The sequence below is a fragment of the Schistocerca nitens genome, chromosome 3 (assembly GCF_023898315.1).
Source record: "Schistocerca nitens isolate TAMUIC-IGC-003100 chromosome 3, iqSchNite1.1, whole genome shotgun sequence".
Taxonomy (NCBI): Eukaryota; Metazoa; Arthropoda; class Insecta; order Orthoptera; family Acrididae; genus Schistocerca; species Schistocerca nitens.
In genome coordinates this window covers 473690397-473762485 of record NC_064616.1, presented here as the reverse complement: position 1 = coordinate 473762485, position 72089 = coordinate 473690397, and positions in this window count along the sequence as shown.

The window sequence follows — 72089 nt, the reverse complement described above, 5'->3', positions numbered from 1 at the left end:
CTGCACTTTAGCGGCTACTCATGACGACTACTATAGGCGCTTAAAAGCAGTGAGTCAAATTTATTGCTCAAAATGAAATACATTGCCCATTAAAAATGGCGAAAACTACCACAAAACTACGATTTCTGGACAAAACTCCTCTTCCCCTTCTAAGAGTCTACGCATAGTTATCACCTTATACACTTCCAGTCAATGAACCACACACTTTCATGATAGGCAGAAATAACGTTTATCTTTACACATCCTCAGAACACAGTCGGAGTGTACTTGCCATATGTCACACATGAAAACAGAACTGAAAAGCTGCTAAAAGCTGCAATGTCTCAATGTGATAGTCGCAGGGGAAAAATACAGTCAGTCCACTCACCCACTGCACACTTATGTTGTGTGACGACGGAACTCCAACACTGAGGTAGTTGAGAGTCATCGTCTCCAGGGAGAGTGGCTGGTAAGGTTCCCCTGTCACTGACATCAAAATGTGGAGGTCCAGGATGGATGACGTCTACATGTGGAGGTCTGAGTTGAGGTGGTGGATTGTTGTCGGGATGATGATCGATATCTGCTTATAAAAACTTCACTATTAGTCATACATTTTACTGAAGAAAAAACTAGAATATTATGTGGTGCAACGTCCTCCATAGTGTGTGCTGAAGACAACGAGTGTTAAGGAACTGACTCAACAAGTGGGCATGGCCTCTAACGATTGCCTCCTATGGCCGATTGCTGGTTGCACCTGGTAGTTGGCCCACAGGGTGTAAAATGCTAATCTCACAGCACTGTTCTTAAAACCAGCAGCAGGGGCCGACAGTTAGTAGAGGCCAAGTAACATGGTGGCTGCATGTAGCCTCATGTCGCCTTGTAGTGCGCCACCTCTACTCCTAAATATTAGCTACCTGACTGATACATCTTTGACTGATAATTAAGGTAATTCATGTTGGGACAGAGCGCACTTGCTTTGCAAATCACCGCTTGCAACCATGTAGACGATAAGAAGTCTGCTGATTGGATGTGTAGTTACTGGCCTACCAACGCCTTTCTGATGTGTCGTCATTACGGCGGTGCCAGACATTTTCCTGGCGCACTATGTGGGAATCTGCCAATGGTATTGCTGCTTCTGACGTAATGGTGTTTGGTCGGCGCTGATCTTTTGCAACAGCCATGGCAATGTCACAATTTTACTCAGTAGCGCTGAAAAATAGTGGTGGCACTGCAGATCGAATAACTGATGGGGAAAACAAGAAATTTATGGCACAACTTCGATACATAGGGTATATCCTAAGGCATCAAGGACTTGTCAGTTTGGTAATGGAGATATGTGTGTATATGTGAGTGTTGGGGAGGGGGGGGGGAGTGTTAAGATTGTAGAGGGAGACGAAGTCTTGAATACAGTTAGCAGGTTCAAACTGATGTACATTGCGTTAACTGTGCAGCGCTGAAGGGGCTTTCACAGAATAGACTAGCTTGGGCAGCTGCATCAAACCAGTCTTCAGACTGAAGACCACAACAACAGTATTGGGGAAGAAGATGGGAGCGAATGGTAGGTTTCTTGTCCATAATTTTGCAAGTTCTTTCCTGGGAGAACTACTGAGTAAGGTAGATCTCGTGTGATTCAGCACTTTCGGCTGTTGACGTGGCGAAAGACATTTCTATATTACTCTAAAATAAGGGTGCCGCTCATTCCCGTATTTGGAAAGCTATTTAGCTCACACTATTCGCCGAAGCAGCGAACTGAAGTAGCGGTTCTTGTATATTTTGTTGTTGTAAACAGAAATGTCTCTGGCATGACGTTAATCTGCAACCACACATGGAGTGACCACAGTATAAGTGGTCCCCATCCAACAACAGCACCAACCTCTCTGGTAGGTGGATGAGCGAGGGGAAGTTCTGTACTGTAACTGTTACCTTGCCAGCTTGCGAAGGTGGAAGGATGATAGAGAATGAAAAGAAAATAGTCATAATCTCCTACCACTTACCAGCAGGTAGTCAGCTCAGTAATGTCAATTGAAATTAACCGAGCATTGCTTGTTAATTCCTGTTGTGATTTCCTATTACTCCAGGTTGGTGTTCGAGACAAACGCAAAGTTACAGATGTGGCTCCAATGTAATTTTCATAAAGGAAGTGCATAACGTGATCGGCTAATCGCATTATGCCGTATAGTTAATTGAGTATCTAACTTCGTTTCCGAAAGACTGTAGGTTCTTTGGTGCACCATAAAAGATCTGATAAATTGCTAATCAGTATTTGGATCACACCAACGGCGGACGGGCTCCACGTCAGCAGTTTTGCATTTCTTTCACGAAAAGCTGTATACAAAGCTAATAAAGACATTAATACAAAGAGATATGTTTAGTTTGTTAAATTAATACATCTGAAAGGTATTAATTTAAATATACGTAAATACGAGAGTCATTTGAAAAGTCTGTGCAAAGTCCGAGAGATGCCACCACCGGTGCCTAACGAGGCCACGTTTAGTTAGTAGCATCTTTGGGAAGAACGCACACCAAGTTTCAGTCCTATTGGTCTATTCCTTTGTGTTATGCATTCGTGTGAGTCAAGGAAGTAAAGTGATTGAGATTAACCGAGCATTGCTTCTTGATTCCTGTTGTGATTTCCTATTACTCCATGTTGCTGTTCGAGAGAAACGTAAAGTTACAGATGTGCCTCCAATGTAAATTTCATAAAGCAAGTGCACAACGCGATCGGTCAATCGCATTATGCTGTATAATTAATTGAGTATCGGACTTCGTTTCTGAAAGACTGCACTTTCGTTGCTGCACCATAAATATCTGATAAATTGCTAATCACTATTTGGATCACACCAAAGGCGGACGGGCTCCACGTCAGCAGTTTTCCATTTTTTTCACGAATAGCTGAACACAGATCTGATAAAGACATTATACTAGGAAATACGTTTAGTTTGTTAAGTTAATACATCTGGAAGTTATTAATTTAAATACGCTTAAATATATTTATGGTTCTTAAAAGCTAATAAGATACACTACTGGCCATTAAAATTGCTGCCCCAAGAATATATGCAGAAGATAAACGTGTTTCATTGGACAAGTATAGTCTACTAGAACTGACATGTGACTACATTTTCAGGTAATTTGTGTATATAGATCGTGAGAAATCTGTACCCAGAACAACCACGTCTGTCTGTAATTACGGCCTTGATACGCCTTGGCATTGAGTCAAACAGAGCTTGTACGGCGTGTACAGGTACAGTTGGCCATGCAATTTCAACACGATACCACAGTTAATCAAGAGTAGTGACTAGCGTATTGTGACGAGCCAGCTGCTCGGCCACCATTGACCAGACGTTTTCAGTTGGTGAGTGATCTGCATGATGTGGTGGCCAGGGCAGCAGTCGCTCATTTTCTGTATCCAGAACGGCTCGTACAGGTCCTGCACCATGGGGTCGTGCATTATCCTGCTGAATTTCATGGGATCAAATGAAGTGTAGAGCCACGAGTCGTAACACATCTGACATGTAACGTCCACTGTTCAAAGTGCGAACAATAGGTGACTGAGACGTGTAATTAATGGCACCCCATACCATCACGCCGGGTGATACGCCAGTATGGCGATGACGAATACACGCTTCCAATGTGCGTTCACCGCGATGTCGCAAACACAGATGCGACCATCACGATGCTGTAAACAGAATCTGTATTCATCGGAAAAAAATTCGTGCACCCAAATTCGTCGATGAGTTTACCATCGCAGGGGCTCCTGTCTGTGATGCAGCGTCAAGGGTAACTGCAGCCATGGTCTCCGAGCTGATGGTCCATGCTGCTGCAAACGTCGTCGAACTGTTCGTGCAGATGGTTGTTGTCTTGCAAACGTCCCCATCTGTTGACTCAGGGATCGAGACGTGGCTGCACGATCCGTTACAGCCAAGCGGATAAGATGCCTCTCATCTCGACTGCTAGTGATACGAGGCCGTTGGGATGGAGCACGGCGTTCTGTATTACCCTCCTGAACCCACCGATTCCATATTCTGCTAACAGTCATTAGATCTCGAACAACGCTAGCAGCAATGTCGCGATATGATAAACCGCAATCGCGATAGGCTACAATCCTACCTTTATCGGAAACGTGATGATACGCATTTCTCCTCCTTACACGAGGCATCACAACAACGTTTCACCAGGCAATGCCGGACAACTGTTGTTTGTGTATGAGAAATCGGTTGGAAACTTTCCTCATGTCAGAACGTTGTAGGTGTCACCACCGGCGGCAACCTTGCGTGAATGCTCTGAAAAGCTAATCATTTACATATCACAGCATCTTCTTCCTGTCGTTTAAATTTCGCGTCTGTAGCACGTCGTGTTCTTGGTGTACCAATTTTAATGGCCTGTGGTGTAGATGCTTACACAGCGAAAGCGGAAGAACAAAGGACGGTACGAAACAGGAAGGCATCCCCTAACTGATCGCAGAAAGAATGTGAAGCCTTTTCTGTTCTTTATTATCATAGAAAGTATTACATGTACTTTTTAACAATTGTGGACTCTCTGGGAAACACATATTTCATCAACATTAGGAAAGAAAAATTTTCTTGGTGTCTTACGTTTGTCTACGATACACTTGACTACGATACTGGCTGATACATGAGTACTAATTCAAGTCGTGTACAACAAAATTACGAAATTGGTGTATACAACAAAAACAATACACTATTTCGCATGTTTTAAATAAACCGTTTGACAAATCATTTACATAGGCACGTGAGATATTTGTACAAGATACACTAACTTAAAATTTGAGAGGTATCAATGTTCTGAGTATAAGAGGTTAAGTCAGTTCAGTGACGTGTCGTCCGCCCGTGGGAATTGATGCAGCCACTGCTGGTGTGACTTCGCAGTTGGCTTGTATGACGTCAATCGGTTGGTGACAACCGGCTGAGTGTGAGGTTTGGTTGTGCACTTCGCAGCAGTAGTGGGCATCGAGGTGTGGCCCGTCCAGGACCGTGGTCATGACAGCAGTGCGAGCCTTGCCTCGCGCTGCTGGTTCAGGCTGGGCAGCCGCATCGAGGTCCGCTGGGAGAGTCGTGCGAAGAGGTTCGGACCATGAGCTGCGGCCGCACTGGACTACAGCAGTATCGGGCTGAGCGAGACCCTGACGTCATCATAAGGGCCGAGCAGTGCTGTTGTGAAATCACCTGTATGCCACGGGCTCAGAAGGGCTGCGAATGGAGACGCAGCCCACGGGCCGCGGTCTAACTGCTCCACATCGAGCCCATGACGTCACTGCAACAGTGCCTTGCGCAAGCACTGGTGTGCTGCACCTACGAACTGTTGGTAGCACTGACCCCGGTTGCGAGCTACGGGCTACGTGCGGTGAGTAGAGCAGTGTTTAGTGGAGTGATGGGATTTTTTCATTTTTTTCGTAACACACAAAATGAGAGCGGGAAACTAAACGTGGTTTGGAGAGGAAGGAGCACATGTCAAGAAAAACGGAAGTAAAAGAAAAACTAATCAGTGGTGAGTAGAGAACCACACAGCCTGGAGCAGTATAAAAGTACAGTTTGGACCTTGTTAAAGTCTATTGTGGATGGATTTAGGAAAAGCGTTCATATTGTTTGCTGTTCGCTGTACTGTGAAATTTACTCTCATGCTGAAGGGTCAAGTGGCACTTCGTACATTTCTCGCCATCCATGCGTGTCTAATAAACAAAGGTCTTATGTGGACGAGAAACGACTTCCTAAACCAGCTCAGGAGCTAACTGTCGATAATTGCGTTCCTATGTGTGCATGAGACGTATGGTCGTACGGAACTCTAAGTGGTGAGGGTCTTATGGATCTAGTTCAGAAGTTAATCGACACTGCAAAGGCCATTATATCTCACCCCACAACTGTGTCGCGGTACGTGGCAGAAAGTGCCTGAGGTAATTGCTCATAAAACAAAAGGCGAATACTCAGCAACTACGGACATGTGCACGTCCAGCGCGAGCGCGAGAAAACACCATTATCTGACATGCACTGTCTCCTGTTTTATTGACTGAACTATCAGATCTGGCGTTTTCTTTAGAACCCAGAATCCAGATGAACCAAAAACAGGCGGTAATATTCTAAGAGAATAGTTTACACGATGTAAGTCCCTTGGTATCCAATAATTTTAATGCGCAGTATATATGCGTCAGTTGCCCATAAGTTCATGGTCTTTTGATTGCGGCGAAAGAACGCTTCCCCTACGTAAAGAAAAGTGGTCTTCCTAATGCTCTTGACAGATAACTGAGCCATTCTAAGGGTAGTCGTTGCAATAAGCAGCTGACAATGTTACAATGTCTTTGTGCGAAAAGTTCTCTGAGAAGGGAGAAATAGCCCGAAATGAAGGAACTGATATCACGCTCATGAAAGAACTTTTCACGATATTTATGCTATTCTATTACTGTAATTCTTATACGCAATCGTTTATTTTATAGTTTTAAAACATATGGGTTTTTGTAGCGCTTCAAAGGGGCGTCCAAGGAATTAGAACAGCAGAAATAAGCTGCACTGCACATGCTCTTGACATGGGCAAGGACAGAAAAGCTTCTGAAATTGGACTTTTACATTTACGCCTCAAATTATACTTAGATGAAAAGCTATTTATCCAGACATACTGTGGGGTAGCAACTTTCCTCTGGCCTCCATTCGTCATTTAAAAATGATATCTGAAGATAAGAGGCGTAAAGTCATGAATACCATACCCTCACATTTCTCCAATCCCACAATACACTCTAACGACATTTCCCTTTACTGCATCTCCAACCGTCTTTTTTCTTTGTTCTCGCTAGTGGAGTCGAACGGAACTGGCTTACCTTTCGATCTAGAAATACACTCCTGGAAATGGAAAAAAGAACACATTGACACCGGTGTGTCAGACCCACCATACTTGCTCCGGACACTGCGAGAGGGCTGTACAAGCAATGATCACACGCACGGCACAGCGGACACACCAGGAACCGCGGTGTTGGCCGTCGAATGGCGCTAGCTGCGCAGCATTTGTGCACCGCCGCCGTCAGTGTCAGCCAGTTTGCCGTGGCATACGGAGCTCCATCGCAGTCTTTAACACTGGTAGCATGCCGCGACAGCGTGGACGTGAACCGTATGTGCAGTTGACGGACTTTGAGCGAGGGCGTATAGTGGGTATGCGGGAGGCCGGGTGGACGTACCGCCGAATTGCTCAACACGTGGGGCGTGAGGTCTCCACAGTACATCGATGTTGTCGCCAGTGGTCGGCGGAAGGTGCACGTGCCCGTCGACCTGGGACCGGACCGCAGCGACGCACGAATGCACGCCAAGACCGTAGGATCCTACGCAGTGCCGTAGGGGACCGCACCGCCACTTCCCAGCAAATTAGGGACACTGTTGCTCCTGGGGTATCGGCGAGGACCATTCGCAACCGTCTCCATGAAGCTGGGCTACGGTCCCGCACACCGTTAGGCCGTCTTCCGCTCACGCCCCAACATCGTGCAGCCCGCCTCCAGTGGTGTCGCGACAGGCGTGAATGGAGGGACGAATGGAGACGTGTCGTCTTCAGCGATGAGAGTCGCTTCTGCCTTGGTGCCAATGATGGTCGTATGCGTGTTTGGCGCCGTGCAGGTGAGCGCCACAATCAGGACTGCATACGACCGAGGCACACAGGGCCAACACCCGGCATCATGGTGTGGGGAGCGATCTCCTACACTGGCCGTACACCACTGGTGTTCGTCGAGGGGACACTGAATAGTGCACGGTACATCCAAACCGTCATCGAACCCATCGTTCTACCATTCCTAGACCGGCAAGGGAACTTGCTGTTCCAACAGGACAATGCGCGTCCGCATGTATCCCGTACCACCCAACGTGCTCTAGAAGGTGTAAGTCAACTACCCTGGCCAGCAAGATCTCCGGATCTGTCCCCCATTGAGCATGTTTGGGACTGGATGAAGCGTCGTCTCACGCGGTCTGCACGTCCAGTACGAACGCTGGTCCAACTGAGGCGCCAGGTGGAAATGGCATGGCAAGCCGTTCCACAGGACTACATCCAGCATCTCTACGATCGTCTCCATGGGAGAATAGCAGCCTGCATTGCTGCGAAAGGTGGATATACACTGTACTAGTGCCGACATTGTGCATACTCTGTTGCCTGTGTGTATGTGCCTGTGGTTCTGTCAGTGTGATCATGTGATGTATCTGACCCCAGGAATATGTCAATAAAGTTTCCTGGGACAATGAATTCACGGTGTTCTTATTTCAATTTCCAGGAGTGTAGTTATCTCAATGTACTCTGCTCTTCTGGAAGTTACAAAAATAACATTTAATGTTCTGAAGTAGGAGAGATGCTCTTTCCTACATGTTCCTCCACAAGTGGTAGCACGTGAATCCTTGGGAATCCCTGTTGTCCTAAATGAAAGTTTGAATTTTTGCCATATATGCACAGAAATATGAATTTTGCTGTCCTCAGGTAAAAAGAAGAGAGGAGTATTGAAGCTGGAAATGTATTTCACAGCCCCACCCCATCAAAGAACAAATCTTGTTGTAGCACATAATTTCTGCTGCTCCATCTGTTAGATTTCTAGTTGTGCAATTTGAAGATGGGAGTGAGACATTCGGGTACCCTACACTCGATGTCATTAAACATCTACACCAAACAAGCAGTGAAGCATACAAGGATAAATTTGTACACAGAATATTAGGGAGAAGCTGAAAGGGTACAGTACCGCCTGACATTGAAAATAGGTACAACTTTCTTCGTTATTCTTGTCAGAACAACATATTTTTTTGTGGGTAATAACTCAATTTTACTTAATACACCAAAGCCGGATACCACTGTAGGAAAGAATGACAAATTATTTATTTAATTGATCACATGTGCACTCCCACAAAATAAATCCCTACATCCTATTTGGTGAGATCTGTGAAAAGAACGAATGTGCAGTTGTCTGCTAACCGCAGATAGTGAATGTGCAATATACGATCATCTTTGAGACGGTCCTTTGGTCACCTTCCGTTGAACCAAAGAGGAAATTAACCTGAGGTTTGAGCGCCTGAAATGTGGCTGACCAATACGGTAACATGGTGCTCCCCCACCTTGTCGGAGGTGCGAGCTGACCTGAAGAACGGCCATGTTTCAGCACTCTGGCACTGGATCTTGTGTTGGTAAGACCTGTCTTAGGTGTGCTCCGTAAAAGACAAAAGAGTGGAGAGATGGTATGCATGTGAAATACTTAAGAGTAGTTTGGAATAATTATTTCTCTATTTCAGGAACTTTTGTGGGGAGAATTAAATGTCAGGCAGGTAATATTAAGGGGATCGTAGTACTCTTCGGAAGTGACCAACGGTCACAATGAAACCACGTGTAACAATAAGCTGAAATACTTGCCAGTGCTAGTATTAAGTTGAAATACTTCCGAGTGCTAAAGTTAAGCTCAATTACTGGCTTGTGTACTATAAGTTGGAAATATTTAAGAAATGGCGTGTGCGGGACTTGAAATTAGAGACGAGCACTTCCACGTGTTGAGTACTGTGTGAGTCTCAATCTGTGGATGACACTAGGGATAAAGAGAAGTACTCGTCCAAGGTATCAGTTGAGGACTCGCGTGTGTGACGAATATGATCTTAATATTACCTTTGCGTGTTATGTTTCCGTGGACGCTAGATTCAAACTCTAATACTCTGACAGAGAAGTAAGGTGAGTCAGCCATGTATCCAGCAACGCCACTTGGCTTGCATTGCACAGAAAGACGTGCATATATCCTCCAGAGTTCATAGTAGGGAAGAAAAATTACGAAGTGGGGCACTGTCGTGTGAAACTGGGATGAATACTAACCGGAGTGGGAAAGCTGAGAGTGAAGTGATTCTAACGTTGTGACTATTCTTTGTGGTGTATTCTGTGTTGTTGGTTGGTTGGTTGGTTTGGGGAAGGAGACCAGACAGCGAGGTCATCGGTCTCATCGGATTAGGGAAGGACGGGGAAGGAAGTCGGCCGTGCCCTTTGAAAGGAACCATCCCGGCATTTGCCTGGAGCGATTTAGGGAAATCACGGAAGACCTAAATCAGGATGGCCGGACGCGGGATTGAACCGTCGTCCTCCCGAATGCGAGTCCAGTGCCTAACCACTCCGCCACCTTGCTCGGTTTCTGTGTTGTGAGTGGGATGTATTTCATGTAATGTAAGTATGTGTGGTTTGCATGGGAGAGTAGCAACATAGGTTCAGAGGCAGTGGGTAATTCATGTTCCTTTTTGTACCACTCGGTCTCGAGGAAATTTTCGTAATCATGGGTGTGAGAGTTGAAGTGTGAGATACAGCAAAAGATCCACCATCCTATCCAGAAAGTGCACTGTAGCGTTAGATAATTACGAGACCATTAGATAGAGAATCACTAATGCAAAGCCATGCCCACTGGGCGGAGTTTCTCATGTGAAATTGTAGTATAAAATGTAATGGTGTGTTTAGATTATCTGTGAATCGTAATAGAATTTATCTGAATAAAAAAGATAGTTAAAAGAAAAAGATTGGTGGCCTTGTTCTTCGAATAGTGTGAAGTCATGATATCCAGAATTTATAACGTGTGCGCCAATCATATTCAGTGCGATGGCTACGTGTTGATCAAAGCCGTTGGGTGAGAAAGAAAGTGTGGTATTGCCAATGCATAGTGAACAATCATCTCTTTCTGTAAATTTTTAGTAGCCAGATGTGCGTTATCCGTTTCCGTTGAGTAATATTCAAACAGGAGATTAATTTGTAGCTTAATTGTGGGTACTCTAGCTCACAATCAGTCATTGATGTTTTGCGATAAATAAGAATAAATCCATTCGCTTGGCAAACCACTCATCTTGCAGGCATGACTGCTTGATGCACAGTATGGGCAAGGCATGTGGGTGCCTCTCATAATTTCGACCTGCCAGGATTGTGCTGTTAGGGTTTGCTCTTAAGATTTTTTAAAAATTTTTTATGGGATTTGTCAAGATTTTTACGTATATTGTGATAGCGCTAAGAAGTAAAATTTTTTGTTTGCAATTTCTTTCTGGATTGGTGAGGATCTTTTATTTTTTTATGTAATTGATTGCTATGTCGTCCAAGGCTGGAAGATCGTTGTATAAATTTTTTTGTGAAATGTCCATAGTAACTAGGTCGCAGTCGAAAAGTGTAGTCACCATGGAGAAGAGTGATTCTGGGGTGAACGTAGCAGTGGAGCAGGAAGTAGGTGTCGACCTTGGGTTAATGAGCGAGAACGGCAAACATTCGGAAGGGGCTGAATTGGTAAGTGGACCGCGGCTAGGTGATCCCTTAGGCGGCGGGCTTTGTCCACAATCGGGAGCTTTTCCCGAAGACGCTGGCGAGCCGGGACTAGGTCAGGTATGCAGTGAAAGTGTAGCTAACCTTAGCGAAGCTACGGTTTCTCAGGCGAACGAAGTGAGCGCACCGAAAGTAGCAAATGACAATGTGCTACTGCAGTTTTTACAGAGGATGGATAGAGATAATAAGGAAAGATTGGAAGCGATGGATAAAGATAATAAGGAAAGATTGGTAGCCATGGATAAAGATAATAAGGAAAGATTGGAAGCAACGAATAAAGATAGTAAGGAAAGATTGGAGGCAGTGGATAAGGGAAATAAAGAGGCAATGAGGAAGCTGCGTCTGTCCGCAGTTAATAATCGGTTAGTTGAGGGGGAGAAGAATCTGGGTGCGTTGAAGCAAGTATGTGACGCCGTGAAAGAAAAAGCCAATAATTTGGAGGTACGAATAATTGCAATAGAGAGTGATATTATAGAACCTAGGGGCATGTTGCCAGATGAGCGAATCAAAGAGGAAGACGAACTCAGAGAATTAGAAGAACGGTTGTGTCGGATAAAACAGGTGGCAAACCCAACTGGGTATAGTCCAAGGTCGGAAAACATAAATGAGGAAGAAAGCACTTCGTGTCGGTACAAACGTACACTTGTTTTCCGGATCCTGATAATTACCAACATCCATGCCTGTGGCTGTCTCAATTTCAAGATTCATTACCTTCATCATGGGAACCGCTCCTCAAAATGAAGTTTGTGTGTAACCATTTGAGGGACGAGGCTCGAGCGAAAATGCAGGAAGTTATTAAAGACTGTAGTAGCTACAAGACATTTTGTGACAAGTTTTTAAATGAATTCTGGTCGAAAAGTAAGCAGGACCAGGTTAAGCAAAGCATATTGATAATGCCAAATTGTAACGAAGGTGGTATATGAGATCCAGTGGTGTGCTATCAGGAAATGCTGAGACGAAATAGGTATTTGGATGTGCCATACAAACCTTGGGAGCTCATTAGGATCTGTGAAACGAATTTGCCAGTGAAATTGCGCAGAGATATAGCGACAGCAGGCATAGGATTAGACGATTCTGCGTCATTTCAGCACTTGTTACCGGAACTGAGTTATGAGAGCAACATCGTGAACGGAGGCACAACTCATAGGTCAGACAGAGTCGAGGATAGGAACGGCAGAAACTGTCATAATGTCAGGAGGGCATGGAATCCTGGCATTTCATTCTCGTTATAATGGATTAATGGATAGGAGAAACTAATCCAACATATCAGCCCTTAGCATATTGCCTTAAAACACATGCCGCTGGCACACAAAATTGTCCATGTAGCAGACATTCTCTATGATATGTAGGAATGCAAATACCATACTTCTGATCATAGAATATAACAGCAGTAATGACATCTGTTGGGCTAGTCTCTCACAGCAAATAGACAGTAAGGCTTACAAAAATTTTCAAATTTTAATTTGGAACACTAAAGTAAAAGGACTGTTTCCTCAAAAAAAGCCAGTTGCTAAAAATGTTATGTAGTAATGCCAATGAGTACAGTTTAATTAGTGCAATTTGACTACTGCAGGTACTTAACACGTAATTTAAAAAGTCAACATTGTGATCTGTATGGCATGGGGTAGATTTAAACTGCTGTTACAGGTAACATCAGCTATGTGATCGAAGTTTTTAGATTAGCTGCCATCTGATATATAGTATGTCATTGTCGTTTTGACAGTTATAATGAAATACTGCGTATGGTTGTTCGGAATCTGGTTTTAGGGAAAGAGGCCACTGGCACCAAAGATCTAACACTTGTGTTGTCCCTTTCTCCCAGCTTGTATATTCTATGCACACATTTAATTTTCATGTAAGCACAGATTCCTAACTAGCAAATTCTTTACTGTGTATAGTGAACCATTCAGAGTGAGGCGGATTGTGCATGAAAATGCTGTATTGATTGAGACAATCAAAGGAAAACAATCGTGTGGGCTTCTTCACATTTGACAAACTGCCTATTGGCTTCTGTCTCGGGTTCTTCGGCCGACGTTCATCTAATGATTTTTCTGACGTTTCGCCAGCACGAGTGGCTGGCATTGTCAAAGCTTCACCCTCCATTGCCGGTAATGGAGGGTGAAGCTTTGACAATGCCAGCCACTCGTGCTGGCGAAACGTCAGAAAAATCATTAGATGAACGTCGGCCGAAGAACCCGAGACAGAAGCCAATAGGCAGTTTGTCAACAAGTGGCCACGAAAGCCTCAACAATTTTGTTCTTCACATTTCTAACATCAAATTATGGAAAAGTTAAGGATAGATCGAAAGTAGGCGAGTTGTGGTAGATAGTCAGTGTATTTATTTGTGGTGTGTAACGCTGTGCAGCGTCAAATCAAACATAAGAATTTTCAGGTGGGATGTCAGGAAGTATGACGGAATAGACTGGTCGAATGAGTCATGAACAGGAGTCGACAGAGTGGTGTATGTATGTATTTTTTGTCATATGAATAAGGATCAAGCAGAAACGACGTGATGATTAATGAGTGGATAAAGATGGTAGATAGAGAGAGAAGGGACGTGATAAATAGTAGTGGATATAGGTGATATTTTAGTAGAGAAGCGATGTGAAGCAGTGTGATTAACAAAGAGAGATTCGACATGATGAAACAGTGATAAATAAAGGTGAGTAGAATTGAATAATATGGAGATGTCTTAGATATATGTTACAGAGAGGCCTGTGTATGCTGCAATCGAGATTTATGCGAATGGAGAAGAAAGATCAGGATATGATGGAGTAATGGACGGACAGAGAGCCGAAATACGAATGAAGAGATGAGGACAACTGCACAAAGTGAAAGGACACAAAGGGAGTATGAGATCCAGATGGTGAACGTTGTGGAATACTGACGTAAGATGTAATATAAGTGTAAATCTAATTCTTACCATAACATTTGCAATATGGCAAAAATAATATTTTTTGTTGTTGTTGAAGCCTGGTACCAGTATAACTAATTAAAACGGTCCCAAGAATGTGTACAGTTATTTTGCAGGATGAATAATTTGTGTATTTTTTGTTCTTAGATGAAATGTCGCAATTCTAAGTTGATATTTAGCAGGATGAATAATCGGTAAAGTGAAAGCAGAGGTAAGCCGATGGAGAGAGGTGCCAGAGTGAAAGGACGAAATCGGAGACTCTAATGCTATCTCCGAAACAACTCCATGTGTTATGTGGTTGAGTATAAGGGAGCAAAGGTATGTTATGTTGATGTGAGTGTGGTGGTTTTGAGGTTAGCTGACTGCTAGACCTATTCTGTTGGTGTATTAATGGATCGAATGAGAAGGAAAATGTGGTGTCAGTTGAGTGAGAGTCGTAGAGTAGTGTTATCAATGCGCACACCCCTGTAAAGGGGATGCTACCTATCAATAAGTAAAACATTATTGTAATTTATTGTTTGATTTGGATGAACCTCGATAGTAGGTCAGGATATGACGTCATGTGGATGGTACATACATGTCCTACAAATGTTATATATAATAAAAGGTAAAAATATGTAAAGAGATACTAATTTCTGTCTGTCACAAGCACAAAGGTGCAGTGTATGTTGTAGATTTAGAGTTATCAGTTTCTAAAATGTTTATTGTGTTAGGATGTAAAAATAGTTTACTATTTGATATTATGTAATAGGTAATTGTGAGCTGTATACATTGTTTCTTATTTTTTTGTTAGAACGCTTTCAAGGGGTATTAATTTCAGTTTATCACAAGCACAAAGGTGCATTGTATTTTGTAGTTTTAAAATCAACAGTTTCTAATATGTTCACTGTGATAGGATGTTAAACTAGTCTACTATTTGATATTGTAATTATGAGCTGTATCGATTGTTTCTTATTCCTTTTTTTTAACACTTGCATCTTTTGTATGAGTGACGACAGTTACAATCAATAGCACAAGTTTGGGCTGTATATAGAAAAAGGATAAATGTTGATGTTGTATGTGTAGAAAACTAGGGTGTATGATTTTATGTTTTTTAGAACAAAGATTCTTTTATTACCAATGTATCTAATAGATCATACATGTAATCAATGAGTATTTAAATACTGTAAGAATATCCTTTTGTCTGTAATTTTGCGAGATGCACGGAAGGGTCTGACTGATTGGGTGTCGTAGCGCTGAGGTGCCCACGCAGAACACGCCCGTACCTACATAAAAATGCGGGAGGCCAAACTGACGTCGGCATGGGAGAGGCGACAGAGCCGCTGGGCTCCCTACCACACTGTCAGTCGGGGTACACTCTTCGCGCCCGCTACAACAGGTCAACGGCCTGGGGCGACACGCACCTACCACTGCCATTCATAAGTTGCGTCACCCTTACGAATGGAGACAGTATCCCGCAGAGGCAACAGCGGGTGGTTTTTCTGCTCAACAGCTCGCCTGGCAGCGGCGCAACGGTAGAATGAACGATGCGCGGCAGAGTCCGGTGGGGATTTTTTAACAGCAGCTATTAACTAGTACTGGACTGTGGAGCCATGAAACAAGATGACTGCTCATATGTCCCAATAAGTTGGAAAGTGAAGGACTGGTGTTTCCACATTGTGAGTGGTAGAAAAGATTTTGTCTTTAGCAGACAGGACGATTGTTTTGTTTTGTCTTGACCACTGAATGGTGGGATCCATAAACGTTTGGGAGTGACTTGTTAAGTGTGCTTTGTAAAATGCAAGTGGGACGCTTGTTATACTTAAAGAGGACAGTTGTCGTTTGGTGACTAATTATTGTCTGAAACCAAGAAACTAAAGTGGGACATAGACATTTGCATTTGTAGTAGGAGACATTTCTTTAATTGGTGTGAGAATAAGTTCTGTTTTTGGAACATAAAGGCTTTTAATTTTTTGTTTGTTCTGGGTTATCAAGTTCATGTAGCATGTTTATTAGAATATTTGGTACAAAGATGCTTTAATTATTAGCCAGTGTCGTAATACGAACGTAGCGGCTCTTGTTGCATTGGTCAGTAAGGTTGTCACAGGGGACAAGAGTTCGCATTGCACAACAAATATCGGAATTAACTGATGCATTTTGATGTCGTGGACAGTAATAATGTAGTTGGTGTGTTGTCTGAAGCCACTTATTTGCATTATCACAGTGGTGATATTTCACATTGAAGTGTAACGGAGGCTAGTCGAAATGCAACTTCTTGTCGTCTAAATATGTAACAACAGAGAAATGAGCAGTAGAGTAAAATACGAGAGCTACTGGTGGATTCAAGTACTTATTGCTAACTATTTACTGCGTGTATTGACCAAAGTTGATGGACTGACTAGCTCAGCAGCAGGTATTTATACTGCTGGACAAGGATAAGGTTTAAACTCACAGTCGAGTAGTGGTGGCAATTGCTTAAGTGATGATAGTTAATGAGGTATGACATTGTGTCTTAGATTGACTATATTACGTAACCAGTATCTAACTTGTGTTATATTTCATGGTTTTTTTCCTCAGTTTTATTTCTCTGTAGGTTTGATGTACATTTTAAAGTAATGGAATGGAGCCTGACATTCTACATGTAACTAGTGTACGCAATTTTTTTTCTTTTGTTGATTTTGTTTTGTATTTAGACATTGCTGTGTAAAGATTACTACCCCGAAATTTATGTATGTCAGATTACTTACTCTGTGTGGACGGTGAGCTATTTAAAATTTCATGAGTACAATTAGTATTTTTTTTATTTTTTATAGAATTAGTAAAGTTTGGATTACTCCTAAAAACAACGGAGATCCAGGTAACTAAGCAAATTTTTATCTCACCGTTTTTTTGTTTGTATGATGTAATGTTTTATTTGTCATTTGGATTGTTGTAAATTTGTATGTGTACGTTGCTCCGGATTGTGGAGAGTACAATAATGTGACAACTGTGTCAATAAGTTGGTAAAGTAACAGCATTTGGTTGTCTACTTGAGGTCACAAGGGGCTAAGGTCTCCTTCTGGATATTATTGTGACTTGCTACGTTGGTTCGAATACAGCTTTCTTAAAAAAATGTTCGGAACTACCCTCGCATTGCAATGATAGTACCGTGATTTTTATTTTTATTTATTTATTTATTTATTTATTTATTTATTTATTTTTGCACCTGTAGCCGGTGGTGGAAGGGTACAGTACCGCCCGACATTGAAAATAGGTACAACATTCTTCGTTATTTTTGTCAGAACAACTTTTTTTTGTGGGTAATAACTCAATTTCACTTAATACACCGAAACCGGAAACCACTGTAGGAAAGAATGACAGTTTATTTACTTAATTGATCACATGTGCACTCCCACAAAATAAATCCCTACTTCCCCCATGAACCATGGACCTTGCCGTTGGTGGGGAGACTTGCGTGCCTCAGCGATACAGATGGCCGTACCGTAGGTGCAACCACAACGGAGGGGTATCTGTTGAGAGGCCAGACAAACATAAGGTTCCTGAAGAGGGGCAGCAGCCTTTTCAGTAGTTGCAGCGGCAACAGTCTGGATGATTGACTGATCTGGCCTTGTAACATTAACCAAAACGGCCTTGCTGTGCTGGTACTGCGAACGGCTGAAAGCAAGGGGAAACTACAGCCGTAATTTTTCCCGAGGACATGCAGCTTTACCGTATGATTAAATGATGATGGCGTCCTCTTGGGTAAAATATTCCGGAGGTAAAATAGTCCCCCATTCGGATCTCCGGTCGGGGACTACTCAAGCCGACGTCGTTATCAGGAGAAAGAAAACTGGCATACTACGGATCGGAGCGTGGAATGTCAGATCCCTTAATCGGGCAGGTAGGTTAGAAAATTTAAAAAGGGAAATGGATAGGTTAAAGTTAGATATAGTGGGAATTAGTGAAGTTCGGTGGCAGGAGGAACAAGACTTTGGTCAGGTGATTACAGGGTTATAATTTACAAAATCAAATAGGGGTAATGCAGGAGTAGGTTTAATAATGAATAAAAAAATAGGAGTGCGGGTTAGCTACTACAAACAGCATAGTGAACGCATTATTGTGGCCAAGATAGACACAAAGCTCATGCCTACTACAGTAGTACAAGTTTATATGCCAACTAGCTCTGCAGATGATGAAGAAATTGATGAAATGTATGACGAGATAAAAGAAATTATTCAGGTAGTGAAGGGAGACGAAATTTAATAGTCATGGGTGACTGGAATTCGTCAGTAGGAAAAGGGAGAGAAGGAAACATAGTAAGTGAATATGGATTGGGGGGAAGAAATGAAAGAGGAAGCCGCCTTGTAGAATTTTGCACAGAGCATAACTTAATCATAGCTACCACTTGGTTCAAGAATCATAAAAGAAGGTTGTATACCTGGAAGAATCCTGTAGATACTAAAAGGTATCAGATAGATTATATAATGGTAAGACAGAGATTTATGAGCCAGGTTTTAAATTGTAAGACATTTCCACGGGCAGATGTGGATTCTGATCACAATCTGTTGGTTATGAACTGCAGATTGAGACTGAAGAAACTGCAAAAAGGAGGGAATTTAAGGAGATGGGACCTGGATAAACTGAAAGAACCAGAGGTTGTAGAGAGTTTCAGGGAGAGCATAAGGGAACAATTGACAGGAATGGGGGAAGAAATACAGTAGAAGAAGGATGAGTAGCTCTGAGGGATGAAGTAGTGAAGGCAGCAGAGGATCAAGTAGGTAAAAAGACGAGGGCTAATAGAAATCCTTGGGTAACAGAAGAAATATTGAGTTTAATTGATGAAAGGAGAAAATATAAAAATGCAGTAAATGAAGCAGGCAAAAAGGAATACAAACGTCTCAAAAATGAGATCGACAGCAAGTGCAAAATGGCTAAGCAGGGATGGCTAGAGGACAAATGTAAGGATGTAGGGCTTGTCTCACTAGGGGTAAGATAGATACTGCCTACAGGAAAATTAAAGAGACCTTTGGAGAGAAGAGAACCACTTGTATGAATATCAAGAGCTCAGATGGCAATCAAGTTCTAAGTAAAGAAGGGAAGGCAGAAAGGTGGAGGGAGTATATAGAGGGTTTATACAAGGGCGATGTACTTGAGGACAATATTATGGAAATGGAAGAGGATTTAGATGAAGATGAAATGGGAGATAAGATACTGTGTGAAGAGTTTGACAGAGCACTGAAATACCTGAGTCGAAACAAGGCCCCGGGAGTAGACAACATTCCATTAGAACTACTGATGGCCTTGGGAGAGCCAGTCATGACAAAACTCTACCATCTGGTGAGCAAGATATATGAGACAGGCGAAATACCCTCAGACTTCAAGAAGAATATAATAATTCCAATCCCAAAGAAAGCAGGTGTTGACAGATGTGAAAATTACCGAACTATCAGTTTAATAAGTCACAGCTGCAAAATACTAACGCGAATTCTTTAGAGACGAATGGAAAAACTGGTAGAAGCGGACCTCGGGGAAGATCAGTTTGGTTTCTGTAGAAATGTTGGAACACGTGAGGCAATACTAACCTTACGACTTATCTTAGAAGAAAGATTAAGAAAAGGCAAACCTACGTTTCTAGCATTTGTAGACTTAGAGAAAGCTTTTGACAACGTTAACTGGAATACTCTCTTTCAAATTCTGAAGGTGGCAGGGGTAAAATACAAGGAGCGAAAGGCTATTTACAATTTATACAGAAACCAGATGGCAGTTATAAGAGTTGAGGGACATGAAAGGGAAGCAGTGGTTGGGAAGGGAGTGAGACAGGGTTGTTGCCTCTCCCCGATGTTATTCAATCTGTATATTGAGCAAGGAGTAAAGGAAACAAAAGAAAAATTCGGAGTAGGTATTAAAATTCACGGAGAAGAAGTAAAAACTTTGAGGTTGGCCGATGACATTGTAATTCTGTCAGAGACAGCAAAGGACTTAGAAGAGCAGTTGAACAGAATGGACAGTGTCTTGAAAGGAGGATATAAGATGAACATCAACAAAAGCAAAACGAGGATAATGGAATGTAGTCAAATTAAATCGGGTGATGCTGAGGGGATTAGATTAGGAAATGAGACACTTAAAGTAGTAGAGGAGTTTTGCTATTTAGGGAGTAAAATAACTGATGATGGTCGAAGTAGAGAGGATATAAAATGTAGACTGGCAATGGCAAGGAAATCGTTTCTGAAGAAGAGAAATTTGTTAACATCGAGTATAGATTTAAGTGTCAGGAAGTCGTTTCTGGAAGTATTTGTATGGAGTGTAGCCATGTATGGAAGTGAAACATGGACGATAAATAGTTTGGACAAGAAGAGAATAGAAGCTTTCGAAATGTGGTGCTACAGAAGAATGCTGAAGATAAGGTGGGTAGATCACGTAACTAATGAGGAGGTATTGAATAGGATTGGGGAGAAGAGAAGTTTGTGGCACAACTTGACCAGAAGAAGGGATCGGTTGGTAGCACATGTTTTGAGGCATCAAGGGATCACAAATTTAGCATTGGAGGGCAGCGTGGAGGATAAAAATCGTAGAGGGAGACCAAGAGATGAATACACTAAGCAGATTCAGAAGGATGTAGGTTGCAGTAGGTACTGGGAGATGAAGAAGCTTGCACAGGATAGAGTAGCATGGAGAGCTGCATCAAACCAGTCTCAGGACTGAAGACCACAACAACAACAACATCTATTTTGGTGAGATCTGTGAAAAGAACGAATGTACAGTTGTCTGCTAACCGCAGATTGTGAATGTGCAGTATATGATCATCTTTGAGACGGTCCTTTAGTCACCTTTGGTGGAACCAAAGAGGTGAAATTTACCTGAGATTTGAGCGCCTGAAATGTGGCTGACCAATACGGTAACATGGTGCTCCCCCACCTTGACGGAGGTGCGCGCTGACCTGAAGAACGGCCATGTTTCAGCACTCTGGCACTGGATCTTGTGTTGGTAAGACCTGTCTTAGGTGTGCTCCGTAAAAGACAAAAGAGTGGAGAGATGGTATGCATGTGTAATACTTAAGAGTAGTTTGGAATAATTATTTCTCTATTTCAGGATCTTTTGTGGGGAGAATTAAATGTCAGGCAGGTAATATTAAGGGGATTGTAGTACTCTTCGGAAGTGACCAACGGTCACAATAAAATCACGTGTAGCAATAAGTTGAAATACTTGCGAGTGCTAGTACTAAGTTGAAATACTTCCGAGTGCTAAGGTTAAGCTGAATTACTGGCGTGTGTACTATAAGTTGGAAATATTTAAGATATGGAGTGTGTGGGACTTGAAATTAGAGACGAGCACTTCCACGTGGTGAGTACTGTAAGGAAAGTGCTTTGTAGCGTTAGATAATTACGAGACCATAAGATAGAGAATCACCAATGTAAAGCCTTGCGCTCTGGTCGCAGTTTCTCATGTGTAATTGTAGTATAAAATGTAATGGTGTGTTTAGGTTATCTGTGATTCATAATAGAATTTATCTGAATAAAAAAGATAGTTAAAAGAAAAAGATTGGTGGCCTTGTTCTTCGAATAGTGTGAAGTCATGATATCCAGAATTTATAGCGTGTGCGCCATTCATATTCAGTGCGATGGCTACGTGTTGATCAAAGCCGTTGGGTGAGAAAGAAAATGTGGTATTGCCAGTGCGTAATGAATAATCAGAGTTGTATAAATTTTTAATAGTCAGATGTGCGTTATTTGTTTCCGTTGCGTAATATTCAAACAGGAGATTAATTTGTAGCTTAATTGTGGTTACTAGAGCTCACAATCAGGCACTGATGTTTTGCGATAAATAAGAATAAATCCACTCGCTTGGCAGACCACTCATCTTGCAGGCCTGACTGCTTGATGCCACAGTATGAGCAAGGCATGTGGGTGCCTCTCAAAGCAATAAACATTTTGCAGTGTACCGGTGACACTCCAATTCTATCAGAGACAGCAAAGAACTTTGAATAACACTTGAATGGAATACACAGTGCCCTGGAAAGGGATTATGAGATAACCCTCAATGGAACTAAATGAAAGGTAATGGAACGTATTCGAATTAAACCTAGCAGTACCATCGGATTTTCCATAACGTATTCACCAAAGGGGGGCGTAATATATGATGAAGACAAAGATATACGGGTTTGGTCAATTTTCGTTGTCTTCTACGCATTACATACATTTTAAAGATGTATTTATGCGCAAGTAGTGTCCTAAACCTGAAAATGTGAATATGATACCTGTTCTGAAAATTCACATCCACTGACAAGACCCAAATTTTTCCTTTAATTTTTACTGAAATATTTAAAACAATTACGATATCTGGTAGAAGAAATAATTAAATATAACAAATATATTTCTTTTAATTTTAAAATATGATGTACATGACTAGATTACAGTATACTGAGAAGGTAGGCAAATAGTACCCATTCCCTCTCCCTTGGTATCACGTGGGTTAAATCAGGAAGTGTTCAGGAAGCTGATTACGAAATTAGACACTAAACGGACTATTGGGCAGCAAAATAACTGATGATGACCGAAGTAGAGAGGATATAAAATGAAGACTAACTATAGCAAGAAAAGTATTAATGAAAAAGAGGGATTTGCTAACATCGAATATAACTTTTAAAGTTAGGAAGTATTTACTGAAGGTATTTGTATGGTTTCCAAGATGCTGCTCCAGGCGGATGTAGAAATGAATGTGCGCAATGGAAAATACTGAACGCGAAAATAAAGATTTGGCCCTGTCTGACTACCCCCTGAAGCAGATCTTAGGATCTCTGAACGGTGATATTATTTCCTCCTACTTGCCCTTAACATATAAATTACAACAGAAAAATAAATGAATGATTAAGGGAACTAGCAACTACTAAATTATAAATGTTGTTTCTGCTTATACATTTGTTGTTGATTAAAACACCTTTATATATTACAAATGTTTATTTGTCGACGTGCAATGGACATAAAGAGATACAAATGAATTTCCTGACTAATATTATTGATGATCTGCCCAAATCTGCCGCTTTTGATGGCTAAGTGATCTAATATAAATAACGCGAGATGACTGATCTCATCTACGTCCAAAACACTAGAACACACTACTTTCAAAGATGATCTACAGTGGTGTGCAACCTCAGTGGAAATGAAACTTACACTACCACGGCTGATCAGCTTTATAGCCCTAATAAGCCGAAGCAATTAACAATATCACCGAATGTACGGCAGTGATGGATCTCGTGCACGTATGCACGTATGCGACGATGGAAGAACTACAGCCACAAAATAAAAAACACTAGGATGGGAGAAGGCGGTCCTCTTACTAGTGTAATCTATTACTATGTTCTCCTCTCTGTACTCTACAGACAAGAAACGCGAACTCCCAGCCGCAAGGACGGAATTCAGATAACGTTTCAACGTGACTATAGACAGGAGAAGTGCTCTCAATCACTGAACGCTGCGTACTTAACGACAATTCCCTACCCGGAGGTGAAGTCCAGAATCGTGTAAGTCAGCAACACCTTCGGTCACCTAAAGCAACTTCCCAGTGCCTTGTGCCCATATACCATGAAAATTAGTGATTTTGCCCACATATGTCCTATCATGATAAACGAAATCTGCGACAGTATTTCACTGATGACAGCTTGCCCGATCTTGAACATTATCCCCCTGGGTTCCATAGCTACGCATGGTTAACACCTTATACACTTCCAGACAATGAGCTACACTCATTGATGATAGGCAAAAATAATGTTCATATTTACACATACTCAGAACACAGTCAGAGTTTAATTGCCACATGTCACACATGAAAACAGAACTAAAAAGCTGCTAAGAAGTGCACTGACTCGACGTGAAACTCGCAAAGGGGGAAGAATAGAACAGGCAGTGTACTCACCCACTGCATACTGATGCTGTGTGTCGACGAAACTGCAACCCTGAGGTAGTCGAGAGTCATTGTCTCCAGGGATGGTGGCTGATAAGGTTCCCCTGTCACTGAAATTTAGACGTGACACACATTTATGACATCATAATGTGGAGGTCCACGATGGAGTGCCTCTACACGTGGTGGTCTGAGTTGAGGAGGTGAATATTTGTTGGGATTATGATCGATAGCTGCTCATAAAAACTTCACTGTTAGTCATATATTTTACTGAAAAACAAACTAGAACATTCCGTGGTGCAACGTCCTCCATAGTGTGTGCTGAAGACAGCGAGTGTTAAGGAACTGACGCAACAGGTGGCCATGGTCTCAAACAACTACCTTCTATGGCCGCAGGCTAATTGCACCTGGTAGTTGGCCGACAGACTGGAAGACATCAAGTTCACAGCACTGATCTTAAAACCAGCAGCAGGGGCCCATAGTTAGTGGATGCCAAATCTCGCGATGGCTGCTGGTAGCCTCATCTCACCTCGTGGAGCGGCAACACCTCTCCTCTTAAATAGTAGCTACCGAACTGAGCACCTTTTACTGAAAATAAGGGTAATTTATTTCGGGATAGAGCGCACATGCTTTGCAAATCACAGATTGCAAACATGTTGACGATAAGAAGTTTGCTGATTGGATGTGTAGTTACTGGCTTACCAACGAATTTCTGCTGTGTCGTCGTTATGGCGGTGCCAGCTATTTTACTGGAGCACAATGTGGGAATCTGCCAGTGGCATTGCTGCATCTGACGTAATGGCTTGCCCATTCCCAAGATCTTTTGCAACAGCCATGGCAAGATCACAATTTTACTCAGTAGCGCCGAAAAATAGTGGGGGCACTGCAGAACGAATAACTGATAAGAAGATACTGAGTCCAACTGGGGAAATCAAAAATTTTACGGCACAACTTCCTTTCATGGGGCATACAGGTTGGTAGGTAATGGAGAGAAGTGTGTATATGTGGGCGTTGGGGAGGGGGAGGGGGGGGGTGTTAAAATTGTAGAGGGAGACGAAGTTTTTAATACAGTTAGCAGGTTCAAACTGATGCACGTCGCATTAGCTGTGCAGCGCTGAAGAGGCTTGCACAGAATAGACTAGCTTGGGCAGCTGCATCAAACCAGTCTTCAGACTGAAGACCACAATAACAACATTGCGGAAGGGTCCAGGAGGTAGAGGTAGGCTTCTGGTCCACAATTTTGCGAGTTCTTTACTGGGACAAGTTGCGAGTAAGTTAGAACTAATGTGATTTAGCGCCCTCGGCTGTTGAAATGGCAAAAGACGTCTATATATTGTTCTTAATTAACGGCGCTGCCCATTGTCGTATGAGATAGATATTTATCTCACACTGTTGGCCGATGCAACAAACTGATGCAGCGGTTCTTGTATTATTTTGTTGTTGTAAACAGAGGTATCTCTGGTATGATGTTAAACTGCAACCACACATGGAGTGACTACAGTATAAGTGGTCCATATCCAACAATAGCATCAGGTGGATGGGGGAGTGGAAGTTGTGAGCTGTAACTGTTACCTTGCCTGCTTGCGAAGGTGGAATGCAGATAGACAATGTAAAGAAAATAGTCGTTATCACCTACCACTTACCAGCAGGTAGTCAGCTCAGTAATGTCAATTGAAATTAACCGAGCATTGCTTGTTAATTCCTGTTGTGATTTCCTATTACTCCAGGTTGGTGTTCGAGACAAACGCAAAGTTACAGATGTGGCTCCAATGTAATTTTCATAAAGGAAGTGCATAAGGTGATCGGCCAATCGCATTATGCCGTATAGTTAATTGAGTATCTAACTTCGTTTCCGAAAGACTGTAGGTTCTTTGGTGCACCATAAAAGATCTGATAAATTGCTAATCAGTATTTGGATCACACCAACGGCGGATGGGCTCCACGTCAGCAGTTATGCATTTCTTTCACGAATAGCTGTATACAAAGCTAATAAAGACATTAATACAAAGAGATATGTTTAGTTTGTTAAATTAATACATCTGAAAGGTATTAATTTAAATATACGTAAATACGAGAGTCATTTGAAAAGTCTGTGCAAAGTCCGAGAGATGCCACCACCGGCGCCTACCGAGGCCATGTTTAGTTAGTAGCATCTTTGGAAAGAACGCACACCAAGTTTCAGTCCTATTGGTCTATTTCTTTGTGTTATGCATTCGTGTGAGTCAAGGAAGTAGAGTGATTGTCAGAAAATGGACGAAAAAGAATCTTGTGTGGTGATCAAACTTTACTTTATGAAAGGCAAAACGCCTCAGGAGACTAAACAGAAGCTTGATAACCACTACGGTGACTCTGCGCCTTCGATTAGAACAGTTTATAAGTGAATTAAAAATTTTAGGAGTGGCCATATGGGCACAAGTGATGCTGAACTAGCCGGCCGGTGTGGCCGTATGGTTCTAGGCGCTACAGTCTGGAACCGCCCGACCACTACAGTCGCAGGTTTGGATCCTGCTTTGGGCATGGATGTGTGTTATGTCCTTAGGTTAGTTGTAAGTTCTAGGGGACTGATGACCTCAGATGTTAAGTCGCACAGTGCTGAGAGCCATTTGATGCTTAAAGTTCTGGGTACCCTGTGGAGGTTACGACTCCATAAATCATTGATAAAATCCATGATAAGGTGATGGATGACAGAAGAGTAAAGGTGCGTTAGATTGCTAGAGTTGCGGGCATCTCTAAGGAACGGTTACATAATATTTTGCATGAACATTTGGACATGAGAAAGCTATCCGCAAGATGCGTTCCGCGATTGCTCCCGCTTGACCAAAAACGGAATTTTGCGAAGTGTTGCAAGGATGGTTGCAGCTGTTCAGAAGAATCCGCAAGAGTTTGAGCGTCGTTTCGTCACTGTGGATGCAACATGGATACCTTACTATGCTCCTGACCCAAACAACAATCTAAACAATTGGTTACCAAGAGAGAATCTGCACCAAAAAAGGCGAAGACCATTCCATCGGCCGGAAAGGTTATGGCGACTGTCTTTTGGGATTCGAGAGGGATAATCCTCATCGACTATTTGGAAAAGGGTAAAACTATTACAGGTGAATATCATTCATTGGTATAGGACCGTCCTTTCCCATCATGACAATGCACCAGTACAAACCTAAGCAGTTCTGGTGGCAAAATTAATTGGAATATGATTCCAGCTCGTTTCCCATACCCCACTATTCTCCAGACTTGGCTCCCTCGGACTACTATTTGTTCTCCAATTTGAAGAAATGGCTGGCGGAACAAATATTTTATTCAAACGAGGAGGTGATTGCAGCAACTATTAGCTATTTTGGAGCCTTGGACAATTCCTATTATATGGAGGATATCAACAAATTAGAACAGCGCTGGACGAAATGTGTAAGTCTAAAAGGAGACTGTTGTTGTTGTGGTCTTCAGTCCTGAGACTGGTTTGATGCAGCTCTCCATGCTACTCTATCCTGTGCAAGCTTCTTCATCTCCCAGTACCTACTGCAACTTACATCCTTCTGAATCTGCTTAGTGTATTCATCTCTTGGTCTCCCCCTACGATTTTTACCCTCCACGCTGCCCTCCAATACTAAATTGGTGATCCCTTGATGCCTCAGAACATGTCCTACCAACCGATCCCTTCTTCTGACGTTGAAAAATAAAAAAGTTTTAACCCAAGTACATAAGCAGTCTATATTTTTGCTGGGACTTTTCAAACGCCCATCGTATATTCAGTGTTCTTAAGAGCTAACGAGATAGATGCGTACATAGCGAAAGCTGAAGAACAAAGGATGATACGAAACTGGAAGGCGTCTCCTAGCTGATGGCAGAAAAATATGTTTAAGCTTCTCAGTTCTTCATTATCGTAGAAAGTATTACATGTACTTATTAACATTTGTGGTCTTTCTGGTACACAGATATTTCATAAACATAAAGAACGAAGATTTGTTTGGTGTCTTACATTTTCCTACGATATATTTTACTACGATAATGGCTGTTACATGAGCAGTCATTTAAGTCGTCAGTACAACAAAATTACAAGATTGGTGTATACAAGAAAAAACAATACACAGTTTGACATGTTGTAAATAAACAAATCATTTTAATTGGCACACGAGATATTTTTACAAGATATAGTAACTTAAAATTTCAGAGGAATCATTGTTCTGAGGATAAGAGGTTAAGTCAGTTCAGGGACGTTTCTGCCCATGGGAATTGACACAGCCACTGCTGGAGTGACATCAAAGTTGGCTTGTATGATGCCAATCTGTCGGTGACGACCGGCTGAGCTCGAGCTCTGGTTGTGCACTTTGTAGCAGAGGTCGGCATCGAGGTTCGGTCCGTCCAGGACCTTAGCCGTGACACACGTGCGAGCCTTGCCTCGCGCTGCTGGTTCTGTCGCGGCAGCCGCATCGAGGTCCGACGGGCCGCACGGTGCAGAGTCATGCGGCGACACTGGGCTACAGCAGTCTCGGGCCGAGCGAGTCCCTGACGTCACCCCAAGAGCCGAGCAGTGCTGTTGCGAAACAACTTGTATGCCACGGGCTAAGCAGAGTCACGTATGGAGACACAGTCCACGGGCCGCGGCCTCACTGCTCCGCACTGCGCGAGGCTGTGACGTCACTGCATCAGTGCCTTGCCCAAGCGCTGGCGTGCTGCGGCCTACTTGCTGCTGGTAGCACTGACCACAGCTGTGAGCTACGGGCTGCGAGCCTTGAGTAGAGCAGTGTTTAGTGGGATGGTGGGATTTCTTCATTTTTGTCGTAATGCACAAAATGAGGTTGTAAACTAACCGTGGTCTTTACAGGAAGGACCGCATGTCAAGAAAAAGGGTAGTCGAAGAAAAAATAATCAGTGATGAGATGAGAACCACACAGCTTGAAGTGTATCTTAAAAGCTCACTTTGGACAGTGTTAAAGCCTATTTTGGATGGCGTTAGGAAAAGCATTCATTTTGTTTGCAGTTCGCTGTGCTGTGAAATTTACTCTCATGCTAAAAGATCAAGTAGCACTTCGCACATTTCTCGCCATCCATGTGCGTCTAATAAACATGGGTCTTATGTGGACGAGGGACGACTTCCTAAACCTGCTCAGGAGGTAACTGTCGGTAAATGCGTGGCTATGTGTGCACGAGATGTTAGGTCGTATGGAACTATAAGAGGTGAAGGTCTTATGGATCTAATTCAGACGTTAATTGACACTGTAGAGGCCATTATGTCTCACCCCACAAATGTGTCGCGGTACATGGAAGGAAGTGTTAAAAGCTTACGACATATAATTATGCCTGAGGTATTTGCTCCTATAACAGAAGATGAATACCCAGCAACTACGGACATGTGGACGTCCAATGCGAGAAGAAACCATTAGCTGATATGTTCTGTCTCATGTTTCGTTGACTGGACTCTCAGATCTCGCATTTTGTTTGCAACTCAGTTTCCAGATGTATCAAAAACGGGCGGTAACATTCTAAGAGAATTGCTTAGACGATTTATGTCTCTTGGTATCCACGACTCTACTTTGAAAAACATACAGCACACTACTGATCAAGATATCAACATGTCGTTGCACAGCGCGATTATTCACGATTGAATTGTTCCTGCCTTATGATCAATACAAGGCTACGAAATAATCATGATGCGGAATATATAAACGTCAATTGTCCATAAGTTGATCGTCGTTTGACTGTGGCGAAAGAACGCATCAATAACGTAAACAAAAGTGGTCTTCTTAATGCTCTTGATAGATCACTGAGCCAGTCTAACGATACTCGCTGGACTAAGCAGCTGACTATGTTACAATGGCTTTGTGCTAAAAACACTCTGAGAAGCGAAGAACAGCCCGAAATGAAGGAACTGATATCACGCTGATGAAAGAACATTTTACGGTATTTGTGCTATTCTATTGCTGTTATTCTTATACGCAATCGTTAATTTTAAAGCTTTTAAAACATGAGGGTTTTTGTAGCTCTTCAAAGCGCCGTCCAAGGAATTACAACTCGAGGAATCACCTACACAGCACCTTCTGTTGACATGGACAATGACAATGTTAAAGCATTTGAGTCAAACGCCCCAGGACAGAGTAGCTTCTGAAATCGGACTTTTACATAAACGCTTCACATTATACTTAGATGAAAAGCTATTTGTCCAGATATTCTGTTAGATAGCAACTTTCCTCTGGCCACCATTCGTCATTTAAAAATGATATCTGAAAATAAGAGGCGTAAAGTCAGGAAAAGGATACAATCTTTTTCCTTCCTCCTACTTCTCCAATCCCACAATACACTCTAACGACATTTCTCTTTACTGCATCTCCAACCGCCTTTTCTCTTTGTTCTCACTTGTGGGTTCGAAAGGATCTGGCTTACCTTTCGATCTACAAATACACTCCTGCAAATTGAAATAAGAACACCGTGAATTCATTGTCCCAGGAAGGGGAAACTTTATTGACACATTCATGGGGTCAGATACATCACATGATCACACTGACAGAACCACAGGCACATAGACACAGGCAACAGAGCATGCACAATGTCGGCACTAGTACAGTGTATATCCACCTTTCGCAGCAATGCAGGCTGCTATTCTCCCATGGAGACGATCGTAGAGATGCTGGATGTAGTCCTGTGGAACGGCTTGCCATGCCATTTCCACCTGGCGCCTCAGTTGGACCAGCGTTCGTGCTGGACGTGCAAACCGCGTGAGACGACGCTTCATCCAGTCCCAAACATGCTCAATGGGGGACAGATCCGGAGATCTTGCTGGCCAGGGTAGTTGACTTACACCTTCTAGAGCACGTTGGGTGGCACGGGATACATGCGGACGTGCATTGTCCTGTTGGAACAGCAAGTTCCCTTGCCGGTCTAGGAATGGTAGAACGATGGGTTCGATGACGGTTTGGATGTACCGTGCACTATTCAGTGTCCCCTCGACGATCACCAGTGGTGTACGGCCAGTGTAGGAGATCGCTTCCCACACCATGATGCCGGGTGTTGGCCCTGTGTGCCTCGGTCGTATGCAGTCCTGATTGTGGCGCTCACCTGCACGGCGCCAAACACGCATACGACCATCATTGGCACCAAGGCAGAAGCGACTCTCATCGCTGAAGACGACACGTCTCCATTCGTCCCTCCATTCACGCCTGTCGCGACACCACTGGAGGCGGGCTGCACGATGTTGGGGCGTGAGCGGAAGACGGCCTAACGGTGTACGGGACCGTAGCCCAGCGCCATGGAGACGGTTGCGAACTGTCCTCGCCGATACCCCAGGAGCAACAGTGTCCCTAATTTGCTGGGAAGTGGCGGTGCGGTCCCCTACGGCACTGCGTAGGATCCTACGGTCTTGGCGTGCATCCGTGCGTCGCTGCGGTCCGGTCCCAGGTCGACGGGCACGTGCACCTTCCGCCGACCACTGGCGACAACATCGATGTACTGTGGAGACCTCACGCCCCACGTGTTGAGCAATTCGACGGTACGTCCACCCGGCCTCCCGCATGCCCACTATACGTCCTCGCTCAAAGTCCGTCAACTGCACATACGGTTCACGTCCACGCTGTCGCGGCATGCTACCAGTGTTAAAGACTGCGATGGAGCTCCGTATGCCACGGCAAACTGGCTGACACTGACGGCGGCGGTGCACAAATGCTGCGCAGCTAGCGCCATTCGACGGCCAACACCGCGGTTCCTGGTGTGTCCGCTGTGCCGTGCGTGTGATCATTGCTTGTACAGCCCTCTCGCAGTGTCCGGAGCAAGTATGGTGGGTCTGACACACCGGTGTCAATGTGTTCTTTTTTCCATTTCCAGGAGTGTAGTTATCTTAATGTACTCTGCTCCTCGGGAAGTTACCAAAATTACATTTAATGCACTGAAATAGGAGAGACGCTCATTCCTACATGTTCCTCCACAACTGGTAACACGTGAATTCTTGGGAATACATGCTGTTAAATGAAAGTTTGAATTTTTGCCATATTTCCACAGGTATATGAATTTTGCTGTCCTCAGGCAAAAAGAAGAGATGTATAATGAGGCTGGACATGTGTTTCAGATTCCCCCCCCCCCCCACCCCCACTCCCCGCGCCAGAAGAAAAAAAAAACAAATCATGTTGAAGCACATAAATTCTTCTACTCCATCCACTGGATTTCTAGTTGTGAAATTTGAAGATGGGAGTTAGACATTCGGGTAGCCTACACTCGATGTTATTCAACATCTACACTGAACAAGCAGTAAAGAATACAATTATAAATTTGTGAACAGAATTAAATATGAGGGAGAAGCAATAAACGTTTTGAAGTTTACTGGTGACACTCAAGCTCTGTCAGAGACAGCAAAGAAATTGGAATAACAGTTGAATGGAATAGATAGTGCCCTGAAAAGGGATTATAAGATAACCCTCAATGGAACTAAATGAAAGGTAATGAAACGTATTTGAATTAAACCTAGCAGTACCAACGTGTTTCCCATAACGTGTGCTACAAAATGGGGGCGTAGTTAATGACCAATACATAGATATAAGTATTTCGTTAATTTTCGTTGTCTTTTACGCACAACATACTTTTTAAAGATATATTTATGGGTAAGAAAGGTCCTAAATCTGAAAATATGAATATGACATCCACAGACAAGGCTTAAATTTTTGCGTTAAGTTTTACTGAAAAATTTAAAACAATTAAGGAATATGGTAGAAGAAATGAAATGTTTGGTTCAAATGGCTCTGAGCACTATGGGACTTAACATCTGTGCTCATCAGTCCCCTAGAAATTACAGCTACTTAAACCTAACTAACCTACAGACATCACACACATCCATGCCCAAGGCAGGATTCGAACCCGCGAGCGTAGCTGTCTCGCAGTTCCGGACTGAAATACCTGAAGCGCCTAGAACCGCATGGCCACACCGGCCGGCTAGAAGAAATCAATAAAAATCATAAATATACATTTTTTTCAAAATTTAAAAAATAATGCACATGACTAGATTACAGTGTTCTGGAAACGTAGGAATAAAGTACCCCTTCCCTCCCCCTTGGTAAGGCGAGGGTTAAACCATTTAGTGTTCAGAGAACCAGATTACGAAATGAGACACTAGAAGGACTATTGGGGAGCAAAATAAGTGATGATGGCGGAAGTATAGAGGATATAAAATGAAGACTGTCTATACGAAAAAAACTATTTGCTAATATCAAAATGGTTCAAATGGCTTTGAGCACTATGGGACTTAACATCTGTGGTCATCAGTCCCCTAGAACTTAGAACTACTTAAACCTAACTAACCTAAGGACATCACAAACATCCATGCCCGAGGCAGGATTCGAACCTGCGACCGTAGCAGTCGCGCGGTTCCGGACTGAGCGCCTAGAACCGCTAGACCACCGCGGCCGGCTTGCTAATATCGAAAATAAATTTATGTGTTAGGAAGTATTTCCTGAAGGTATTTGTGTGGTTTCCTAGATGCTACTCCAGGCGTGTGTAAAAATGAATGTGCGCAATGGAAAGTACTGAATGCAAAAATTAAGATTTGGCCCTTTCTGACTACCCCCTGAAGCAGATCTTAGGATCTCTTAACGGTGATATTATTTCCTCCTTCTTGCCCTTTTTGACGTATAAATCACAACATAGAAGTAAAAGAATGATTAAGGGAACTAATAACTACTAAATATTAATGTTTCCGCTTATACATTTATTGTAGATTAAAACCCCTTTATTTATTAAAAATGTTTATACGTCAATGTGCAACGGACATAAAAAGATACAAGTGAATTTCCTGACTAATATTATTGATCAACTGCCCCAAATCTGCACCTATTTATGGCTACGCGATCTAATATAAATAACGTGAGATGACTGACATCATCTACGTCCGAAACACTGGAAGACACTGCTTTCGAAGATGATCTACAGTGATGTGCAACCTCAGTGGAAATGAAACTTACACTATCACGGCTGATCAGCTTTATAGCCCTAATAAGCCGAAGCAATTAGCAATATCATCGAATGTACTGCGTCCAGTGCGTCGGAGTGATGGTTGTCGTACACGTCTGCGACGATATAAGATCTCCAGCCACAAAATAAAAAAACTGATTAAACACTAGGACGGCAGAAGGCGGTCCTCTGTCTAGTATAATCTAAAACTATCTTTTTCTCTCTGTTTTCTACAGACAAGAAACACAAACTCCCAGCCACAGGACCGGAATTCAGGTAACGTCTCAATATGAGTACGAGGTACATTCAAGTTCTAAGGCCTCCGATTTTTTTTCTTCGGACCGGAAAGAGATAGAAACATGCGCATTGTTTTAAAATGAGGCCACGTTCATTGTCAATACGTCCCAGAGATGGCAGCACCGTACGGCAGATGGAATTTTATCGCCAGCGACGAGAATGAGAACTGTTTTAAATACTTAAAATGGCGACGTTTTCCTTACTTGAACAGCGTGCAATCATTCGTTTTCTGAATTTGCGTGGTGTGAAACCAATTGAAATTCATCGACAGTTGAAGGAGACATGCGGTGATGGAGTTATGGATGTGTCGAAAGTGCGTACGTGGGTGCGACAGTTTAATGAATGCAGAACATCGTGTGACAACAAACCGAAACAACGTCCGGCTCGCACAAGCCAGTCTGACGACATTATCGAGAAAGTGGAGAGAATTGTTTTGGGGGATCGCCGAATGACTGTTGAACAGATCGCTTCCAGAGTTGGCATTTCTGTGGGTTCTGTGCACACAATCCTGCATGACGACCTGAAAATGCGAAAAGTGTCATCCAGGTGGGTGACACGATTGCTGACGGACAACCACATGGCTGCCCGTGTGGCATGTTGCCAAGCAATGTTGGCGTGCAATGACAGCATGAATGGGACTTTCTTTTCGTCGGTTGTGACAATGGATGAGACGTGGATGCCATTTTTCAATCCAGAAACAAAGCGCCAGTCAGCTCAATGGAAGCACACAGATTCACCGAAACCAAAAAAATTTCGGGTAACCGCCAGTGCTGAAAAAATGATGGTGTCCACGTTCTGGGACAGCGAGGGCGTAATCCTTACCCATTGCGTTCCAAAGGGCACTATGGTAACAGGTGCATCCTACGAAGATGTTTTGAAGAACAAATTCCTTCCTGCACTGCAACAAAAACGTCCGGGAAGGGCTGCGCATGTGCTGTTTCACCAAGACAACGCACCCGCACATCGAGCTAACGTTACGCAACAGTTTCTTCGTGATAACAACTTTGAAGTGATTCCTCATGCTCCCTACTCACCTGTCCTGGCTCCTAGTGACTTTTGGTTTTTTCCAACAATGAAAGACACTCTCCGAGGCCGCACAGTCACCAGCCGTGCTGCTACTGCCTCAGCGATTTTCCAGTGGTCAGAACAGACTCCTAAAGAAGCCTTCGCCGCTGCCATGGAATCATGGCGTCAGCGTTGTGAAAAATGTGTATGTCTGCAGGGCGATTACGTCGAGAAGTAACGCCAGTTTCATCGATTTCGGGTGAGTAGTTAATTAGAAAAAAAATCGGAGGCCTTAGAACTTGTGAGAGGTGGCATGAGCCCCCTCTCATATTTCTATCTTACGATTCTCCTCTCTAATTGCATGCGGTGGAAAGTTGCTATTCCTTCACACGCGGACTTCCCACGCAGCGTCTCTCGTCACCCGGGTGGTCCGGTGACAGGCGGGCTCTGTTGAACTGGAGGGGGTTAAGCCGACGGATGCGAGGAAGTCGAATGAATGCTTCGCAGACGCTGACATTGTCAAAAGACACACCCGGAGGGGTTTGAAGTAGCGGCTGGGCTAGAGGTTCCGTTACTTCGCAGAATCTTAGCGAAAACACTTTCTGGCGGGCTACCAGCGAGGCGTGGGAATGACTTGTGTATCCAGGCAGTTGTGGCGGGAAAATTCCCGCGCTTTCTGCAAAATAGTAACTGTGATTGGCTTGCTCAGGGCATAGCTCCGTGACGTAGCAAAATCGGCGCAGAAATTGGCGCCAAGAACCTCCATTGGTGGAATGGTAGTGCTCCGGCAATGGGGTGGAATTTTCCGCCGGTTTTCGAGTTGCTGATTGGAACGTTTAACCACGGCCACTGTCGTGGGGGCGGGAATGTTGTGTGTTCGGCCTGTACGGGTGCTCTAGGTAGTCGGCTCTCGCCTTTCGGTCGAGGACGTCGAAGCAACCAGCCATCGCTTCCTGTACGCCAGATCGTGTTCTGGCAGTTAAGAAGACAGTTTGGTAATGTATGTCCGCAGCACCGGCAGATAGGGATTTTCCTAGGTGATAATCAGAGCTCAGCAGAGCGCGCCTGTTCGTCTTTTTCTAACTTTGTTCTGTCTTGAGTAGCAGCAATTACTGTTGGGTTAGCTGTGTGTCTCTCTTGAGATTTGAGTGGCAAGGAATTGGCTCCACATACCACTTCGTCTTAAACCTCACGATCTAGTTTAGGGACAACTTCACCTTTACAGTGTTTGTATGAGTCTCCAATTTGAGCCAATTTGATGTATTATAAATTAGAATTCATGTGTTTTTGTTTATCATTTTGTGTTTAGTCTTAATAAATCATATTGTTATTTTGGACAGAACTTTCATTCTGTTAATCGGTAGAGTAACCCATCATTTCTCACTACGTTTATGAAACCTTCCTTTATTTAACTTATTTATCAAATTAAATTATTGCAGGTGCCAAACTCTTTTCTACTCCACTTGCAGGGTTGATTACAGTCAGTTCGCGTATATTTTTTAATCCTTGTGCAACAGCAAAGGTCGGAGTTAGGATAGGGGGGGGGGGCTTAGAGCATCATTTACATATGTAGCTTCAAGAATTTAGTGTTAAATACACTTCTAGCCCCGGCTCCTCGCACTTGAATGCACCTCGTATAGACAGGAGAAGTGCTCTCAATCAATGAAATTGCGTACTCAACAACGATTCCCTACCCACAGGCGAAGTCCAGAATCGTATAAGTTAGCAACACCTTCGGTCACCTAAAGCAACTTCTTAGTGCCTTTCGGCACTATATCATGCAAATTAAGCATTAGTGATTTTGCCCGCATTTGTCGTATCATGACAAACGAACATTGCGGCGGTATTTCACTGGTGAAAGCTTTCCCCAGCTTTAACATTATCCTCCTGAGTTCCATCGCAGGTCTTCGAAAGTCAGTTTCGGCATGATGCTTGATGACAAAATCTAGCCCTGAGATTGCTTAGCAGCCTTCGTCTGCATCACACATTACACTGCAAGTGTTGTCAATTTTGTCAATCTCATGATCCACTGGCACAATCCTTGTCGGCCCGATCATTAACATTAGAACCCATTTCGTCATTCTTCCCCTCCGACGTTTTGAGGAGGCAGTCCCGTAACAGATGGTGCAGAAATGCGTCCTTCGGAAATACAAAATACATCGGTACCATTTCAGTACCCAAAACATCTGCAATACAATCAGCCTTATTGATAGCTTTCTGTGCAACCACCTAAGTATCTACAAGAAAATTACTGTCGGCAGTTGCACTCTGCAAGACTCAAATATCTTCGGCACATGCACTTCTCTCCACATCTGGTCCAGGTTGCAGAAATTCGCAACCTCTCCGCCAGGGTATACCTCACTAATTGCTCAAACAAAAACGAGGAGAACAAAACAGTACTACGACAAGGACACTGGATGCTACTGCTTCTGCCGGCCGGAGTAGCCGAGCGGTTCTAGGCGCTTCAGTCAGGAACCGCGCGACCGCTACGGTCGCAGTTTCGAATCCTGCCTCAGGCATGGATGTGTGTGCTGTAAGTTAGGTTTAAGTAGTTCTAAGTTCTAGGGGACTGATGACCTCCGATGTTAAGTCCCATAGTGCTCAGAGCCATTTGAACCATTTTGCTACCGCTTCTGTTTTGCTCTTTTCTGCTGATGTGTGAGCCTGCGAGCCGAACGTATTAGTGAAAAATTTTGCACAACGGATTTTATAACTCTAATTAGTTGCCCTGTCACTTATACGCTCTCCAGCAGGGTAAGCTTATCCTTTGCTCTACATGTGACATCAACTAGTCGTATGCAAATCTGGTTGGTTTCTAACAATATCCTCAGTATATGCTAGAATGTTGAGATGTGCTGACCTACAAACACTGCCTCCACCAGATGGTTGCAAACATGAAATACATAAATAAGGAGATAATAAAATGACAAAGGAAAGTACTAACTATGAAATGACACACTCAGTAGTGTTTAATTCTTCACTCTTCTGCAATTTACTCTATACAAGATTATACAGTACGAGCAACATTTTAGTTCTGCCTATTCACATTTGGTAATCGTCTGTCCTGTGATATATTCGCGGTTGTTAATCCAAGCGCGGAATACTGACATCAGCTATGGCAATTGCAGTTACATTTAGAACTATACTCACAACTAGCAACGCGAAGCCTCAGCATAGAACGAAAAAGACACGTGATCAGCAATTTACTTTACTTCTCTAACCACCGTTGCGAATGCACGACCACTACAGTGATCTAACGCTTATCGGTGCAAAGGTTCTCGCCTCAGCGAGATAACATAAATTCTACCTCACCAAAAGCTTCCGTAGGCACCCCCATGGTAGCCGTGTAACACCAAACGATCCTCAGGCTCTCGCTACAAGTATTCTGTCCCAGTAACGAGGTCGCACACGTCGCCAGGACCAACCTCTCTCCTCGACACACCAGGAACAAGTGTTTCACAGTCGCAACGCTTTTTCGTACCTCCTGTTCTTTTTCCTTCCCCCCTTTAATGTGTGTGGCCAATCATGTTGCTGGAAGGCGTTCGTTTCCGATCGCCGACCAATCTCAGTTTTGCAATCGACCAAAGCTTCTAGAAGTTTCCAGACTGTTCCAAAAGCTTCTGCTCCGCCCGTTCGGAAAACCACCTACACGAAGCCACGCGTTTTGTGAGCGAGCCCCTGTGTCTTCTCCTTGTCCTCGGACACGTGGCTCCCGCTAAGCCGCGGTCCACCCGCCTGGGGTTTCAAGGAGCTTACGTTCGATGTTGTCTACAGCTCTCAGGCCTGCCTGCCTCGCATGTGTCTTTCCCGTTATCCTGCCAGCCTCCCGTCTCCGTCTGCTTCACTATCGCCCAACGTGCAGATATTCTGCTACAAATTAAGATCCCTAGCCGATGTCAGTATCGTTAATGTTTTCCTGTCTCGATGTTTATACTATTAAAGGGTCTTCTTTCCGGAGTGGTAGTTGTAATTTGGCACCAAATCATGCCACCTTACAACATTTAATCCAATTCTATCCTAACACTTACTGTAAATTAACTTCTCAGCTTGAGCGGCTACTCATGACTACTACTTTATGTGCTTAAACACAGTGAGCCACATCTATTGGTCGAAATGAAATACATTCCCCATTCAAAACGGCGTAAATTACCACAAAACTCCGACTTCTATACAAAACTCATCTTTCCCTCCTAAGAGGCTTCACATGATTAAAACCTTATACCATTCCAGATAATGAGCCACACCCATTGACGACAGAGAAAAATGACGTTCGTATTTACACATCCTCAGAACCCAGTGTGAGTTTACTTGCCACATGTCACACATGAAAACAGAACTGAAAAGCTATTAAAAAGTGGACTGACTCGACGAGACACTCGCGGGATGAAAGCAGAGCTGACCATTTGCAGCATAGTCGACAGGACCGATTGCGGACCTCTGGTACAGAGCCGAGTGGTGGGTCTGAATCAGAGGCTCAGACGGTTCTGTGACCGTGTAGGCTGCTGATTCCTAGACTTGCGCCAACTGGTGTTTGGGTTTCGGGTTCCGCTGAATAGGTCAGGTGTCCACTTTACGCAAGAGGCGGCTACACGGGTAGCAGGGACTGTGTGGCGTGGATTGGGCCGTTGTGTAGGTTAGAGGGTCTTGGGAAAACACAAGAAGGGGTTCACTCACAAAGGGTGCAAGGTGAACACAGGAAGAACGTCGATACAGGAATCATTGGTATAACAGTTGTAAATTGTCGTAGCTGTGTTGGGAAAGTACCAGAGCACCAAGCGCTAATAGAAAGCACTCATGCTCAAATCGTTATAGGCACTGAAAGCTGACTAAAATCGGATATAAGCTCAGCCGAAATATTTGCGAAGAACTTAACGGTGTGCCGGTCGCGGTGGCCGAGCGGTTCTTGGCATTTCAGTCCGGAACTGCGAGACTGCTACGGTCGCAGGTTTGAATCCTGCCTCGGGCATGGATATGTGTGATGCCCTTAGTGCTGGGGCCTTCTCCACCAGACATCACGGCGCCTAGAGTATCAGCAACCAGACTGACAGCCTGCAGCCGCGGGTTGCCCGCTTCGCAGGCACACCGAAGCACTATACAACCGACAGGCAATATTGATGAATGGCCACGACAACAACCACAACAACAACACCACAGCAAAGACACAAGCGGCCACCAGGGGCCACTACCGGCCCACATAAACATAAGGAAGACGTCGCTGCAGATCTCGGAACTATTTTCACACACCAAACCACGTGATAGAAAATAGTTCCAGCGTACTCATCCGCCAAAGCGCTATAAAGGCAGGCGCTCGGCTGCACATCGGCAGTTCATCGACCTCCAGCAGACATGGATAGCTGCCGCCCCGGCAGCTCTGCTTGGATCTTCTCGCTGTTCTCTGGAGTAGGCTTGGTATATCGGAGAAGTCTCTGGCGGAGACTAGTAGGAAATAATTTCAGTTGTTTTCTATATTATTCTTGTATGTAGTTGTGATTCGAAGACAGGTCATTGTTTTTTGTTTTTATTGTACTTGGAGAATTTGTTTTGGTTAATTGAACAGTCCAATAAATTGTTGTTGGGCTTTGATCGTTTGTTTCTTCTGCTTATACAGTAATAGCAGTGGCGACGAGTTGGTTCGTAGTTTTCACATGTTTGTTGCTTGTTCTCCTCCATGGCAGAGAATATTCTGGGCATCGGTCAGCCCTCGGCAAGCGTCCTCGCGCTTTTAGTGAGTACGCAGCAGACGAATGAACTTATTATTCAGCAATTTCAGGCTCTGTATGCTGTCTCCCGTGTGTCTCTGGCACTGGGTGCTTCGTCCACTTCCCCTCTCGTGAGGCTGCGGGCCACGCCTCCCACTTTTCCTGAGTTTGACAAGTGTTTGGAGCCTTGGGGCAATTATGTAGCACGGTTGGAGCAACATTTTTTGGCGCATGACGTCGTTGGCGACGTGCAAAGGCGCGCGATTCTTCTTGCCTACGTCGGTCCAGAAATATATCATCTGTTGCAGCAGTTGCACACCGACACGGAGCCACACACACTCTCTCTTATGAACAGTTGACTCCGAGTTTGTTGGAGTATTTTCATTCTCAGGTCCATGTGGCAGCTGCCCGTCGCAAGTTTTTTTTGTTGTGAGAAGCTCCCCTCCCAATCTCACAGGGAGTGGGTTGCCACACTTCAAGGCCTCCACCGGGACTGTCGGTTTTTTTGTGTTAACCCCTTGTGTAAACAGTTGTATGGTTCAGTGCTCATTCAGGACGTGCTTCTCGTACATGCTCCGGATGACTCTTTGCGGACCAATATTCTTAAATTGAAGGATCCATCGTTGGATAATGGCTTAAATGTTGTCAGCGCTCATGACCAGTCTACTTGCTCGTTGACCGAGTTGTTTCCCCCTGCGCAGGTCTTTGTCGCCCACCTGTCGCGGCGCCAGTATGCCTCGCAGGGGTCTCGCAGGTCCCCCCATATGGAGGGCCCTCCCCCATTCCTGGATACAGGGAGCGTGGCCGCTCCACCACCTGACCAGCCACCGCAATGGCGGCGTCAGCTGCCCCAGCCACAACAATAGCAGCAGCAAGGCAGAGGTGTGCCAGTCATCCTCTTCTGTGCTTGTAGACCACATGTCTCGATGCTTCTGACTCTCTGGAGGATGACTCCGTCCCTCCGCTGCAGATTTCCTTTGTTCAGTCCGTCTTTCCCCATCAATGGCGGCAATCACGCTGATGGTACAGGTTGATGGCGTCTCCCTCCTGTTTCAGGTGGATACAGGATCTTCCGCCACCATCTTCGATGCTGGCTCCCACCGTCGTTTGGGTTCCCCACCTCTCCATCCTTTTCATGCGGTCCTGCGGAGCTACAGTAATGATGTCATTAACCTCCAAGGGTGGTTCTCTGCTCGGGCCCAGTACTGCTCGCATGATGTTCAGGCTCGGGTATTGGTCCTTTTCGCGCCCATGGCCATGAACCTATTCTACATGGATCTTTTCCCTTTATTTGGCTTGGACATCCATGACTCAGAGCCAGCGGTCCAGTCTCTTTTGGCGAGTGACCACCTCCAGCAAATGTTGGAGGAATTCTTTGGTGTTTTCTCCAACCCTGTCTCTGGGGGTTCCAGAGTTTGAGGCCCACGTTAAACTCCTTCCCTTGGCTGTCCCGAAATTCCATAAGGCTCGCTCGGTTCCTTTCGCCCTCCAAGACAAGTTACGGCAGGAGCTTCAACTCCTGGAGGATGAGGGCAGCCCCATTCCCATAGCCATTGGGCTACGCCCATCATCATTCTTGAGGAACCCAACAGGTCCATGCGCGTTTGTGGGGATTTTTAAGGCCACCGTCAATGTTCAGTCTGTTATCGATTCTTACCCCATCCCAAGGGTTGAGGACATTTTGTCGAAATTGGCTGGCAGCAAGGTGTTTGCCAAAATTGAGCTGAGGGATGTGTACCTCCAGTTACCTGTTTTGGTCATCTCCACTCCTTTTGGGCTTTTCCGCTATAGCCGTCTTCCTTTTGGGGTCGCTAGCACTCCCGCCATTTTTCAGGCTATCTGGAGTCCATGGCGAAGGACGTTCTGGGTATGGCGAACTACCAGGATGACATCTTAGTTGTGGGTACCTCTGTTCAGGACTTGCCCAGAACCTCCGCCACCTCTTCCGCGTCCTCCAGGCTGTTGGCTTACGTTGCAAAAAGGAGAAGTGTCTTTTTTTTTATGCCTCAGGTGACCTACCTCGGCCATATCCTCAGCGCCTCAGGTATTCGCCCCATACCCCAGTATATCGAGGCCATCCAGCAGCTGCCGCCATCGCAGGGCGTCTAACAGCTGAAGTCCGTCTGAGGCCAGCCTAACTACTGTCGCCTTGCTGATCTTTGGATTAGGCTTGGTATATCGGTGAAGTCTCTGGTGGAGACTAGTAGGAAATTATTTAAGTTGTTTTCTGTATTATTCTTGTATGTAGTTGTGATTCAAAGACGGATCATTGTTTTGTGTTGGTGCTATACTTGGAGAATTTGTTTTGCTTAACTGAACAGTCCGATAACTTGTTGTCGGACATTGATCGTTAGTTTCTTCTGCTTACGCAGACATAGCACTTAGGGTGGTTAGGTTTAAGTAGTTCTAAGTTCTAGGGAACTGATGACCTCTGATGTTAAGTCCCATAGTGCTCAGAGCCATTTGAAGCATTTGAACCAAAAAGATTCTGGTCGTACGTGAAGTACGTCAGCGGCAAAAAACAATCAATGCCTTCTCTGCGCGATAACTATGGAGTTACTAAACACAGCCTTCCGAAATGCCTCCACAAAAGAAGACGAAGTAAATATCCCAGAATTCGAATCGAGAAGAGCTGCCAACATGAGTAACGTAGAAGTAAATATCCTCGAAGTAGTGAAGCAACGTAAATCACTTAATAAAAGCAAGTCTTCTGGTCCAGACTGTATACCAATTAAATTTCTTTCCGAGTACGCTGATGCATTAGTGCCATACTTATCAACCATATACAGCCGTTCGATCCACGAAAGATCTGTACCCAAAGACTGGAAAGTTGCACAGGTCACACCAATATTCAAGAAAGATAGTAGGAGTAATCGACTAAATTCCAAGCCCATATCGTTAACGTCGACAAGAAGTAGGATTTTAGAACATATATTGTGTTCGAAAATTATGAATTACCTCGAAGGAAACGGTCTATTGGTACCCAGTCAACACGGATTTTGAAAACATAATTCCTGTGAAACACAACTAGGTCTTTATTCACACGAATTGCTGAGTGCTATTGACAAGGGATTTCAGATCGTTTCCGTATTCCTGGATTTCTGGAAGGCTTTTGACATTGTACCACACAAGCTGCTCGTAGAGAAATTGCGTGATTATGGAATGTTGTCTAAGTTATGTGATGGGATTTACGATTTCTTGTCAGAGAGGTCACAGTTCGTAGTAATTGACGGAAAGTCATCGAGTAGTACAGAAGTGATTTCAGGCGTTCCCAAAGGTAGTGTTATAGGCCCTTTGCTGTTCCTTATCTATATAAACTATTTGGAAGACAATCTGAGAAGCCGTCTTCGGTTGTTTGCAGATGACACTGTCGTTTGTCGACTAATAAAGTCATCAGAAGATCAAAACAAAATCCAAAACGTTTTGGAAAAAATATCTGAATGGTGCGAAAAGGGGCATTTGGCCCTAAATAACGAAAAGTGTGAGGTCATCCACATGAGTGCTAAAATGAACTCCTTAAACTTCGGTTACACCATAAATCAGTCTAATCTAAAAGCCATAAATTCAACTAAATACCTAGGTATTACAATTACGAAGAATTTAAGTTGGAAAGAGCACATAGAAACTGTTGTGGGGAAGGCTACAGAAAGGCTGAGTTTTATTGGCAGGACACTTAGAAAATGTAACAAACCTACTAAGGAGGACACTACGCTACAATTACGAAAACTTGTTTCAGCCCACGGCCCAGCATGCCAATGCTAATGTTTTGTCTCGTCTGCCTATCGGTCCTGACGAAGTCTCTGATTCTTCCGAATTGTCCTGCATGTTTATTGATTCGCAAGATAAGGAATTAGCTGATGGTTTTCCGGTGGATTTTCGTCGCATTGCTTCCGCGACAGCCGCCGATGCTTCTTTGAAGATTCTTTTGCAGTATATTCGTATTCAATGGCCTCGATCTGCTATGCAGGTTCATGATCCACTTGTTCGACGTTACTTTGCGCAACGTCACAACTTGTGTGCACACCATGGTGTTATCTTGTTACGAACTGACAGTGATCAGTCTCGTGTCGCTGTACCTCGTTCGTTGCAGTCGGAAATTCTCTGCTTGCTGCATGCTGGTCATTGGGGTATAGTGCGGATGAAGCAATTAGCGCATCGTCACCGCATTTGGGTCAGCATTGATAAACATATTGAGAATTTGCTTGCTAACTGTCGCTGTCGCGTGGAGCATCAATCTGCTCCCCGCCAGCGCTTCTTTCCGTGGGGCCGACACCTACTGCGCGTTGGCAGCACGTTTATATTGATTTTGCGGTCCTCACCGAGACACCCGATGGTTAATAGTCATTCATCAGTACAGCAACTTTCCTTTTGTTGTACCTATGTCTTATACTAAATCTGCCAGTACTATTCAGGCTTTGACGTCTATTTTCTGCATTGAGGGCCTTCCTGAAGTTATTGCCTGCAACAATGGCCACCAATTCGTGTCCTCAGAGTTTGAACCGTCCTGTGCTGCTAATGGCATTCGCCATCTGACTTCAGCCCCATTCCACCCCCAGGCGAACGGCGAGGCTGAACATTTTGTGCGTATGTTTATGTCGCAGATGAGCTAGTTTCACGCCACGCATTCTCGGGAGCATGCGCTCTGGACTTTCCTTGCTTGATATTACTCGCAACCGCTCGGCACCCGTTCCCCAGTGGAATTGCTACATGGCCGCGCTGTCGGTCGCTCCTGCAGCTATTGCACCCACCGGCGGGCGCTCCCGCTGCTTCGCCTCGTTGTGGGTTGGCGCCACATGATTTAGTGTTCTATTGCGTTTACTCTGGCAGGCAGCGCTGGGAGCAGGGACTCAGTCATCTTCAGCTTGGCCGCACCTTATTTGTTATTTCTGGTCCCTCTGGCACTGACAAGCGACACCAGAACAAAATCCGTTTGTGCCGTCCTCGGTTTTCTGCCGCTGGTTGTTTTCTGGCAGAATTGGAGGCTTCACAGATACCGCCACCTGAGCCTACGACTCCACCGATGGGCCTCCGCTGCTCGCAACCCCGCCGCTGCCAGTCCGGTTACCTGCATGGGACAGGCACCTCTCGCCGCCACCACGGCCCTACCTCCGCCCGCTGCTGCAGCTGCCGCCGTGTTCCTCCGTTTTGCCGGTACCGATGGCCGCTGAGACTGCCGTCACGCCGCCGCCGTCGTCGCTCATGGAGGTCGTTGCTCCACCTGCTTATCCGAGCTTACCCAGTGGCGGTGCGCGGCCTTAACAGGTTTTCCACGAGCAATTCGGAGTCGCGAGTGGACAGCACAGCTCAGTATCCCTTGGTGCCCCCACCTATCGTCGGAAGCCCTACTCAACTACGGTGCACCGTTTCAGGAGGGAGGTATGTGGTATCGATAGCTACGATACCACGGTGTAGGTGAAAGTTCAAGTTGGTACTACAACAGACACCGACGACAGCACCCTCTAGCCAGTGCTGTGATGGTCTACGAGCTCCATGACAGATTCTGCCCATCTTGATCAACAGCAGACGGCAGGGATACTTTGCTTCCTATTGAGACTATGTACTACCTACGACGAGTCTAAGGCTTCGCATCTCAGTGCAAAGTTATGTATTCAGTTAATATTGTGATACAGTACAACCATTTCAAAGAGCAGTACCGACAGATTTTCACCTTTTCCTGCTGATACTCACTTCCTTCATTCAGCCAACCTTTCACTTTGCAGGAGCACACCCATGCGATAACTTCCAGGTGGGATACAAAAGTGATATTTCCATGACTGTTGCAAAAGACTTAGTTAGTGGGCCAGCTCAGAGCCGACCAAACACCATTACGTCAGATGCAGCAATGCCACTGCCAGATTTCCACATTGTGCTCCAGGAAAGGGGCTGGCACTGCCATAATGACGACACAGCAGAAAGACGTTTGTAGGCCAGCTACTACACATCCAATCAACAGACTTCTTACGGTCTACATGGTTCCGAGCTGTGATTTGCAAAGCAAAAACGCTCTGTCCCAACATAAATTACAATTTTTTTCAGTCAAAGGTGACTCAGTCTGGTAGTTACTATTTACGAGGGGAGATGTGTGCTGCTCCTCGAGGCGACATGATGCTACAAGCAGCCACCACGAGATTTGGCGTCCACTAACTGTAGGCCCCTGCTTATGGTTTCAAGTTCAGTTCTGTGGCTTAGCATGTTACAGGCAGGGGCCACCTTCAGGCCAATTACCAGATGCAATCAGCCCTCTGCCATAGAAGGCAGTCGCCTGAGACCATGGCCAACTGTTGCGTCGGTTCCTTAACACTCGCTGTCGTCAGCACACGTTATGGAGGACGTTGCACCACAGAATGTTCTAGTTTGTTCTTCAGTAAAATGTATGACTAATAGCGAAGATTTTATGAGCAGCCACCTATCATCATCCCGGCAACAGGCCACCACCTCAACTCAGACCTCCACATGTACATCTACATCTACATGGATACTCTGCATATCACATTTAACTGCCTGGCAGAAGGTTCATCGAACCAACTTCACAATTCTTCATTATTCCAATGTCGTATAGCGCGCGGAAACAATGAACACCTATATCTTTCCGTACGAGCTCTGATTTCCCTTATTTTATCGTGGTGATCGTTCCTCCCTATGTAGGTCGGTGTCAACAAAATATTTTCCCATTCAGAGGCGAAAGTTGGTGATTCGAATTTCGTGAGAAGATTGCATCGCAACGAAAAACGCCTTTCTTTTAATGATTTCCAGCCCAAATCCTGTATCATTTCTGTGACACTTTCTCCCATATTTCGTGATAATTCAAAACGTGCTGCCTTTCTTTGAACTTTTTCGATGTACTCCGTTAGTCCTATCTGGTAACGATCCAACACTGCGCAGCAGTATTCTAAAAGAGGACAGACCAACGTTGCAACTTTTGTGCAGTATGGTCCGGAACTGGCTTTGACGGGTAGAACAACGACATCAAAGGCTTATGGTCGGTGACCAAATAGAACTTGCGACCGTACAAAAAATCATGAAACTTTGTCACACCATAGACAATAGCTAAAGCTGCTTCTCGATTTGAGAACAGTTTTGCTGGACAGAATTGAGCAACTTAGTGCGGTGTGAGAGAACCGCTCCGATGCCGTGAGAAGATGCATCGACCACCAAAACATCTGGTTTGGGGGGATCGAAAGGAATCAAACAGCGATCATTGAACAATGCAGATTTGAGCTTGTGGAAAGCAGCCTCACATTCCGAAGATCAAACAAAAGTAACGTTCTTACGTAAAAGGCGATGCAAAAGTGCTGCAATCTGCGCTGCATTTGTTATAAACCGAATATAATATGATATTTTGCCCAACACAGACTGAAGTTCTTTCAGGTTCCTGGGTGCTGGCAAGTCTCTAATTGCACTGAGATGTGAGGGCGAGGGGTGGATACCCTGTTCGCTAATCATATGTCCTAAATACTGAATCTCAGTTTGAAAAAGATTGCACTTGCCTCTGTTACACTTTCGTCCTGCCTGCAAAAGTCTAATAAGTAAGGCACGCAAATTCTGCAAATGTTCGTCAGGGGTACGACCTTATACCACTATATCGTCCAGACAATTTGAGCAGCCAGGGACAGTGGCACACAACTGCTGCAAATAAGACTGAAAAATAGCAGGAGCCGAAGAACAACCGAACGGAAGGCGGCGAAACTTGAACAATCCAAGGTGGGTGTTGATCACAAAATAGCGCTGCCACTGTTCGTCGAGCGGAATCTGAAAGTATGCGCCCCGCAAGACAATCGTGGAAAATAATTTTCCCGCACCAAGCTTATCAAAAATGTCTTCAGGACGCAGAAAGGAAAATGTAGCTGCCACTGACTGGGGATTTACTGTAGACTGAAAGTCAGCACAAATACGAAGACGACCGTTTCGTTTCTTCACACACATTATAGGCGAAGCCCATGGCGAAGCAGAAACAGGTTCAATGACACCAATGTCTTGGAAATGTTGAAGTTCAGAAGCTACGGCGTCGCGCATTGCGTGCAGTACCGGGCGTGCACCCAGAAAAATAGGCATGTCTTTAAGTACAACATGCGCTGCAAAGTCCGTGGCACAACCAAGGCCGTCAGAAAAGAATTCACCAAATTCGTCGCTTAGTGTAGCAACACAGTCTGCATGGTCAATAGCGTTGATGCAAAGTACATTGTCCTGAATTGCGAGGCCAAAAAGTTCAAATGCGTCCATGCCAAAAATATTCGTACCATCACTAGAGCAGAGCACATGGAAAGACACTGTACTGGTCTTGGCACCATATGTGGCTAGCAAACTACACACGCTAAGCACTGAGATTTCCTGCCCAGTAAGTGCAGTCAGTGTGGAATGTGAACGATGAAGCGGGAGTCACTAAAGCAAGTCGTACGTCGATTTGTTCAGTAAAGAAACTGACGCACCTTTGTCCAGCTGCATGCGAAGATAACGTCCACAAATTAGCAAAGTCACAAAAAGTTTCCTCGCATCGCTCTGAATGCGAGAGGAAGTGTCTGGCAAAACTTGATTCACACGACGAGCTGTCGAAGCACGTGAAGCAGAAGGCTTTGAATAAATGGCATTAACATCCATAGGCTGATGTGAATCATGATCATGGCGGTTGCCGTTGCGGTGACGCCCAAGCGAGTCACGCGAACGGGAGTCAATTGGTGAATTAGAGTTTCTCTTACTACACACAGCTTGGACATGTCCTTTCTTATTACAAAAATAACACAGTTCTTGACGGGATGGGCAAATGTTCCGTGTGTGGGCACGAAAGCAGTTCGGACATGACTTCAGTTTGTTAGTGGGTGCCTGGTGTGAAATTTGTTTATTTGCGCGCGATTGGCGCGGCGTAGCTGGCCGTGCAGGCTGGTGGGAGAGCACGTGTTGTTCCGCACTAAGAGTACACACACCCGGGGTCACGTCGAACGCGGAAGTAGCCATGTGTAATGTATCTTCTCTGTCTAGCAAGTTCACTACATCCTGCGAAGACGGACGGGACAGGCCCACCGTGGTTTAACAGCGCAATTCGGAGAATGCTCAGGAAGCAAAGGCAGTTGCACTCGCGATAGAAGAATGATTGGGAGAGTGGGGACAGGCAAAAGTTAGTAGCGATTCGTACTGCTGTATAAAGAGTGATGCACTAAGCATTCAACCATTTCCAACATCATACCTTAGCAAAAGATCTTGCTGAAAACCCAAGGAAATTCAGGTCTTACGTAAAATCGGCAAGCAGGGCGAAGGCCTCCATCTAGTAACTCACTGATCAGTCTGGCCTGGCAACGGAAGACAGCAAAAAGAAAGCTGAAATTTTAAATTTAGCGTTTGAGAAATCTTTCACGCGGGACGAGCGTACAAACATACCGCCGTTTGAGTCTCGTACAGATTCCCGTATGGAGGACATAGTGACTGACATCCCTGGGGTTGTGAAGCAGCTGTATGGGTTGAAAATAAATAAATCACCAGGTCCTGATCAGATTCCAATTCGGTTTTACAGAGCGTATTCTACTTAATTGGCTTCTTACTTAGCTTGCTTCCATTTATCGCGAATCTCTCGCCCAACGTAAAGTCCCGAGCGACTGGAAAAAAGGGCAGGTGACGCCTTTATATGAGAAGGGTAGAAGGACGGATCCTCAAAATTACAGACCAATATCCTTAACATCGGTTTTTTTTTTTTTTTTTTTTTTTTTTTTTTTTTTTTTTTTTTTTTTTTTGCAGGATTCTCGAACATATTCTCAGTTCGAATATAATGAATTTCCTTGAGACAGAGAAGTTGCTGTCCATGCATCAGCACGGCTTTAGAAAGCATCGCTCCTGCGAAACGCAACTCGACCTTTTTTCACATGATATCTTGTGAATCATGGATGAAGGGTATCAGACGGATGCCATATTCCTTGACTTCCGGAAAGCGTTTGACTCGGTGCCCCACTGCAGACTCCTAACTAAGAGCATATGGGATTGGTTCCCAAGTATGTGAGTGGCTCGAAGAGTTCTTAAGTAATAGTACCCAGTACGTTGTCCTCAATGGTGAGTGTTCATCGGAGGTGAGGGTTGGTTCAAATGGCTCTGAGCACTATGGGACTTACAATCTCAGGTCATCAGTCCCCTAGAACTTAGAACTACTTAAACCTAACTAACCTAAGGACATCACACACATCCATGCCCGAGGCAGGATTCGAACCTGCGACCGTAGCGGTCGCGCGGTTCCAGACGGAGGTGAGGGTATCATCTGGAGTGCCCCAGGGAAGTGTGGTAGGTCCGCTATTGTTTTCTATACACGTGAATGATCATTTGGTTAGGGTGGATAGAAATGTGCCCTAATCCCTCTTATCTTATCTTTGTGGTCTTTCGCGAAATATATGTTGGCGGCAGTAAAATTATCCTGCAGTCAGCCTCAAATGCTGGTTCTCTAAATTTCCTCAGTAGCGATTCACGAAAAGAACGCCTCATATCCTCCAGTGACTCCCGCCCGAATTCCTGAAGCGTTTCCATAACACTCGCGTGATGATCAAACCTACCAGTAACAAATCTAGCAGCCCGCCTCTGAATGTCCTCAATCAATCCGACCTGATAGGGATCCCAAACGCTCGAGCAGTACTCAAAGTCTTAATAGCCAATGGTTGGAACACTTAAAGACAGTCACTGAGCCACACGGGCATATCACATAAAAGCCGAAGTAGTACCGAGCAAAAAAGGAAATGAGAAGATACGGAAAAAATTTAATCCCTGTTCGTCGCCAAGTTTTGAATCCCGCCTGGAAGGCGGCGCGTGGGTCTGTTCCTGCAAACTGGAAGGTTGCACGATTGAAGGAAGTGAGTAGGAGCAGGAAAAGGTGAAGATCTCTCGGTACTGCTCTTAGAAATGGTTTTACTATATCACAATATTAACTGAATACATAACTTTGCACTGAGGTACGAAGCCTCAGACCAGTCGTAGGTAGTACATAATCTCAATAGCAAGCGAAGTGTCCTGGCCGTCTGCTCTTGATCAAACTGTGCAGAATCTGTCGCGGAGCTCGTAGAACTCCACAGCACCGGCTAGAGGGCGCTGTCGTCGGTGTCTGTCGTAGTGCCAACTTCAGAACTTTCACCTACACCGTGGCATCGTAGCTATCGATACCACAATCACCATTTTACTCAGTAGCGCTGAAAATTAGTGCTGGCGCTCCAGATCGAATAACTGATATGAAGATACTGAGTCGAACTGGGGAAAACAAGAAACTTATGGCACGACTTCGTTTCATAGGGCATATCCTGAGGCACCAAGGAAGTGTCAATTTGGTAGTGGAGAGAAGTGTGTATATGTCGGTGTTGGGGAGGGGAGGGGGGATTAAAATTGTAGAGGGAGACAAAGTCTTGAATACACGTAGCAGGTTCGAACTGATGTACACTGCATTGGCTGTGCAGCGCTGAAGAGGCTTGCACAGAGTAGACTACCTTGGGCAGCTGCATCAAACAATTCTTCAGACTGAAGACCACAACAACAACATTGGGGAGGGGGCGGGAGGGAGAGTAGGCTTCTGGTCCATAATTTTGCAAGTTCTTTACTGGCAGCATTCATGAGTAAGGTAGGTCTCGTGTGATACGGCACCCTCGGCTGTTGACATGGCAAGACGTTTCTATATTGCTCTAAATTAACGGCGCTGCTCATTGCATCGAAGTGAAGTAGCGGTTCTTGTATTATTTTGTTGTTGTAAACAGAAACGTCTCTAGTATGATGTTAAACTGCAACCACACATGGAGTGACCACAGTATAAGAGCTACCTAGCCAGCAATAACAGCAACCTCTCTGTAAGGAGGATGAGCGAGTGGAAGTCGTGAGCTCTAACTGTTACCTTGCATCTACGTCTACATCTACATCCATACTCCGCAAGCCACCTGACGGTGTGTGGCGGAGGGTACCTTGAGTACTTCTATCTGTTCTCCATTCTATTCCAGTCTCGTATTGTTCGTGGAAAGAAGGATTGTCGGTGTGCTTCTGTGTGGTCTCTAATCTCTCTGATTTTATCCTCATGGTCTCTTCGCGAGATGTACGTAGGAGGGAGCGATATACTGCTTGACTCTTCGGTGAAGGTATGTCTCGAAACTTTAACAAAAGCCCGTACCGAGCTACTGAGCGTCTCTCCTGCAGAGTCTTCCACTGGAGCTTATCTATCATCTCCGTAACGCTTTCGTGATTACTAACTGATCCTGTAACGAAGCGCGCTGCTCTCCGTTGGATCTTCTCTATCTCTTCTATAAACCCTGTCTGGTACGGGTCCCACAATGCTGAGCAGTATTCAAGCAGTGGGCGAGCAAGCGTACTGTAACCTACTTCCTTTGTTTTCAGTATGCATTTTCCTTAGGATTCTTCCAATGAATCTAAGTCTGGCATTTGCTTTACCGACGATCAACTTTACATGATCATTCCATTTTAAATCACTCCTAATGCCTACTCCCACATAATTTATGGAATTAACTGCTTCCAGTTGCTGACCTGCTGTTTTGTAGCTAAATGATAAGGGATCTATCATTCTACGTATTCGCAGCACATTACACTTGTCTACATTGAGATTCAATTGCCATTCCCTGCACCATGCGTCAATTCGCTGCAGATCCTGCTTCACTTCAGTACAGTTTTCCATGGTTACAACCTCTCGATACACCACAGCGTCATCTGCAAAAAGCCTCAGTGAACTTCCGATGTCATCCACAAGGTCATTTATGTATATTGTGAATAGCAACGGTCCTATGACACTCCCCTGCGGCACACCTGAAATCACTCTTACTTCGGAAGGTGGAAGAAAGATCGAGAATGTAAAGAAAATAGTCGTGATCGTCTACCACTTACCAGCAGGTAGTCAGCTCACTAATGTCAATTGATATTAACCGAGCAGTTCTTGTTGATTCCTGTTGTGATTTCCTTTTACTCCAGGTTGGTGTTCGAGAGAAACGCAAACTTACAGTTGTGGCTCCAATTTAATTTTTATAAGGCAAGTGCATAACGCGATCGGTCAATGGCATTATGCTGTATAGTTATTTGAGTATCGGACTTCGTTTCTGAAAGACGGCAGTTTGGTTGGTGCAACATAAATCAGTATTTGGATCACACCAATGGCGGACGGGCTCCATCTCAGCAGTTTTGCATTTCTTTCACGAATAGCTGTATACAAAGCTGATAAAGACATTAACACAAAAATGTAAAAAAAAATAATTATTATTATATGATATTGTAGGCCGGGAGGCCCCATGCGAGGGAGTTGGGCCGCCGTATTGCAAGTCCTTTCTAGATGACCCTACATCGGCGATTTGCGAGTCAATCATAATGAAAATGTTGATGAAGGACACACAACACCCACTCTCCAGCCCTGAATCGAGCCTGGGCTCCCTAGTAGTCGGTAACGCTACCGCTATGCTGCGGAGGCGGACATTAATACAAAGAGATATGTTTGGTTTGTTAAATTAGTACATCTGAAAGTAAGTAATTTAAATATACTTAAATATATTCATGGTACTTTAGAGCTAACAAGATAGATGCTTACACAGCGAAAGCTAAAGAACAAAGGACGATACGAAACAGCAAGGCATCTCCTAGCTGATTGCAAAAAAGAGCAGAAGGCTTCTCCGGTCTTTATCGTCATAGAAAATATTAACATGTACTTATTAAAATTTGTGGACTGTCTGGTACACACATATTTCATAATCACAAAAAAAGAAAAATTTTCTTGGTGTCTTACATTTGCCCCCTTGAGTGACTACGATACTGGCTGTTACAAGATTGGTGTATACAAGAAAAAACAATACACAATTTGACATGTTTTAATTAAACATATTGACAAATCATTTTAATTGGCACAGAAGATATTTGTACAAGATACACTAAATTAAAATTTGAGAGGTATCATTGTTTTGAGGATAAGAGGTTAAGTATGTTCAGTACTGTGTTTGCTCATGGGAATTGATGCAGCTATTGCTGGAGTGACGTCGCAGTTGGCTAGTATGATGTCAATCGGTCGGTGACGACCTGCTGAGTGCGAGGTCTGGTTGTGCACTTCGCAGGAGAGTTGGGCATCGACGTATATGGCCCATCCAGGACCGTGGCCATGACAGCCGTGTGAGCCTTTTCTCGCGCTGCCGGTTCAGCCGGGACAGCCGCATCGAGGTCCGATGGGCCGCACGGTGCAGAGTCGTAGTCAGAGGCTCGGCCCGCGTGCTGCGGCCGCACTGGACTAGAGCAGTCGCGGACCGAGCCAGTCCCTGACGTCACCCCATGGGCCAAGCAGTACTGTTGCGAAATCACCTTTATGCCACAGGCTCAGCAGAGTTGCGCATAGAGACGCAGCCCACGGGCCGCGGCCTCTCTGCTCTACACTGAGCAAGCCCGTGACGCCACTGCACCAGTGCCGTGCGCAAGCACTGGTGTGCTGTGGCCTATGAGCTGTTGGTAGTACTGACCGCAGTTGCGAGCTACGGGCTACGAGCGGTGAGTAGAGCAGTGTTTAGTGGGTTGATGGGATTTCTTCATTTTTGCCCTAACACACAAGATAAGCGCGGAAACTAAACGTGGTTAGCAGAAGAAGAAGTGCATGCCAAGAGTAATGGAAGTAAAGGAAAATTAATCAGGGATGAGTAGAGAACCACACACCTTGAAGCGAATCTTAAAAGTTTAGTTTGGAATGCGTTAAAGCCTATTTTGGATGGCGTTAGGAAAAACGTTCATTTTGTTTCCTGTTCGCTGTGCGGTGAAATTTATTCTCATGCTGAAGGATCAAGTGGCACTTCGCACATTTCTCGCAACCCATGTGTGTTTAATAAACAAGGGTCTTGTGTGGACGTGAAACGACTACCTAAACCTGCTCAGGAGATAACCGTCGATAATTGCGACCCTATATGTGCACGAGAAGTAAGGTCATATGGAGCTATAAGATGTGAAGCTTTTATGGAACTTGTTCACCGTTAATTGACACTGCAAAGGCAATTATAACTCACATCACAGCTGTTTCGCTGTACATGGCAGAAAGTGTTAAAGGCCTACGACATATAATTATGCCTGAGGTAATTGCTCGTATAACAGAAGGTGAATATCAACAACTACGGACATGTGGACGTCCAGCACCAGAAGAAACCATTTGCTGACATGTACTGTTTCCTGTTTTATTGACTGGACTCTCTGATCTCGCATTTTGTTTACATCCCAATTTCCAGATGAAACACCAACGGTCGGTAATATTGTAAGACAAATGTTTAGACGATTAATGTCTCTTGCTTCCACGACTCAACTTTGAAAGACGCCGGCCGGTATGGCCGAGCGGTTCTAGGCGCTTCAGTCTGGAACCGCGCCATTGCTACGGTCGCAGGTTCGAATCCTACCTCGGGCGTGGATGTGTGTGATGTCCTTAGGTTGGTTAGGTTTAAGTAATTCTAAGATCTAGGGGACTGATGACCTCAGAAGTTAAGTCCCATAGTGCTCAGAGCCATTTCTTTTCATGGTTTTTTGATGGCGGTGAAAGAACGATTCACTCACGTAAAGAAAAGTAATCTTTTAATGCTCTTGATAGATAACTGAGTCAGTCTAACGATACTCCCTGGAATAAGCTGCTGACAATGTTATGATGTCTTTGTGCGAGAACCTCTCTGTGATGGGAGAAATAGCCCAGAACGAAGGAACTGATAATTCGCTGATGTAAGAACTTTTTACGTTATGTATGCTATTCGATTACTGTAATTCTTATACGCAATCGTTTAGTTCATAGCTTTAAAACATAATGATTTTTGTAGATCTTCAAAGCGGCGTCCAGGGAATTAGAACTGGATAAATCACCTACACGGCACCTTGTGTTGACATGGACGATGACAATGTTAAGTCATTTGAGTCAGGTGCCCCAGGACTGAGAAGTTTCTGAAATCGGAATTTTACATAAACGCCTCAAATTATACTTAGATGAAAAGCTATTTGTCCAGAGATACTGTGAGGTAGCAACTTTCCTCTGGCCACCATTCGTCATTTAAAAATGATATCTGAAGATAAGAGGCGTGAAGTCATGAAAAGGATACAATAGTTTCCCTTCTTCATACTTCTCCGATCCCAGAATACACTCTAAGGACATTTCCCTTTACTGCATCTCCAACCGTCTTTCCTCTTAGTTCTCGCTAGTGGGTTCGTACGGAACTGGCTTACCTTTCGATCTAGAAATAGCTATCTCAATGTACTCTGCTCTTCAGGAAGTTACAAAATTAACAGATAATGTTCGGAAGTAGGAGAGACGCTCTTTCCTAAATGTTCCTCCATAACTGGTAACACGTGAATCCTTGGGAATCTATGTTGTCCTAAATGAAAGTTTGAATTTTTCCATATTTGCACTGAAATATGAATTTTGCTGTCTTCAGGTAAAATGAATAGAGGTATAATGAGGCTCGACATGTATTTCAACCCATAAAAAAAACGAATCTTGTTGAAGCACATCAATTCTGCTACACCATCCGAGGAATTTCTAGTTGTACAATTTGAAGATGGGAGTGAGACATTCGGGTAGTGATTTGCTAACACCGAATATAACTTTAAGTATTTGTTGAAGGTATTTGTATGGTTTTCAAGATGCGACGCCAGGCGAGTGCAAAAATGAATGTGTGGAATGGGATATACTGAACGCAAATATAAAGATTTGGCTCTGTGTGATTACCACCTGAAGCAGTTCTTAGGATCCCTTAACGGTGATATTATTTCATCCTTCTTGCTCTTTGACATATAAATTACAACATAAAATAAATGAATGATTAATGGAACTAGTAACTACTAAATATTAATGCTGTTTCTGCTTATGCATTTATTGTAGATTAAAACTCGTTTATAGATTGCAAATCATTATATGTAGATGTGCAATGGATATAAAGAGATACAAATGAATTTCCTGACTAATATTATTGATCAGTTGCCCAAATGTGCCCCTTTCTGTGGCTACGCGATCTAACATAAATAACACGAGATGACTGATATCATCTATGTCCCAAACACTAGAATACACTACTTTAAAAGATGATCTACAGTGGTGTGCATCATCAGCGGAAATGAAACTTACGTGGTCACAGCTGTTCAGCTTTATAGCACTAATAAGCCGAAGCAATCAGTATCACCAAATGTACTGCGTCCAGTGCGTCGGAGTGATGGTTCTCGTAGATGTCTGCAACGATGGAAGAACTCTAGCCACAAAATAAAAAACTCGTTCAAACACTAGCACGGCAGTAGGCGGTCCTCTGATTAGTATAATCTATTACTATCTTCTCCTCTCTGTGTTCCACAGACAAGAAACGCGAACTCCCAGTCAAAAGGACGGGATTTACGTGTCTCAACGTCAGTATAGACAAAGAATTGCCCTCAATCACTGAACGCTGCGTACTCAACGACGGTTCCCTACCCGGAGGCGAAGTCCAGAATCGTATAAGTTAGCACCACATTCTGACACCTAAAGCAACTTTCCAGTGCCTTGTGGCACTATATCCTCCAAATTAAGCCTTGGTGATTTTACCCGCGTTTGTCGTATCATGATAAACCAACCTTGCGAAAGTATTTCATTGGTGACAGCTTCCCCCAGCTTAAACATTATCCCCCTGAGTTCCACCGCGCGTCGTCGAAAGTCAGTTTCGGCATGATGCTAGATGAGAAAGTCTAGCCCTGGGATTGCATAGCGTCCTTCGCCTGCATCACGCATTACACTGCAAGTTTTGTCACTTTTGTCAATCTCCTGACCCACTGGCAGAAGCCTTGTCGGCCCAATCATAAACCTTACAAACACATTTCCTTTTTCTTCTCCTCCCACCTTCTGAGGAGGCAGTGCCGTCAGGGATGGTGTCGAATCTGCGTTCTTCGGAAATACTAAGTGCGTCTGTACCATTTCAGTACCCACAACATCTACAATACAATCAGCCTTATTGATAGTTTTGTGTGTCACCTCCTAAGTATCTACAACAAAATTAATGTTGGCAGTTGCACTTTGCAAGACACAAAAATCATCGGCACATGCACTTCCCTCCACATCTGGTCCAGGCTGCAGAAACTTGCAACGTCTCCGCCAGGGTATCCCCCACTAATTATACAAACCGCAAATGAGGAGAACAAAGCAGTATGACGACAAGGACACTTAATCTAATTCTATCCCAACACTTACTGTAACTTACGTTCTCCGCTTGAACGGCTACTCATGACTATTACTTTACGTGCTAAAAAGTAGTGAGCCGCATTTATTGCTTAAAATGAAATACATTGCCCATTAAAAAGGCGTAAACTACCATAAAACTCCGACTTCTCAACAAAACTCATCAACACATGGTTAACACCTTATAGACTTCCAGACAATGAGCCACACCCATATTTACACATCCTCAGAACACTATCTGAGTTTATTTGCCACATGTCACACATGAAAACAGAACTGAAACCTGGTAAAAGGTGTACTGACTTGATGTGACACTCGCAGGGGGAAAAAAGAACAATCAGTGCACCCATCTACTGCATATTGATGCTGTGTATTGACGAAACTGCAACCATGAGGTAGTCGAGAGTCATCATCTCCAGGGAGAGTGGCTGGTAAGATTCCTCTGTCAGTGAAATTTGGAAGCAACACGCGCTTCTTACATCAAAATATAGAGGTTCAAGATTAGAGTACATTAGATTAGATTTACTTTCATTCCTATTGCTCCATAGTGAGGAGGTCCTCCAGGATGTGGGACATGTCAGAAAAACAGTAATACACGACAAATATTTACAACTGAAACAATAAGCTAATGTACTTTCTACAGGTCCCATGTAGAAATTATTGTCATTTTTTTTTTAATGAACACTATATGAAAGAATAATTTTACAAACACTAATGCACGTAATTTGAAATTTAAAAAAGTTTTTTTTATTTATGAGGGAATAAACATGTAATAGAACTACTACAATACTTATTTACAATGAACACATTACTGCACTGAAACGGTGCAGAAGAAATCAATTGGTCCTACTAAGAAGTTCATCAATGGAGTAGAAGGAGTTGGCCGCCAATAAATCCTTTAGGCTTCTCTTAAACTGAATTTCATTGGTTGTTAAGCTTTTTAGCCGGCCGGAGTGGCCGTGCGGTTCTAGGCGCTACAGTCTGGAACTGAGGGACCACTACGGTCGCAGGTTCGAATCCTGCCTCGGGCATGGATGTGTGTGATGACCTTAGGTTGGTTAGGTTTAATTAGTTCTAAGTTGTTGGCGACTGATGACTTCAGAATTTAAGTCGCATCGTGCTCAGAGCCATTTTTGTTAAGCTTTTTATGGCTACTGGCAAGGTTTTGAAAATGTGTGTTCCTGAATAATGCACACCGTTTTGTAGAAGAGTAAGTGACTTTAATTCCTTGTGAAGATTATTCTTACTTCCAGTACTGATTCCATGAAGTGAGCTGTTGGTTTGAAAAAGTGATACATTTTTAATGACAAATTTCATTAAGGAATAAATATATTGAAAAGAAGTAGTTAGTATTCCCAGTTCCCTAAACAGGCTTCTGCAGGAAGTTCTTGAGTTTACACCACATATAACTGTTACGGCACGTTTTTGTGCCAGGAAAACTTTAGCTTGGCTTGATGAATCACCCCATAAATTAATCTCATATGACATTATGGAATGAAAGTAAGCATTGTATGCCAGTTTTTTCATGTTTATATCCCCTGTGTCTGACACCATTACCATTGCAAATAGTGATTTGTTAAGATGCTGCAGCAGTCCTATGCTGTGCTCCTCCCAGTTGAATTTATTATCAAGCTGTAATCCCAAGAATTTAACACTGTCCACTTCTTCTATCTGTTTGTCATTGTATGTTACACATATACTTGTGGGACACCCCTTGCAAGTTCTGAACTGCATGTAGTGGTAATGTTACTGATGAAAGGTCATTGATATACAGAAGAAAATGTAAGGACCCTAAAATGGAACCTTGTGGGACCCCACATGTAATTACTTCCCTGTTGGGTGATGCCTTATAGCTTAATTCATGTCTCTTTCCTAAAAACACCCTTTGTTTCCTGCCAAAGATATAAGATTTGGACCATTTTGCAGCATTTCCCTTTACACCATAATATTCTTTTTTATTTAAAGGGATATTGTGATTTACCCAGTGAAATGCCCTTGACAGATCACAAAACATACCAGTTGCCTGCAATTTTTTGTCTAATGAATTAAACACATTTTCACTGTAAGTGTAGATAGCCTTCTCAATATCAGAATACTTTAGAAATCCGAACTGCGACTTTGACAGTATGTTTTTTGAGATAAAGTGGTTATAAAGCCGATTGTACATTACTTTTTCTAAAATTTTTGAGAATGCTGGCAAAAGTGAAATTGGACCGAAATTTGATGCTATTTCCTTATCTCCCTTCTTAAACAGTGGCTTAACTTCAGCATATTTTAACGATTCAGGAAATATTCCACTGATAAACGACTTGTTACACAGATAGCTTAATATGTTACTTAACTCAAAATCACATACTTTAATTAACTTTGTTCATATTTCATCATACCCACTAGATGTCTTTGATTTTAAATATTTTATAATGGACATTATTTCAGTTGGGGTAGTGAGGGTCAAATTCATATTATGGAAGTAACTTGAAATGTCTGGTCTGAGGTATTCCATAGCAGCATCTACAGAACCAGACAACCCCATCTTTTCAATAACAGTTATAAAATGTTTGTTGAAAAGTTCTGAAACGCTATACACATCTGTCACCAATGTATCATTTACTCTTAATGCTATTTGTCCCCCTTCATGTGTGGTTCTACCGGTCTCCTCCTTCACTATATCCCATATTGCCTTTATTTTGTTATCTGATATGACTATCTTTTCCTTGTAATATATTTGCTTTGATGTTCGTATTATAGTCTTTAATATTTTGCAATATTTCTTGTAATGTGCTATAGCATCAACATCAGAACTGTTTAAGATTGACAGATACAGCTTTCTTTTTGTTTCACAAGATACCCTTATTCCTTGAGTAATCCATGGCTTCTTTGTAGACTTTGCTCTAACCGTGGTTAGTTTTGGGGGAAAACAGTGTTCAAATAAGGTGAGCATTTTATTAGCAAAAGTGTTATATTTTTCACTCATGCCATGAGCAGTGTAAACATCAGTCCAGTGAATGTCTCTGAGGAGTGTCCTAAAATAATCAATTGTTGGCTTATTGGTTACCCTCTTGAGCTCAGCTTTAACATATTTTGTATCCTGTTCAGTATTAACATTTAACAGAAGGAACTGCATGTCATGGTCTGAGAGGCCATTGACTATTTGTTTTGAATTACAATTTTGTTCATTGGACTTTTCTATAAAGGTACTATCAGCAGCTGTTTGTGAGAAATTGGCTACCCAAGTGGGGAACTTTACAGTGGTAATAAAGTTGAATGATAGTGTTACTAACTCAAATAATTTCTTATTGGGAGAGTCTTTAAGGAAATCTACATTGGAATCACCAGCAACCACTATTTCTTTGTTTCTGGTTGTTAAATGGGCCAGTACAACTTCAAGGTGGTTTATGAACAGATTAAAGTTACCTGCAGGTGCTTGATACACACTTAATATTATGAAGGATTTTTTGTAAAATTCTACTTCTGTTGCACATGCTTCCATATGCTGTTCTAAGTAAAATTTATGAATGTCTATGTTCTTAAATTTATGGCAGTTCCTGATGCATGTGGCAACTCCTCCTTTCTCCATTCATGCTCTACAAAAGTGAGATGCTAACCTAAACCCTGTAAGACCAAAAAGTTCTATACCAGTGGTTACATGATGTCCAGAGAGGCAGATTATGTCAGCTGGCTTTGAGGACTCTAATTCATCTATGCAGATAATTAATTCATTAATTTTATTTCTCAGTCCCCGAATATTTTGATGCAATAAAGATAGCTGACATTTCACATTGACTTAGTTTAAGTTGGGTAGTGTTGAAATATCTGTTGATCGTTGAAAATTTTTAACGAATGGCTGTCTATGCTGATGCAATGAGCTAGAATTATTTTTTTTTTGTTCCTTTCTCAAACTGAAGGTTTGTCTCAGTCCTAACCTGTCTTAAAATGTGGTTTCTTTCTGTCCTCCCTACCCTAAAAAATGGTCTTTTCTGAACCCTATAACCACTGGTATTTTATCACTCATGACAGTGCCTCCCCCCTTTAACTTTCCTCCTAGTTTCCCAGCCAGTTTATCCTTCCCTTTCCTGTTGAGGTGAAGGCCATGCCTAGTATAATCCTACCTATTGAGAGAATCAACAGGAACCACACCAATGTGTGACCCTGCACACGACATAAGCTGTCGTTCCAACTCCAAATTAACTTTCTTGACTGCAGAGATCAAATGAGGTCGGACATTGCGCCCAAGAACAGATACAAACTCAACACTAGTATGCTTCGATGCTGATGCAATCTTTGCAAGGTCACACTCTATACCGTACCCAGGATCTCTGTCAGTAATATTACCCGGCCCTCCCATTATAACCACGGTGTCTTCCTTAGTGAAATCTTTGCAAAGTGGTCGTAAATTCTCTGTCACCTGTTCCAGACCAGCAATAGGTTTAAAAAAATTTGTGACCTGGTAATGTGATCCTAGTTCATCCTGCAAAAGTTGGCCGACACCTCGTCCATGGGAACTACCTGTAAATAACACTTTCTTTCTCTTTACTGATTTCCCTACGTTCTTACTTTTCAATTTTCTGTTGAAAGTTTGTTGTGCCCTGTCTACACCTGCAACTACTTGAGGCTCTCTAGCTTATAACTGAAGCAACAGGTCAAATCTATTTTCCACGTTCTCCACGAAGCTGTCAGACAAGATTGATGCCCTCTACATGTGGAGGTCTGAGTTGAGGTGGTGGATTGTAGTCGGGATGATGATCCATGGCTGCTCATAAAAACTTAACTATTATTCATACATTTTACTGAAGAACAAACTAGAACATTCTGTGGTGCAACGTCCTCCATAGCGTGTGCTGAACAGAGCGAGTGTTAAGGAACTGACGCAACAGGTGGCCATGGTCTGAAACGGCTGCCTTCTATGGTCGAAGGCTGGTTGCACCTTGTAGTTGGCCCACAGGCTAGAAGATACTCAGCCCACAGCACTGGTCTTAAAACCACCAGCTGGGGCCCACAGTTATTGGAGACCAAATCTCGTGGTGGCTGCTTGTATCATCATGTCGCCTCGAGGAGCGGCATACACCTCTCCTCGTAAATATTAGCTACCAGACTAAGACACCTTTTACTGAAAATAATGGTATTATATGTTGGAACAGAGCGTTCTTGCTTTGCAAATCACAACTTTTAACCATGTAAACAATAAGAAGTGTATTGATTGAAAGTGTAGTAACTGGCCCAACAACGCCTTTCTGCTGTATCGTCGTTATGGCGGTGCGAACCCCTGGAGCACAATGTGGGAATCTGCCAGTGGCACTGCTGCATCTGACGTAATGGTGTTTGGTCGGCTCTGAGCTGGCCCACTCCCAAGATCTTTCGCAACAGCCATGGCAACATCAAAATTTTACTCAGTAGCGCCGAAAAATAGTGGTGGAGCTGCATATCGAATAACTGATTAGAAGATACTGAGTCGAACCGGAGAAGACAATAAACTTATGGAGCAACTTCGTTTCATAGGGCGTATCCTGAGGAATCAAGGAATTGTCAATTTGGTAATGGAGAGAAGTGTGTATATGTGGGTGTTGTGGAGGGGGAGGTGTAAAAACTGTAGAGGGAGACAAAGTCTTGAATACAATTAGTAAGTTCAAACTGATGTACTTGTATTAGCTGTACAGCGCTGAAGAGGCTTGCACAGAATAGACTATCTTGGGCAGCTGCATCAATCCAGTCTTCAGACTGAAGACCACGACAACAATATTGGGGAAGGGGGCAGAATGGAAAGGTAGGCTTCAGGTTCACAATTTTGCAAGTTATTTCCTGGGAGAAATCATAAGTAAGGTAGATCTCGTGTCATTCAGCACCCTCGGCTGTTGACATGCGAAAAGACGTTTCTATATTCCACTAGAGAAGCTGTCCGGGGTGGCCGAGCAGATCTAGGCGCTACAGTCTGGAACCGCGCGACCACTATCGTCACAGGTTTTAATCCTGCCTCGGGAATGAATGTGTGTGATGTCCTTAGGTTAGTTAGGTTTAAGTAGTTCTATGTTCTAGAGGACTGATGACCTCAGAAGTTAAGTCCCATTGTGCCGTGAGCCATTTGAACCATTTGAAAATAGAGAATGTAAAGAAAATAGTCGTGTTTACCTACCACTTACCAGCTCAGTAATATCAATTAAAATTAACGGAACATTTCTTGTTGATTAGTATTGTGATTTCCGATTACTACAGTTTGGTGTTCGAGAGAAAAGCCAAGTTACAGATGTTGCTCCAATGTAATTTTCATAAGGCAAGTGAATAACGCTATTGGTCAATCGCATTATGCTGTATAGTTAATTGAGTAACGGACTTCGTTTCTGAAAGACTGCACGTCCGTTTGTGCGCCATAAAAGATCTGATAAATTGCTAGTCAATATTTGGATCACACCAATGGAGGACGGGCTCCATGTCAGCAATTTAGCATTTCTTTCACGCTAGCTGCACACAAAGCTGAAAAGTATTAATTTAAATATACGTAAATATATTCATGGTTCTTAAGAGCTCTCAAGATTGATGCTTACATAGCGAAAGCTGAAGAACAAAGGACGATACGAAACAGGAAGGCATCACCTAGCTGATCGCAAAAAAAAAATGTGAAGACTTCTCTGTTCTTTATCATCACACAAAGTATTACATGTAGTTATTAACATTTGTGGACTCTCTGGTACACACATATTTCATAAAAATAAAAAATAAAAATTTTCTTGGTGTCTTAAGTTTGCCTACGATACATTTCACTACGCTACTGGCTGTTACATGAGTAATTATTCAAGTTGTGTGCAACAAAATTACAAGATTGTTGTATACAAAAAAAAACAATGCACTATTTGACATGGTTTAAGTAGACAGTTTGACAAATCATTTACATTGGCACGGGAGATGTTTGTAGAAGATACACTAACTTAAAATTTGAGAGGTATCAGTGTTCCGATGATAAGAGGTTGTGTCAGTTCAGTGACGTGTCTGCCCGTGGGAACTGTTGTAGCCACTGCTGGAGTGATGTCGCAGTTGGCTTGTATGATGTCAATCGGTCGGTGACGACCGGCTGAGTGCGAACTCTGGTTGTGCAGAGGTGGGCATCCAGGTGCGGCCCGTCTAGGACTGTAGCCATGAAAGCCGTGCGAGCCTTGCCTCGCGCTGCCGGTTCAGCTGGGGCAGCCGCATCGAGGTCCGACGAGCCGCACAGTGCAGAGTCGTGCTACCGCACTGGACAACAGCAGTCTCGGGCCGAGCGAGTCCCTGACGTCACCCCAAGGGCCGAGCGGTGCTGTTGCGAAACAACTTGTATGCCACTGGCACAGCAGAGTCGCGCATGTAGACCCAGCCCACGGGCCGTGACCTCACTGTTCCGAACTGGGCGAGCCCGTGGCGCCACTGTACAAGTGCCTTGTGAGAGCGCTGGTGTGCTGTGGCCTACGGGCTGTTGGTAGCACTGGCTGTAGTTGTGGGCTGTTATGAACTTAACTGCCAAGGTCATTAGTCTCTAAGCTTACACACTACTGAACCTAAATTATCCTAAGGACAAACACACACACCCATACCCGAGGGAGGACTTGAACCTCCGCCAGGACCATCAACACAGTCCATGACTGCAGCGCCTTACACCGCCAGAGTTTAGTGGAGTGGTGGGATTTCTTCATTTTTCTCGTAACGCACAAAATGAACGCGGAAACTAAACGTGGTTCGCAGAAGTAGGAGCACACGTCAAGGAGAGGGAAGTAGAGAGACACACAGCCTGAAGAGAATTTTAAAGGTTCAGTTTGGTCCATGTTAAAGCCTATCGGGGATGGTGTTAGGAAAAGCATTCATTTTGTTTGCTGTGCACTGTGTGGTGTATTTTCCTCTCATGCGTAAGGATCAAGTGGCACTTCGCACATTTCTCGCCATCCATGCGTCTCTGATATACAAGGGTCTTAGATGGACGAGAAAACGACTTCCTAAATCCGCTCAGGAGATAACTGTCGATAAATGCGTTTCTATGCGTGCACGTGACTTAAGGTCGTACGGAACTATAAGAGGTGAAGGTCTTACGGATCTTTTTCAGACGTTAATTGACACTGCATAGGCCATTATGTCTCACCACACAACTGTGTCGTGGTACGTGGCAGAAAGTGTTAAATGCCTATAACATATCATTATGCCTGAGGTAATTGCTCATACAACAAAAGGTGAATACTCAGCAACTACAGACATGTGGACATCCAGAACGAGAGGGAAACAATTATCTGGCATGTACTGTCTCCTGTTTCATTGACTGGACTCTCAGATCTTTCATTTTCTATACAACTCAGTTTCTAGATAAACCAAAAACGGGAGGTAACATTCTAAGAGAATTGTTCAGTCGATTTATGTCTTGGTATCTACGACTCTACTTTGAAAGACATGCAGCACCCAACGGATCAAGGTACCAACATTGTCGCTGAACTGCGCGATTATTCACGATTGATTTGTTCCAGTCATATGCTACTTACAGATCTATGAAATAATGTTGATGCGGAGTGTATATGCGTCAGTTGTTCATGGACTTTTGACTGCGCTGAAAGAACGCGTCACTTACTTAAAGAAAAGTGGTCTTCTTAATGCTCTTGATAGATCACTGAGCCAGTCTAACGATACTCGTTGGAATAAGCAGCTCACAAAGTTAGAATGTCTTTGAGCGAAAAGCTCTCTGAGAAGGGAGAAATAGCCCGAAATGAAGGAACTGATATCACGCTGATGAAAGAACTTTTTACGGTACGTATGTTATTCTATTACTGTAATTCTTATACGCAGTCGTTTATTTTATTGCTTTTAAAACATAATGGTTTTTGTAGCTCTTCAAAGCTGGGTCCAAGGAATTAGAACTAGTTGTGCAATTTGAAGATGGGAGTGAGACATTCGGGTAGATTATACTCGATGTCGATCATCGTGTACACCGAACAAGCAGTAAAGCATACAAGGATAAATTTGTAAACAGAATTAAATATCAGGTAGAAGCAATAAACATTTTGAAGTTTACCGGTGACACTGCAATTGTGTCAGGGATAGCAAAGCACTTGGAATAACAGTTCAATGGAACATATAGTGCCCTGGAAAGGGATTATAAGATAACCGTCAATGGAATTAAATGAAAGGTAATGTAACCTATTCGAATTAAACCTAGCAGTACCAACGGATTTGCAATAACGTGTACTACAAAAGGGGGGCGTAATACACTCCTGGAAAGGGAAAAAAGAACACATTGACACCGGTGTGTCAGACCCACCATACTTGCTCCGGACACTGCGAGAGGGCTGTACAAGCAATGATCACATGCACGGCACAGCGGACACACCAGGAACCGCGGTGTTGGCCGTCGAATGGCGCTAGCTGCGCAGCATTTGTACACCGCCGCCGTCAGTGTCAGCCAGTTTGCCGTGGCATACGGAGCTCCATCGCAGTCTTTAACACTGGTAGCATGCCGTGACAGCGTGGACGTGAACCGTATGTGCAGCTGACGGACTTTGAGCGAGGGCGTATAGTGGGCATGCGGGAGGCCGGGTGGACGTACCGCCGAATTGCTCAACACGTGGGGCGTGAGGTCTCCACAGTACATCGATGTTGTCGCCAGTGGTCGGCGGAAGGTGCACGTGCCCGTCGGCCTGGGACCGGACCGCAGCGACGCACGGATGCACACCAAGACCGTAGGATCCTACGCAGTGCCGTAGGGGACCGCACCGCCACTTCCCAGCAAATTAGAGACACTGTTGCTCCTGGGGTATCGGCGAGGACCATTCGCAACCGTCTCCATGAAGCTGGGCTACGGTCCCGCACACCGTTAGGCCGTCTTCCGCTCACGCCCCAACATCGTGCAGCCCGCCTCCAGTGGTGTCGCGACAGGCGTGAATGGAGGGACGAATGGAGACGTGTCGTCTTCAGCGATGAGAGTCGCTTCTGCCTTGGTGCCAATGATGGTCGTATGCGTGTTTGGCGCCGTGCAGGAGAGCGCCACAATCAGGACTGCATACGACCGAGGCACACAGCGCCAACACCCGGCATCATGGTGTGGGGAGCGATCTCCTACACTGGCCGTACACCACTGGTGATCGTCGAGGGGACACTGAATAGTGCACTGTACATCCAAACCGTCATCGAACCCATCGTTCTACCATTCCTAGACCGGCAAGGGAACTTGCTGTTCCAACAGGACAGTGCACGTCCGCATGTATCCCGTGCCACCCAACGTGCTCTAGAAGGTGTAAGTCAACTACCCTGGCCAGCAAGATCTCCGGATCTGTCCCCCATTGAGCATGTTTGGGACTGGATGAAGCGTCGTCTCACGCGGTCTGCACGTCCAGCACGAACGCTGGTCCAACTGAGGCGCCAGGTGGAAATGGCATGGCAAACCGTTCCACAGGACTACATCCAGCATCTGTACGATCGTCTCCATGGGAGAATAGCAGCCTGCATTGCTGCGAAAGGTGGATATACACTGTACTAGTGCCGACATTGTGCATGCTCTGTTGCCTGTGTCTATGTGCCTGTGGTTCTGTCAGTGTGATCATGTGATGTATCTGACCCCAGGAATGTGTCAATAAAGTTTCCCCTTCCTGGGACAATGAATTCACGGTGTTCTTATTTCAATTTCCAGGAGTGTATATGACCAACACAAAGAAATACGGATTCCGTTAATTTTCGTTGTCTTTTACACACAACATAGTTTTCAAAGATATATTTGTGTGTAAGAAGGGTCCTAAACCTGGCAATAGCCGGCCGAGGTGGCCGAGCGGTTCTAGGCGCTTCAGTTTGGAGCCGCGCGACCGCTACGATGGCAGGTTCGAATCCTGCCTCGGGCATGGATGTGTGTGATGTCCTTAGGTTAGTTAGGTTTAAGTAGTTCTAAGTTCTAGGGGACTGATGACCTCAGATGTTAAGTCCCATAGTGCTCAGAGCCATTTGAACCATTTGAAACCTGGCAATATGAATATGATAACTGTTCTGAAAATTCACATCAACTGACAAGACCTAAATTTTTTGCGTTAAGTTTTACTGGAAAATTTAAAACAATTACGTAATCTGGTAGAAGAAACATTAAAGATCACAGATATATTTTATTCAAAATGACTAGATAACAGTATTCTGAAAAGGTAGGCATAAGGTACCCCTTCCCTCTCCTTTGGTATTGCGAGGGTTTAATTAGGTAGTGTCAAGGGAATCTGATTACGAAATAAGACACTAAAGGGACTATATGGCAGCATAATAACTGATAATGGCGGAAGTAGAGAGGATATAAAATGAAGACTGACTATGGCAAGAAAAGTATTAATGAAAAAGAGTGATTTGGTATCATCAAATATAAATGTAAGTGTTAGGAAATATTACTGGAAGGTATTTGTATGGTTTCCAAGATGCTGCCCCAGGAGGGTGTAAAATAGAATGTGCGGAATGGAAAATACTGAACGCAAATATAAAGATTTGTCTCTGTCTAATTACCCCTGAAGCAGATCTTACTATCTCTTAATGGTCATATTATTTCCTCCTTCTTGCTCTTCAACATATAAGTTATATCATAAAAATAGATGAATGATTGAGGGAACTAGTAACTACTAAATAATAATTTTGTTTCTGCTTATACGTTTATTGTAGATTAAAACCCCTTTCTATATTATAAATGATATATAACTATGTGAAATGGACATAAAGAGATACAAATGAATTTCCTGACTAATATTATTGATGAACTGCCGAAATCTGCCCATTTTATGGCTATGTGATCTAATATAAACAACGTGAGATATCTAATTTCATCTACGTCCGAAACACTAGAAGACGCTACTATCAAATATGATCTACGGTTGTGTGTAACGTCAGTGGAAACGAAACTTATATTATCACAGTTGTTCACCTTTATAGCCCTAATAAGCCGAAGCAATCAGCAATATCACCGAGTGTACTGTGATGGTTCTCGTACACGGCTGCGACGATGGAAGAACTCCAGCCAGAAAATAGAAAGCTCATTACCCACTAGGATGGCAGAACGTGGTCCTCTGAATAGTATAATCTAATACTATCTTCTCCTGTCTGTATTCTACAGACAAGAAACGCCAACTCCCAGCCACAAGGATGGAAATCAGATACCGTCTGAACGTGAGTATAGACAGGAGAAGTGCTCTCAATCACTGAACGCTGCGCACTCAACGACGATTCCCTACCAGGAGGAGAAGTCCAGAATCGTATAAGTTAGCAACACCTTCGGCCACCTAAAGCAAATTCCCAGTGCTTTGTGGCACTATATCATGCAAATTAAGGCTTAGTGATTTTGTCCGTATTTGTCCTATGATGATAAACGAACCCTGCGACAGTATTTCATTGGTGACAGCTTCCCCCAGCTTGAACATTATCCCCCTGGGTTCCACCACTCGTCATCGAAAGTCAGTTTTGGTATATTGCTTGATGAGAAAGTCTAGACCTGGGATTGCACAGCAGCCTTCGCCTGCATCACACAATACACTACAAGTGTTGTCAATCCCTTGATCCACTGGCATAAGCCTTGTCGGTCCGATCATAAACCTTACAAACACATTTCCTCTTTCTTTTCCTCCCACCTTCTGAGGAGGCAGTGCCGTCACAGATGGTACCGAATCTGCGTCCTCTGGAAATACTAAATGCATCTGTAGCATTTCAGTACCCAAAACATCTGCAATACAATCAGTCTTATTGACAGCTTTCTGTGTCACCTTCTAAGTAACTAGAACAAAATTACTGTCGGAAGTTGCCCTCTGCAAGACACAAAAATCATCGGCACATGCACTTCCCTGAGCATCTGGTCCAGGTTGCAGAAATTCGCAACCTCTCCGCCTGGGTATCCCCCCAGTAATTATTCAAACTACAAACGAGGAGAACAAAGCAGTGCGACGACAAGGATACTTAAGCTAATTCTATCCTAACACTTACTGTAACTTAAATTCTCCGCTTGAGCGGCTACTCATGACTAATACTTTACGCGCTTAAATGCAGTGAGTCACATTTA